This window comes from Parus major, chromosome 5 (assembly GCF_001522545.3).
Source record: "Parus major isolate Abel chromosome 5, Parus_major1.1, whole genome shotgun sequence".
Taxonomy (NCBI): Eukaryota; Metazoa; Chordata; class Aves; order Passeriformes; family Paridae; genus Parus; species Parus major.
In genome coordinates, this window is record NC_031774.1 from 42,081,103 (window position 1) to 42,153,191 (window position 72,089).

General features: G+C 38.4%; 1 protein-coding gene across 4 annotated transcripts; it reads right to left on the reverse strand.

Moving 5' to 3' along the window:
• Nucleotides 1–2,587: 2,587 nt before the first annotated feature.
• Nucleotides 2,588–38,941, reverse strand: SEL1L (SEL1L adaptor subunit of ERAD E3 ubiquitin ligase). 4 transcript variants are annotated; one of them, XM_015631001.2, is made up of 21 exons: nt 38,779–38,938; nt 31,706–31,743; nt 31,133–31,355; nt 27,417–27,584; nt 26,719–26,824; nt 24,859–25,021; nt 23,355–23,408; nt 23,215–23,274; nt 22,550–22,631; nt 22,086–22,240; nt 21,284–21,340; nt 20,211–20,279; nt 17,660–17,737; nt 16,450–16,512; nt 15,589–15,676; nt 15,191–15,339; nt 14,460–14,625; nt 12,923–12,997; nt 11,239–11,411; nt 7,764–7,892; nt 2,588–6,512 (listed from the first exon to the last, which is right to left on the reverse strand). In XM_015631001.2, exons 1-21 carry the CDS (start codon nt 38,870–38,872, stop codon nt 6,309–6,311), a joined length of 2,394 nt encoding a protein of 797 aa, XP_015486487.1. In that variant the 5' UTR covers nt 38,873–38,938; the 3' UTR covers nt 2,588–6,308. The 4 variants fall into 4 exon arrangements, 2 of the variants coding, with proteins under 2 accessions (XP_015486487.1, XP_033370773.1); XR_004497723.1 differs by lacking the exons at nt 2,588–6,512; nt 7,764–7,892 and adding an exon at nt 13,749–13,792 and having other exon boundaries at nt 11,288–11,411; nt 38,779–38,941; XR_004497724.1 differs by lacking the exons at nt 2,588–6,512; nt 7,764–7,892; nt 15,589–15,676 and having other exon boundaries at nt 11,262–11,411; nt 38,779–38,940.
• Nucleotides 38,942–72,089: the final 33,148 nt, after the last annotated feature.

Below are 72,089 nucleotides of genomic sequence, written 5' to 3' on the forward strand. Positions count from 1 at the left end.
ATAGTGCAAAGTTTAACCCTTAAGCTGGAACATTCCACATATTTTTCAGTAATTTTAACATCAGCTATAATAATAACTTTGAAGTCTATGAAGTGTGTTTGACTTTTATCACATATCCCTTTTTAATACTAGCAATGCAAATTGGCTTTTCCTTTAAAATTGCTGTTGACTAGATCTGGAAAACTTTCCAAATAGTAGCAGTAATAATAATAAATTATTTAGAAGCATCTAAAATGCCATTAATTAATAGAATTTCAGTATATAGCAAAGTCTGAAGCCTAAAAAACATTAAAATAAGATTGGACAGAAACAAATAGCGCAAAATACTTTTTAATTACCATTTTCAAGCTATTTGGATAGCTCAAATACTGGACCAGATTATCTCAGTGAAAAATGATTTAAAAAAATTTCTTCACCACCTGATACTAAACATTTTCACTTATTTTTTGTGGGAAAGATTTTGTACTGTAAGATAATATTCCAAACAATGCTGGAGGATAGTCTGGCACATTTTAGAATAATTTACATACCAAAAAAGTTGTAATAATCACGGGAAGGTAATTATTTACCGTGTCTTACCAGAAACTACAGTCATTTTTAATTTTGAGCATTTGCTCCACTAATATGAGAGAAATAAGAGTATGGAATTTAATTACACACACTCAGACACACATTCTCCCAAGATATGACAGTGACGCCAAGTGTGGAAATTACTCCCCAATCTTTAAGACCTCAAGTATTTAACAAGCCCAAGCTGCCATTATTGTCCAACACCCCCTTGTGGCTACAAACACACACCCCATGTACAAGATTCCACCACCACAGCAAAGGCAGTTAATTAGAAGCAATAAAAAAAGTTATGAATCTTGTACAGAAATGGAGCCACATTCATAGCAGATGGGAACTGGAACACTAATTTTACAGAACAGCCTGTGTTTAAGAGGAAGAATGAACAAAAACAAGTGTATAAAAAAATAAGGAAATACAGAAAATGATTGACAGCAGAATTGAAGAGCTATAATTTCAGTATTCTGCAACACTGCAAAAAATGGATCCTCTTCAAAGTTGTTTTCAAAAATCTGGAATTCAAACCCATGTTATATGGAAAGCTCAAAAAATTGGATATCGAAGAAATAAAAATGTGAGCAACCCATCTCTGTGGAAAATGACATCTATCTCTTACTACCTGAAGTGCAACTATAATGGTACTCCATCTCCACTTACTTTTCTTTCTGAAAATAAAGCTTAAAACTATATGTTATAGTTTTCATTATCTGGATAGATGGTACACTGCCCTCCCTCATTCTTGGCTTTAGAAGAAGCTGATAATACGTGACTGAAGATTTTTGACAATAAGTAGGCTAAAGTGAATTTTTTTCTCAATTACTCTTTATAAAAAAACGGAATTAAAGTCATGATTCAGAAAATGCATTAAGACCATGGTAGTTTAGAGATGAGGAAAAACATTTTGTCATTATACCAAATAACACATTCTAATAAAACAGGTCTTGTAGGTTTAGAAACTATACTCTCTAATAATCTTTTAATTGGTTTCAGTCTCAAGACTAAAATACAGAGATTACAGAAATATACTAAACAAAATATACTAGTCTACAACAAACATTATCCTGGAGCTTTTTAAAGCAAACAAACAACAGAAATCTGTTGCTCCCCCACACTGCATCATGTATTTACCTGGTACTCAAGTCCCTCCACAAAACACAGCTCCACACTGACTATAAGCTACAAATTATTACTATTACTATAAATTATTATTATTATCATAAATTATTATTATTACTATATTGACCGTACCTCAAATGAGTATGTCAGCAGTCACATCTCAAACAATGGACTTTTTTGGAAGGTGAGGGATAACCTCACTAAGCTTGAGCTTTGTTAGTCCAACTCAAGCTGGTTTTAATACCTGCAGTTCTGTTTTTACCTGCAACAACTACTTTTGGCAGAAGGACACAACGTGGAAAGCCTCCAAATACTTCAGAAAACAACGTAACTTGGGCTGATGCTCAGAATCACTTGATGCCTTCCCTAGCCATTACTGCTCCCACACTGTTCTTCCTTTCATTCTCCCCAGTGAACAAGCACACTGGAAAGCCCATCAACTTAACAAATTTAACGAGGGAGGACTTGATCTCAAGAGGTGGAGCCTGAAGGGATGAATGGTCAAAAACAGCATGAAAAGCAAACAAATTTATCAGCCTGGAGTGGTCTCTCCCCCAGTATCTGTTCCAATTTGAGTGAATTATCCCTGTATCAGTATTGAAAATGCAGTAGTAATTCTAAAGTTACTGGTCACTACTCTTGAATCACTCAGCAGTTCTGTCTCTACCAGGCATGGTACAAATGCTATCTGTATACACTGTCACACACACACACTCACACAGAGGGCATGTTTATAGCATAACTGAAGACAAAATGCATAATGATCCATTCCCCCTTTCTTTGCCCTTCCTAAGGAATGGAAGTGAAAGTATGAGAATCTTTACAAGAAGGGATGCATTGAACAGTGGCACATACCAGTGCACGTGACTAGCAATTCACATCTTCTGTTATCATAACCACTGTGAACACTGAGGGTAACCACACAGGTGGTATCTTTATTTCACAAGATTAAAGATACAGTACAAAATGAATCTGTACATCTTTCTATTAACAGAATTTGTTTACACAATTATATTACATTTGACCAGCCTTTATACTGATTTTAAATACAAAATAAATTTACAAAACTCCTACAAGACCCCTTAAAGAACTGTAGCTGATAAAAACAAAGGGATGCCCCCAATAGTCCCTATTTGCCATATGCATTTGCAGTAGTTCAAATCAAACTAAATCTTTTCAGTTTAATATTCTCTGAAACAAAAATAGAATTTCAGTTCATTGTTGCCTATCTAAAAGGAAAGCAACTTGCGAAGGTGAGTGTAATCCCCTTTTATAGGCCAAAACTAGCATATAATAGGTGGAAATTAGATAATGCATAGTCTTAAAAAGTCCTTTCACAAGCCATAACCTAATGTTCTTCCCCCAAATGAAAACATTTGAGAGTTTTTGTTTCTTTTATTTTTTAATAAGAGTAGCTGACTTATGGAAGATGACTAAAAAGTGAGTAAAACTATCTCACAAAAGTCTCACGGGGATGTTTGTATCAAAGGCCTTATCTGCTGTTACACTGTCCCATCATGGACAATATAAAACAAGCAAATTATTTTAACAGCTCTGGGACAAGTTTCACCAGTGATGAACTAAAATCCTGTTTTCTCAACAGGTCAGTGTTTCCTTGAACTAGCAAGAACAGCTAATGTCTTTGATTAATAATCTGAGATGCAGAATAATGTATTTCTCTGTATTTTCCCACAGCTTTCCTACATATAAAAATCCCACCAATAACACTGCTCTGTAGTTCCATTTTCTGTGCAGGGAAAAAGAGCATGTGTCTATGAAGGTCAAACAGACAGGCTCTGGCCTATGTTATTACACACAAAGAGTACAACTTTTCCATTCAAACCATGCTGAACACACCCAAGAAGGCTTCTCTTAAATCAAATTTCCCTTCTAAAATACTCCTGCATATAAGCTGTAAGACAACCTGTGTGCTACTTAAAAGGGAAAAGTACTTCACTACAGTAAACTGAGCAACTCAGCTTCTTTAGGAAAAAGATGCTTGATTAACTGAGTACAAGGAACATATTGCTAGTAAGGGTTATATATACTTTTCTCAAAATGCAAGTTTCAGAACAGAGTAGTAAGGGATTGTCACAAAAACTGAAGTCATGGTGTAGATAACTGACTTAGAAAACGTATTCATTTCTTTAATCCCTGAGTTAACTTGCCATTATTTATGGTAAGTACCTTTTTTCTTCTACCACCACATTCAAATGAATGTCATCTGAAAAGTTAGTGGTAGTGATTTGGTGGAAGGGAAAAAAGCAGGAGAAAGACTTTCTTATTGCTCCTTCAAAAAGCATTTTTTTTAAATGCAGTAACTTGCTGATCTTCAATTGTTTTCTTCTGCTGATTTCTTGGATGTAAAAATGCATCAGATTCATTGAAAGTCATCTATAAGACTGTCACATAGCAGCAGTGATGAGAGATTCTCATGCAAGTAGAATAGAGCTTTTAGAATTTAGTTCTAATAGATCAACAACCAAAACATTTTAATAATGCAGTAACAAAGTTGTTAAATTGCCTACAAGACCAATACCAATGAACCAATGGTATTTAACTAAAGAACATTTTCCATATAATCTTTAATTTACTCATGCCAAGCTAAAAAAGAGTTATTAAGTGACAGTGGCAAAGTATTTCAAGAGGGAGTGTTCAGAAGTCGCAGCTATCTTAGAAATGCAGCTGGGGAATGCTGTACATATAAGACACATTTAAGTTCAATACTGTTTCATCTGCTAATGGACTGAACAAGACATTCCTCTACAACATGCTGTAACCCTCCACACTAAAAGATTTGTCTTCATATGACCAACATAAACATTATGAAGTAGTGAGAAGTTCCACCTATAATACTAGTACCTTTAATACTAGTTATCCATGACATTTCCATTTACAAAAGGATGGATTACGTATCTCCTATCCCAAACTAGAGATCTATCGTAAAATGATCTCTTCGCAAATGTACCAAGTATGAAACCATACCAAAAATCTCAATTCTAAATTAAGTGTATTGATACATTGTTGCCAATACACCAGAAAAACATTTGCATGAAAAGAAGCCCTTAACCCTTTAAACACAACATCTTTTGTCAGAAAGCAGCTAAAGCCTCCTCATTTGTATTCATTCAGCTTTATAACATTATATTCAGAGGGTTTAATGCTAGTACAGAAACCAATATTTAATTACCATTGGTAAATAAGAACAGACACTTCTGCATTTCGTGCTTCTAAACTATTCCCCCACTGCTTCCCACCCCCAGCCCTGGAAATTATAGTTCAATGAAAATCGTCACTCTAAGTGAAGATTCCTCTTGCAGTCTTAAATCATCAGTCCACAGGTCACATTCTTCACACTCATTAAAAGGCCTTTACACTGACCTGGTGGCATCAAGAAGCCACTAGTCTTCTTTCTCTTTGGATTTTCTTTTTAGAAGGGGTCCTCGAGATGGCACAGGCAGAGACATTACTGTGACTTTCCTCTATGCCAGGTGTAAGAGAGGTTGGCAACAGCCAGAGCACCCCTGTAGCTTTGGAGTAGCATCACTGGCATAAGCCCATGCCCTTTTGTAGGAAGTATGCATTTTTGTGGCTCTTTTTTGTAGATGCATTAAGCAGATGCATGCATGAGATACAGACATTTCTTTCTTGCCGTACAAATCACTAACAGGATTGTTGAAAATTAAACACAGAACTTCCAACTCTAAAAGCAATTCAGCTAACTCACTGAGATTTCTGGCTCTTTCTTCAGTGTGTGCAGTAATACTGGTGCTTTCTGAAATCTAGACTCAGCCTCTTAGTAAAGACAAATTAAAATTTAGGAACACTACCAATATGGTTTCATGTCATGAAGGCTTGCAAACTACACAGGCTCCTGAAAAATTTTAGAAGTATGTGAGATCTGGGCGCTGTGTGGACAGTTTTCAACTGACAAGCTTTACCTAATCTGTTCCACTCCACCTCACAGGCTACATACTGACTGCTGAGAACTGTGTAAGGGGAATGGAGGAAAACACCCAAATGAAGAATGGCATGTTTGCTGGCTTAGTTTTAGAGGGTTTATCAATAATCTGTGTTAAACCATCCAAGACAGCGTAAAAGATCGAAATGTAAGAAATCATAAAAAAAATAAGGACTATAGAAATACTTGGGATGCAGGTCAGAATTTAAGTTCCTAACAGCTCTAATCTTTTCAGAATTTGAATATAGTTCAGCTTCTTGGACTTAAATTTGCCATAAATTTATTATTATTATTTTAAAAAAGGGCAACTGCTATTAAGCAGGCAAAAAACTTCCACTGCTCGCCTTATGTCTCTCTGGAGATGAAAAGGACTCTGAATAAAGAGGAACTAGATACAGCAGGCAACATTTTTGTAGTAGCACTCTTGTGTTTCCATGAAAAAAGCCATAGTGTTATTCCATTGGCACTGAAATAACATTCAAATCAGTTTCAAAATAATTTTCTTATCCCTGAAAAAAAGGCATCATTCTAAGCAGCTTTCAAACTTTTTTTTTTAAACTTCTTTGTGCCTCTTTTGGGGAGGGACTGTTGATCCAAAGTCCTAATTCACAATGAAAATTGTTCCTTTTGGAAAAATCCAGTTCTTTCACTGAGGCTCTTGTTGCTATTGTGGTGGTTGATGCTCTGGGGGCGGTTCTTGTTGAGGCACAGCTGGCCGCAGTCCTGCTGGTCTGGGAATTGCTTGGTGTTGCCTTTGTCTGTAAGCTATAATTGTTCCCAGGAGCAAGGCGATGATAGTCATAAGGTAGAGATCCCACTCAGGCCCCAGCAGCTGGTCCATATCAATATGTGAGAATACCTCTCTTATCTAAGAAAGAAAAAGTCCACATCATGTGAAAGAATACAAATGGTAAATTACTTTGATTTTAAATTTGACTTGTAACTGTTTTCATGTACAAGTACCAGTTTTAAAATTTAGTGTCTCTTCCTCTCTGAAAAATAGTATCACATCAGTGACATTCTTAGTTTCCAGGAACTAAAATACCATTAATACTAAGAGCCATGCTATATAGAATGAGGTACTCTATTTTCTATTTTAGAGATGAAAGTTCTATGAGAACTTAGAGATGAAAGAACTATGGAGTTTTGTGGCTTTCCCATGAATGACAGAGCATCAAGCCTCAGGACACGTGTGCAGTACAACGCTGAGATTTGTGCGGGTAATGGACAGGGAAATTAAAGTGACTTACTTTTAGTTTTGATTGAAGTATCTTTTTGTAAGACTCCATTTGCATAAGGATTAGCCAACACACACTTTTATGCTTCACTACTGTATCTGATGATACTACACAGTCACTGCTAATTTAAATCTGAGCAGCAGACTTTTATCTAAGAAAAGCTGTGTTCTGCATACTACCTTTTGTGAGTGCTATGTGGGTATTTACCCAATTGACTTAGAGTGTTTTGACTATCCTCAGCCTCAAGGTTACTATAATTTGTCCAAGTTTGCTAACTGCCTGAAACTGCATTTGCTCTAAGTGGTAATAACTTCCATACCATTTTAATTTATTAACTAATCCAAAAAGGCAGTAAGATGTCAGAAACTGAGAAATATCGGAAAGACTTCACTTTAATTCCGGACAATTTTTTTTCCACAGCCATCACCCAGTAGGAACCTAAACTATCTAATACAAATACATTTTTCCCCCCACAGAGATCAAACACAACTCTAATGGGGTTGTTACAGCTGAATATAAAATAGCAGGAGAATTAGAGATATAATTTTTTTCCCCTGAGCAATTATATCAGTTAAATCTGCTTCATTCTGATAGCAGATGGTCATGGATTAGAACAGTCAAACAGTTCTGAGAAATTCTCTTCAAGGGAAGAACAACACAGAAGAGCACTGCCTGTGCACATTTCAGTTTCAGAGTTGCACAAATAGGAAACAGGAATGAAAACTTCAGTGACTTTCTTAATATGCAACGGTAGAACACAAATCTATCCTAAGTTTGCACAAGGCTCAAGCAATACTTCTACTCAAGTAGGATTACAAGCTGAGCTTCTTTTAAAAATGGAAAACACATTTGCTGTTTTCTTTTAATTCTGCATTACTTACATTGATTTCTCGTATGTACTGCAAGGAATAAATCACTCCAAGCTTGCAAAGTGCTAGGAAGACTGGAACCTGGGCATCTGGGCTTGCTTCTGCTGCCATGTCATAGAATCGTTTTGCAAGATGAATATCCTGCAGTTAAGAAAACACAAAGCTTAGTTTTGAAGAACTTGCAAAAAGAAACCATAGTTTGTTTTCTTTTCCTGAGATATGTTCACCTTTGAATAAACAAGTAAATGGAAGCTTCAATTTGAGGATGAAGCTATTTTAACTGATGCTAGACTTGAAGTTCATGAACAGGTTAGCAATAACATATTCAACCTATTCAATGTAAACCAAGGCATGTATTTCAGAAACTCTAGTACTCCAGCATCTCCAACACAAGCAACATAAAAGACTAAGAAAACCCAAGTTTCAGAGGAATATGCAGCAGCATTTCCTCTCAGTTACACTAAAGTATGCCTGCTGCATAGTGCAGCTTCTAATAATTTCTGCACATATAAACAAATAAGATTTTACTACTTGTCCAATATGCACATAACTGGCATTAGTGAGAGCAGCCTGGCAAAAGTATGAGCATGAAGAGCAATTTAAGGAAGAGCTTAAATTAGTGCTTTCTTTGGTGGCAGTTGAAACAAGGTGGTGACTGTAAGAACTGAGTGTACATGTACTAAATAGTGTAAGTTTTGTTTTTTGTTCAGTGTTTTTTTCAGCTCTGCTTCAGATACATACTGTGCAATGTTAGGATATTTGGATATAAACTGGCTATGTTTACCCAACAATGTGAAGAATAGGCTCATCTAAGACTTGCCTCTGAAAATGTTCCAAATTGGGCACTTAAAATAACAGAAATCTCCAGGACTTCATGCCACATGCTCATCTGATAGTTTCCTGATGGTTAATACCATAAAGGTTTTTTCATTGATACAGCAAAGCTTAGTTCTATAACACTTGTGGAAATAACAGTATGAAAGTTGACAAATGAATGAGATGTAGTAGCTCACATTTTAGTATTTTAATTTAATAGAACAAATCTTAGTACTCATTGAGGCTAGAAAGTTTATCTTTTGTGTAACTATTTAAAAGTGTTTCCTTACCTCCTCTGCACTGTGCTAGTGTTGGTTTAAAAGGAGATCCTAAATAATGACGTATTTTCATTTCTAATTAGCAAGCACTTCATTCTGCTTATATATACTTTACTCTTACTTGACAGAAAAGTGCAAAGCATAAGAGTCTGGGCTATAACACACAAATAGCACTGAAATACCACACCAAATTTTGAAGATGATACTGTAATAAAATTAACTCATTCTTCATTTTGAGCAGTTTATGGAAACCATCTTCATTCTGACATGTATCCTCAGGGACTGACAGCATTAAATCTATGAAAAGTGTCTAAGTGTACATGTGTACACTTAGATTTGTGAAAGGGATTAGTATTTGGCATTGGTCTGAGTTTGAAAACCATCTTGGTACAGGAAGCATAGCATAAAATTCTATATGTAAGAAAAAGACTATTTATTCAATAATTAAAGTGAGAATAAGGCAAAAGCTGTTTGGTGGGGAAAAAAAAAATGCCCATATTAAGAAATACCACATTTATCCAGAACAAACAGTGAGCTGAACTGAAGTTGTGCAGGCCCCCTTATTGGAACACTCTCCCTGGCTCTGGAGTGTTTGCAATCTCCATGACAAGGTGAGGAAAGATTTAAAGTACATGTCCCTTTCTTCAAACACTAGCCCCCCAATTTTGTTACATACTACAGTACTACTACAGTTTATATATCCCATCCAGAAGCCCCTAGTGGAAGAACAGACTTCAGTGGTAGACATCCTACTACACCAGGAAATATGACTTCAACTGTCAGTCATTTTCAGAGGTGCTCAAAATTAAGCAATTTCCATTCTGTGAAAGCCAAATATTCTGCTTCATGCAAAACTCAGTCTTAGCCTTTTTTAGAATATCTTGGCCCAGTATGTAGCCTTATCTAATTTGTCCTAAATCTCCATCTTCTCATCTTAGGGTTGTAAAGTTTTAGAACACAGAAAGCAGACATTACATATTCAGAATTACTAAGACTGGTTTTATACATGCAGTTTCCTTGCTTAGACATTCTCAGTGCTCCTTTCCTATATCTCTATCTCTGTTTCGCTTGCAATTTCACATTTCATTCCATGGTGGATCTGAATGAGAGAAAATATTATTCCTCTGCATAAAGCAAGACTACATATGCTCATCCTGAGTCTTTGTGCACTCATTTTGTCTCCCTGTGTGTAACCATCTCTGCTTCAGAATGAAGTACACTCCAAGCAAATGACAGCATTAGCAATCATTTTTCTCATCATGATGAACATGATGCAATAACTTTTTCAAACCTTTTCATTATTTGATCTACATTGTATTCAAAACAGAAGCAAAATAAAAAGGTCCAGGCCTGAAAGAATTTTTTTTGAAGAAAACCTCCAACTTCATATATGTTGCTTTGAGCTGCACACTTGTTTTCAAAAGTCAACTACTTTTGAGGGCTCAGTTACAAAGGGAAAACCATCCTAAAGTAACATTTGAAAAAAAACTTTAGAAAAAATGGTTTGCGTACTGTGTTGTCACTTCTGCATCTAGGTAATGCAGCATTTTTCAGATGTTGATTGCCTGATGCTGCCAAGTAACAACACTGACCTATGATCTGCTCTGCATTGTTCTTGTATTTTGTCAAGAAGCAAAAACTGGTATTTTAATAGACAAACAGAATAATGAAGATGTGCATATGTAGACAAAGAAAAGTTGAAGCTCACAGAAAATAAGAGTAAATGAAACCATTTCTTACAGTTTCAGGTCAAGTTATTAAATTCATACATTACACTAAGGTAGGCTGCTCAAAATTAGTATGCAATTGCCAGTTGCACTATTTTGGCACATACAGAAATCTGTTGTTCTGGATTCCATAAGAATTAACTCATGGACAGCAGCACACCACAGGCTTCCTAGAAGAACCAGATATACTGTCTTCTTTACATGATGTAGCTGGCCTAACTTGAAAAACCACAGTTGATTTGGCTGTGGTTATGCTTTCTTACCTTGTTTTCAATATGTCATTTTACAGGAAACAATTTAACCAGTGTTTCAGAGGACAAGAATAATCCTACACTAAAATACCATGAGCCTGGATCTGATTTGCATTCATATCACTACACTTCAATGTCTTGAAAGCATTACTGAATCGTATGGCACCCTTTTTGCCAATATTCACAATTTTGGGCAAATGTTTCTTCCCCGTCTATGCATCGTTACTTCACATAGTGAAGTGTGAAGTCAATATAGTTATCCACTGCCTATTGGTGAAGGTACTGGGAAACCAATTAACCAATTAATTCCAATTAAGTGGTTATATAGTACCCAAAGCTCAGTAGTATATGGACTTAATTGATTATTAGCAAATGTACCCTAACAAAGCAGACTCTCAGTCTACAGCTTACTCACCTGCTTGATGCCCAATCCCTTCTCATGCATGTAGCCCAGATTAAACATTGCTTGAGCACTATGCTGCTGCTCTGATGCCAGTCGATAATGAATAAATGCAGTTTCATAATCAACATCAGTACCAAACCCATAAAAGTGGTAATCTCCAAGTTTAATTCTTGCAACAGTATATCCTAAAAATCAATAAACAAACAAAAAAAGGAGGATAAAATAGCTAGGTAAAGAAACCCTTTTTGGCTTCCTATGAAGAGGTACTAGGAGTGTTAGTATTACTTTTCACAGCTTGTACACACTTTTAATCTTTCACCACCCCTTACATAAACAGCTTTTATTTTTTACATTTGATTAAGCTAACCAAAATACAACCAATTTCTATTTGCAGTTAAGACCTTTTCCTAGTAATCCTACCACCATTTTTATTGCTATGAAGTGGTATCAACTTAAAACCTGACATTATTGAAAAAAAATTCATTTGCTATATGGCCTTTAAAGGATTCAACTTTTTTTTAAAAGCAGTAACACTGGAAGCTTGAAAAATAGTGTCTCATCATCCATGTTATCATCTCAATTTCTTAAGTTTCAACTGAAAGCCTTGCAAGTCTGAATTTGCATAGTACTCTTACTCTAAAGTCAAAAACTAGTAGATGGATACTAGTGTAGATACATCCATTTGGAAGTCAAATACCTAAAGATACTTCATCATTAAGTTCACTTTTTGCTTATGTTAGGGTAGGATTACAAGCACCAGAGCTTAAATTTGTGTTGTTTGGACATCAAGGCTGCATTCTTGATCACTGGACTCTGCCTACTTTGAATAGGAAATTGCATTTCTTATAAATGATGAAAAGTAACAAATTACTCTTAAGGATTTTGGATCAATTTTTTCAAGCAGATGTATTTTTAGAAGAGTCAGTGCACACATTGCTAATGTGGTTTAACACTGCTCTACAATTCCATATGAACTGTAAAAAGAAAGAAAAAAACAAAAAGAAACACACAATACATTTGTATTTTAGTCTTTTTAGTCTTCAGAATCACAGAAAGGCTCAGACCTGCAAGGATATTGCAATGACACTGCAATAGATAACAACAGAACAAAAAATGGCAACTACCCTACCTGGGATACAACTTCCGTTGAACAGTAGGAGGTAAACTTTTCCTCTTTACATGTTTCATAGCAAAACATATGAAATCAGAGATTAATGGCTCTACTAAATGTTAAGGAAACCTTCCTGTCTGACCATTTTGGAGGCACTCTGGCCTTCACACTCCCACCACTACAGACTGTTATGCAGGGACTGAAGCACCTTCCCCCTTCACAGTGGGTGGCTGCAAGGGCTGATGGGCGCTTGACTCCCGACTTGTGTCACTCTCACACAGCCAGACAAGCTTTCCTTACTAGTTTGACCCTCCAAGAGAGAGTCTCAGATGCCTTTATCTTTTAAACAATTTAATAATGGCACAGTAACACAAAAAATAGCCTGAGCTTGTATTTCCAAGGAGGAATCCCAAACAAAGGAATCCCTGGGCTTTTATACCCTCACTATCTGTCCATACTTAAGTCTGGGGTCCTTAACTCCTGCTGTGTCTCCTAACCTGGCTGGGCCACAGATCCCCATGCCTTTTGTTATGCAAAGGATCAACATAAAAATAAATTTATTGGAATTGTGAGGTACAGACATACCTTGAGAAGCTGCTCTATTCCAGTGAAGCAAAGCTCGAGGATAGGTTTCATTTTCTCCTACTATGCTAGCTTCTTCTAAAGAAGAAAATAATCCAGTTAAATAGAACCATGGTATATGCACAGACAACCACAAAAATCCCTCTGCTTATCTTCAGTCTGCTGAAGTTAAAAACTTGAAGCAATCTGCTATAGAACAAACAAGATTCAACCCATCTGAAACTTATAAAAAACCCTTTCATTTATATGGCCTTTCCATTTAACTGCCCACACAACAGAGCTAGGAACAAACTATGTAATTTCATCCTGAACTATGGCTTACCAAGCATCTCTCCCATTCCAGCTGTAGGAGATTCTGATGCATACTTGAGGAATGACAGAAAATGCAACTCTGAAGAGCACATAATTTGGACTTTGACAAACACAAAGTTGAAGTATAACCAGTTACAGTTTGACCATCTGAAACCCAGGTCTAGTCAGCTAAAACAAAGACTTAAACTCCTTAACCAGCCAGAGACTAGTCTATTACACAGCAGTGCTTCAGCTACTTCAGAAGTTGTTCACATCACAATTTGAAGGTTCATGAACTATCAGAGTTGGGACAATTCAAAGGATTTGTAACTTGAACTTCTAGTGTAATTCTGGTTTCAGCTGTACTATCCCACAGCTGACACAAAGATTTTCTGTATAAAACATATAAAGTAATTTTAAACCAATCTCCAGCTGAGATGCAGATATATCTGAGTAAAGACAATCAGAGCTTTAACTCAGGGAAAAAGGCTGTTTCTTTGCAAGCACACAGTTCCAGCCAAGGCTGTCATTACTGTACCTTATATAAAGGTGATTCACTCAGACACCTTTGAAAAACATTAACTGGAAATGAAGATGTTAGATTAGCCCATCAGCCATAAATAGGTGCTTTCAAAGCCAAGATATAAAGCTGGAAATGAGACCTAGATTTGGTATAGAGAAAGTTTAAAATACTGGGTTTTGCAGTTTCTAGAAAGCTTTGCCATTGTACTTCCATTGTCTCCCAATGACTTCCAGTAAATCCAAATTCTAGCCAGCTTGTTGTAGTAAGACACATGGGACAAGTTTTTTTTTTCAAATCTAAGAGAACTGGCTGCCCAGCTCCTTACCCCTGCTTCAAGAGTAGCATCAGTCAAGTCACACAAAGAAGAAGGTGCTGAGAAAATGAATCATAAGAAAAAGAACAAAGGACACAGACTTCTATGCATAGTACAGGTCAAAGGTAAACTTAATGCAATTCCTACTTTTACAATTGTGCTTAGGAAATCCAGGGAAGAGAATTTTTAGCACTGTGCAAGTTTCTAAAGGCTTTCTGCCTATGTCATTTTAAAATCCCTAAGTCAAAAACTAAATGTATTTTAACTTTCAGTGTACGAAGTGATCCTTGGAAGTGAAAATGAAAACTGATTACTTTCCAGTGTGAAGAGCAGGAAAGATGACAAGAGCATCATTAAAGTTTTAACATGCCACCTCCAGAAAAAACCTTTTCAGTACATATTTGGATTCTTACTCTGATCAAGAATGAAAGCAGCATTGCTTTGTGCAACTTCATAGCCTTGTTCTGCCAGAAGAAGATACTGAACCACAGCAGAATTTGAATCACCATCTTTATAGCTGTTGTAGGCAGTCATCAGTCTTTCAGACCAACGCCCCCGTTCACATACATTCTTAAACAACTGCAGAGAAAAAAGGAAGGGGGAGGTACTGATTGTCAGGAACTTCAAAAATTTAGTTTTTGCAAGAAGTAACACTTGAACATTCTGATGCCTGTTCAAAATATTTATATCTCACATGAAAAACATGACAAGCAAACTCCACTGCTTAAGACAGGCTTACTTTTAGATACAAGTTGCTAAGCAGATAGATGCTCAGTAACTTGTAAAATTCTTAGTAAGTAAAAATAGTAACTTTTAAGATTCAGATGCTTAGTCAGAATTATTTAGTATCTTAGATTTGTTAGGCTCAAATAGAGGTATAAAAGAAGAATTTGGTACTATTAAGTTACTGTTGCCTGCTTTGTATTGCATTCTTTGAAGTTAATAAAGGAAATACAAACCTGACATGACATAAAAGCAAAAGCTTTTTCTCACAAAATACAAACAAGTTTGTTAATATACCACTTTCCCTTTTAATAGCATTGACTCTGCAGTCACTGCTGGAAATGTCCTATACAGACTGATGTGATCATAGCCAATCTCTTGCAAATCAGTATTATTTATCTTCATAAATGGGTGACCTTACCTCAACAGCAGTATGACAGGACCGCATCACTCCAGTGCCAGTAGCATGCATCTGAGCCAGATTATAAAAAGCGAGAATGTGGCCACCCTGGGAGGCCAAGTTAAAATATTTCAAAGCTTGTTTATAGTCTTTCTTGACTCCAATGCCATCTAAAAGAAAGATTAAATCATTGCTATTCATTCCTCTTGAAAAGCAGTGTTGTATGAAATACACTACTTACTCTTTAAAATAACTCTAGAAAAGCACTGTGAAAACGTTAGGAAAAACCAGAATGAAATACGAGTTCAATGTAGTAAGCCCATCCTACATGCAGTGTAGGCAAACTTCTAATGCCACCTAGTGAACAATGACTGAAAGGGCAAGTGCTTAGACCTTCAAATGGTTTTGATGTCACTTACTGTAATACATGGAACCTAGTTGAAGCTGTCCATCAACCCATCCCTGTTCTGCAGCTTTCTGGAAATACTTCAGTGCTAGCTCATAGTTCTGCAGAAAGATTTGGTCCAGTCATTAGAGCCTTGCAACACACCAAAGTTTAAGAGAGAAAATGTGCATATGTGAAAGGACAGATCTGTTTTACAGAAAAATTATAGCAAGATTTTCCAGTGAAAGTATTCGTCTGTTCAAAAACTGGAACCAAAAAAAGGAAATAGACTACAATGATATTTAGCCTGTTATGACTCAGCTGCTATCTCAAAGCTGGCATCCACAAACAGCATTGATATGGACAGCTATGCTTAATAGAATGGAAGCTCTGTTCTGTTTCTAGAACACTTACTTATTTCCTCAACTTTGGTCTAATTCAACTTTTGAGTATCTGCGTAGCTAAATATAAAAGATTTGACAAGAAACCTTCCTGTGGGAAAAGCAAATGAACTAATTAAAAGTTTCAAAGTGTTCCTCCACTCCCACAAGAGACACAAAATGGGGACAGTTAGGATTTGTTTTATTTCACAAGAAAATTATAGACAAGCTCAAATCTCCTGCTAAAATGCACACTTCTATGCATTTCTAATAGCTTAAGTAACATTCTAAAACTTTTGAGAGGAAAATCTGGATGTTTCTTTCATAGCTGCCGCCTATGCACTAATTCCATAGTGCATTTTTTTACGTTACAGATTTCCTCAAGGAATTTTCAGTGTAACAGAAATCTTCACAATTAAGCCTTCTACAGCCCTCCAGAGGAAAAACAAAAATCTGGTGACAACAAAAAGTCACACAATCACCTATGATTAGAAAGACGACTGTCAAAAGCTTACCACTGGAACACCTCTTCCGTAGAGGTAAGCCATTCCTAATCCACTCTGTCCAACTGGATTACCCTGAAAACACAGAAAAACACTTCTGTAAAGAACGGCAAAACCTACACCTACATCTTTCTGGTACGTCTTTAACATCATTAAAACATACAGAGTACTCAAGAGAGATAATTTTTTTGCTCCTAGTAGTTAGTTATTTAGGGAGGAAACAGCATTTACACTAACTTTTATTCAGTAACTACACAGCTGATGAACAGGGAAAAAACTTTCAGTATTAGTTATAAAAGTCTCCTGTGCACTTTTACAAGTATGTAGGATGTTACAAGATGTAGAACCCATAACCCTACAAAGGTGGGACATTAATAGCTTACTTATCTTTAGTTTTTCCAACTTCAAAATGTTTTGGGTGCTACAGAAGCTGCCAAAAGAATTCCAGGAATTTTAAGAACCTGTGTTAAGAGTAGAATAGTGGCTGTCCTGTGGGCTACATTACTAACCACTGCCCCTGCAAAAGCAGGCATGACAGCACTCCTTTCAGTGCCAGGACAGGCAATAGGACACATTAGGAAGTTTCAGTGAATGCAGGGAATGAGCACACTGAGAAATCCTCACTTCAGCACTGATGTAGAACAGCATTCTGATTGTGGAATATAAGAACCATGGAGGCAGTTATCTTACAACAGTCCCTTCAGAACTTAATCAACTGTGTTTCACATGCTAAACACCTGGAGGACCTACAAATGCTTTAACTGTACAAACACTATCTTAAGGGATAGGTCAAAGACATAATAGAAGGGGTTAGCATGATCCAAAAAGCAAACAGTCCAATGAGATGAGAAGCATAAAACTGTTACATATTCACAAAACTAAAGCACTGTAAATTCCTGTGGCAAGACAACTTCAAATTAACAAACACTAGCACTTCATAGAATTGCAGACTATTTAGGTGGACAGTATTTCATATTGCTGAAATAGAGTTAGACTCTATTCGTGAGAGTTAGATTCCTTATGCTGAACAGAGCTTCATGAAGCACATGGCCAGAGCAGTTTTTGACATCTTAGGTAAGAAAGATTATGGGCTAATTAATCTGGGACAGAAACTGGGAGTAGGTGTATGCAAATGGAAGAGCACATGAAGCATTTGCAGAATTTCAGAGCTAATCAACTTCTTAGTGCATATGCTGTAGTTCCACCTTATGGATAATCATACCATATCAGCAGCTTTCTTGAAATACTGAAGGGCTGTTTCATTGCTCTGAGGCACAACATCACTTCCTTCTGAGTACATCTGAAAGAGAAAGCCATTACTGAAGAACAGCTAAAGCAGTCAGTTTATCAAGAAGACCATGAAGCATCTTCACACACTGAGAAGAAGTCTATTGTACTTAGATTATTCTGACTATTGCATTATTGAATAATCATTAACACTTGTCCGGAAGCAGAAAATACATCTCTCTGCTGTAAAATTCAGAGCCTTTAACTTTCTAATGGAAAATGAACTGCTCATAAAATTAAACATTTTTCATGACAATACCCTTCATTTTTAACTTCTACCAGTGTGCAGTGAAAAACACTCAATCATGCAAAAATCTCGAGACCAGTGGAAATCAAACTGTATTGGCAGTCAAAATACTTTGCAAAAACAAAGCAAAAATTGGTTACTAAAGACAGTTCACTTCAACAATAATTAGTGACAGAACACTCAACCAATAGAGAAAGTAGGAACTGCAATTTCTTCTGTCAGGAGCCTTGAACAGCACATTATGCTATTTTTTAATGCTTTAAGGACATGAATTTCGTGTCCTCTACTACAATGACAGCCCGAAAAAGAAGAGTTAGAGCTGGTGCTTATCGTAGCCTAACACTAGAAGGTACTCAAATGGAGTAATAAGGATTTCAGTCCTCACAGGCTGAAGGTAATCTGCAACCCAGATCTCAGACAAGGGACCTAAATATCTTTCTAAGCAGTAATGCGTTATCATCACTGCCAGCAGCCCACCAATCATGCTTTAAATTAGATATCATACAACAACTGGGTTAAAGATCACCTAGATCGAGCTACCACACCACGGGCAGGGATACTAGCCACTAGACCAGGTTGCTCAGGGCCCAAACAACTGGCCTGGAACTGCCCATGGATAGGATACCCACAACTTCTCTGGGCAACCATTTCCACTGCCTCACCATCCTCTGAATAAAGACCTTGGTTTAACATTTAACCTCTCCTTGTTTAGTTTAAAACCATTTCTCCTTGTCCTATCGCTATGTGTTGTGCAAAACGCTGCCCTCCCTCGTTTTTGTAAGACCCCTTTAGGTATTGGAAGGTTGCAATGAGGTCTCTCTGGAGCCTTTTCTTCTCCAAGCTGAAGAACTCCAGCTGTCTCAGCCTGTCTGCATTGGAAAGGTGCTCCATCCCTCTGGTCATCTTGATGGCCCTCCTTTGTAATTCACTCCAACAGGTCTGTGTCTTGTCCAGCTGAGGACTACACACCTGGACACAGTACTCCAGGTGGGGTCTCGTGAGGGCAGAGTAGAGGAGGAGAATTTCCTCCTTCAACCTGTTGGCCACTCCTCTTTTGATGGAGGCTAGGATGCTGTTTGCCTTTTGGGCTGCAAGTGCACACTGCTGGGTCACATCCAGCTTTTCATCCGTGAGATGCCCCAAGTCCTTCTTCGCAAGGCTGCTCTCAAGGAGTTCATCTCCCAGTCTGAACTCATATTTGTACAGGTGCAGCCCTCCCATTTGCACTTGTTGAACTTCATGAGGTTCTTATGGGCTCACATCTCAGGTTTTCCCAGGTCCCTTTGGATGGCATCCCATCCCTTTGTGTCACTGCAGTGCTCAGCTTGGTGTCATCTGCAAACTTGCTGAGGCTGTGCTCAATCTCACTGTCTGTGCCACTGGTAAATATATTAGAGAGCACCAGTCCCAAGACAGAGCCCTGAGGGACCCCACTTGTTACCAGCCTCCCCCTGGACATAAGGCCATTAATCACAACTTGCGGGCTATATCCATTCATCCAATTCCTTATCTTCTGGATATTCCACCCCTCAATCCACATCTCTCCAATCTGAAGACAAGGATGTTGTATGAGACCATGCTGAAGGCCTTACAAAAGTCTAGATAGCTCATATCAGACATGCTTCCCTTGCTGATCATTGTTTCTGCTCCATCATAGAAGGCAACTAGATTGGTCAGGTAAGATTTGCCCCTAGACAAAAAGGCTTCATCTGAGGTGACTGAAACAATGGCCCACCCTGCAGATAGATTCAGGCTATAGTGCAAAGTAAGTTCAGGCCTATTGACAATTCTGACTCAGATGCCTCAATTCTCTACACAGAATGAAACTGGAAGAATTTCCTTCCCATTTTGTTTCCCAACTTGGTATTTCCTGCTGGGCAAAGTTTTGAGAAGCCTAGCTTTTCCCCATACATTGTGCGGAAAAGAATAGTTGCCTGTATAGAGTTTTGAATTCCACCACAAAAAAGGACACTGAAAAAATTATTTGATTTTAAAAAAAACCCTCTAGTTCAAGCACTATTTAAAAAATCCCAAAAATTCCTAAAGTAAAGAAAAACTCAGACAAGACATAACAGACTACAACACTCAAATCTTGCAGAAAAATTCAACACAGGAGTTAAATGACAATACATAGACTCCAGAATTCAAGTTTTAAATTGCCTGATATCAGAAAGCAGGGAACATTGCTATTTTTCATTGCAAAGCAGATTTCTTGCTTTTGAGAGTGTTTATACCTTACCTTTCCTAGAAAAGCCATAGCATGGGAATTGCCAGCATTAGCTGCTTGATTGAAGTATTCAAATGCTCTCTGTAGAGAAGGAAACAAGTGTTTTAACCATCATCATTATTATTTGAGTAGCTTTCTTGCAATGGAGTCGAGGCAGGTAGATTTGTTACTAGGTTCTTCTGGGAATAAAGTTATCAATCCCACCTAATTTAATATATGTGACAGGGTTCTTCACTTACATAATTGCAATAATAAGCAGCAATCCTTCTAACCAGTGTATTCCAAAAACCAGAAGGGGAAAACCCAACAAACTACAACTGTTACTATGCACTAGTTACACAGTTAAGTCTTACTTTTTTATTGTATCATCAAACCCTGTTCAGAATTAGCAAGATTTGCCAATTCTACTCTACTTTTACACAGAATTTGGTTATACTCCTTCTGACCACTCATTATCATCCCTGAACCCTCCTGAAACAGTCATTTTGAGGTATTCTAAATATGATGACCAATAAATAATTTCTGTTAAATAATTACTGTATTGGATTAAATAATCCTCAGGACTACACATCCTTAGCTCTCCATTTTTTCAACAGATACTTCAAGAGGAGGTTAGCTATTTCAACTTCCATAAGCAAGGTAGTAATCTTGGCTTACATCAGCAGGAGTTCTATTTTCTATGCACACTTAATACCTTTAGTATTTAAAGTTGAAGTGTTTTGTCTGGAGAAGCAAAATATTTTTGTAAGCCACAAACTACACTACACCACTAATGCATGCCCACTGCATCATGAAGGTTGTACCACATATACAAAATCTCAGTCAGCTCCAGTACTACCTGATAAAACCAGTTTTTATTTTTGACATTCTCATTTCTAAGACAGTTCGTCTTAAACTAATTATGTAAAAAAAAAATCAGTTCCATCTTCTAGTCACATAAAGATTAAGTTTCATTGAACAAGGCTATTGAAATTGTTACATACCATACAGTGGCACTTACACACTTGTGCATCACTGTTTTCTCAGTAATACTTTCTCACCCTCTACCTAGTGTAATATGATTCAGAGACAGAGAGAAATGGTACCTGGTGATTTTGCTCTACTCCTCTTCCCCCATGCAAGTGCAACTGTCCAAGGCCAACCTAAAAATAAATTTTACGTTGCAGGTAAGTAATTTTTCCCTTGGGACTTCCTTTTTCAAGCAATACAGATACAGGTGAGCTAATTACATACACAAAGATAAACAATATCAGACTTGAAGATGCCACAAAATTTGAAGGCACAGATTTGCTTCAATAACTACAGTATAGTCCTACTTTTTCACACTAGCCTCAATGGAAATTTATCCCAAATAGAAGCAACATACTGTCCTATATGTAAAGTAACAACTGTTCACATGAATCCCATCTACCTAAGTCTTAAGTCACACATGACCAACTTGGCCTGGGACAATTTGCCTCTATTAGCATCCTCCCCTCCTGCACTGTGTGTAGAAGAGGTCCAGCCTGCAGAAGTCACGCAAAAGCAGGAACAGTGAGAAAGTGAAATCCCTTGTCAAGGCCAGTTTATTTATTTAGCCTTCCTCCACAACATCTGAAGCTATCCTTGAAATAGTCTGGCTGGTTTCTAGTGATAGCCAAGATCTCATTCCTTAGATGCTGAAGTTGTAATGTTTTGGACTTATTTTCAAAAAAAAATTCTGCATTTTCTGTCCAAGTTCTACCTTAAACACACTGCAATTAAAGTCTCGTCGCATGAAAACTAATGGGGAAATAACAAACAGGTTGATTCTAGATGAAGAGAATGCTAAAGCTTCCATATTTCATAAAGCTGTTGCTGTAATTCTTGAAAAAATGTCTGAATGCCATCAGGTGAACTAAATCTTACCTGTGCTTGTACATCTCCCTTCTCTGCTAAAAACTGGTAATATTGGATCAAGTCTTCTTCTAGCATCCCACTTGCCATTCCCGGGTTTTCTACTTCATCTGCTAAGCGAATTCGCTGAACTACTGTGCCACCAGTCAAGGAAATGTCACTAGCAACTGGAAAACAGATGAGATAAATTTTCAGACAGGTTTCTTCAATACAGAAGTTACACCATAACTTAGTAAAACCAGATGCCTACAGAGCTTCAAGCCGTTACTCAAGAGAGAATTAATTACTTTGATACCCTCTAAGACATTTCAATAGAGATAAAAATAGCATATCATAATGCAGAGCCAAATGGATAACTTGTTTAATAGCAGGAATTCTCTATACTATTAGTTTTGGGAGTACTTTAGTATCCTGTAGTTGAATGATACAGAAGTACACAGAAAGTCAATAATGTTACTCTAGTAAAAAGTTTTTACCGTGATTAGCTACAAGTCGGTAGTGAGTGAGAGCAGATTCACAACTCTGAAGGACTCCTATCCCAGCCCAGTACCGGTAACCCTAGAAAGGAAATTATATAAATATGGGATTATCAGTTACTTGAGAACATACTGCTTGCCAGGTTACAACATTTTTTCACATTACTTGATCAAGAGACTGGACAAAGGCCACAAGACCATTGTAGCTACATAAAGAACGAACAACTGACACTATTAATGGTTAAACATGGCCAGTGTAGTTTGGATATTACTCAAGAAAAAGCAAATAAGCAGAATGATGCTTAAGAGTGAACATGTAAAGTATTTTATTTACATATTGCACTTGGTCTTAAATCTCACAATACTGATGAAAACAGCATTTTCTGTAAAGATCTCTTTCACAGTTCTCATTAGATTACAAAAATTTTAAGTCTGACAATTCTAAGTCAAGAAATGTAAACATGGTCCATCTAAATTCATAGCGGCACACAGCTTAAAATGAGCAGACAGGTCCTTGAATTAAAAATGAATAATGGGGAAGATACTACTGCCCACCCAATGCCTGCAAAATGATCTAGTATTTGGACAGGGTATTCACAGGAAAAGAAATCTTAACACTGAAAATGTAGTCTTGCATGTTTAAAGTTATTAACCATCTTACTTACCAAGATCATGTGAGCGATCAGATTTCCTCCTAAGGCTCCAAAAGTGTAATACACCAGGGCCTTAAAACAAAATCATTGGTTATTTAACATCAGCCCCTGTGAGAAAATACAAGATCACACACTGAAAATTGCAAAATTACCTTAGCTTGACTAGAATTGACTCCTAGGCCAGATGCATATAGAAATCCAAGAGCCTAGAAATAAAATAAAGTTTGTCAGCGCACCTGTTAAAAAAGCAAGGATCAGTTTTCCTGGAATACATAGGCATAAAGATTCAAAGCTATGAAGACTACTCCAAGTTCTACCTTCCGTTTGGTGCTGCCTTTATCTGTACTCTTCCCTGCCCCTTCCAAAGTATCAAGTTTCTAAATTATTCAGTTGCTTAGGATGCGAACATAAATTATTGTTCCACTGGAATTCAGATGACTGAATCAAATTAAAGGAACAAACTACTATTTCGCTGCATATCAAGTGTAGATCCAAAGGTCCTAAACAGTGAAAGTATCACAGTTTAAAGACCCTCAAGTGAAGCTAAGCAGTATCTGTCAGGTTATTCATGTACTCAGTTTGCCTCTGACACCAGTGTATAAATATCTGTGCATCACAGCCTTGCATAGAAGGCTCGTACTGTCTGATTCACAGTTCCTATGAATTTACAGTTTTGCATCTGTTCTGCCACTGGTTACTTGCAACTGTGACTATAAATATAAACAGTAAGAATGCTCTGAGCTATTTGGCTGAGGTTCTTTCAGAAGTTATTTTTGTTCTTATTATTTACATAGTTATTGCTCTACCTATCACACCTGTTACAGCTGGTAGCTCAAAATAGAAACTAGTAGCACAGAAGACAGTGTACATGTAAAGATGTCTTTACTTCACAGTGTTCTAAGACTATTCTAGGCAATCTGAAAGTATACACAAGAATTATCTCATGCAGACAGTACTGAATTCCAGATCAATAAAAGTCAAGGTCGTCATTGAGAGATAAAGTCTCTGGAGAAAACATGCTTTCTATGGTAAATCAGTACTCCACCATTAAACAGGAAACAGCTGGAGGTTTGGTAGCCAAAGAGAAGAGAAAGTTATTAGCTCCTTAAGAAGTTGACACTTCCAAAACAAGTTAGAACTAAACAATAAGTATATGCAGATACTGAGACATTAAAATCAGTAACACCCATATTTTATGACATTTTGTAATAGTGAGTATGAATAATTCTGTGTTCAAAGGCACAGAGACTAAGCAAGTCTCAATCCACTAGATACATGTCAAGTTTCCTAGGAGGTTTTATTTCCTAGATTATAAATAGGTGTCATCTCAGATAAAAGTGCAAATGAAAAGCCATAACATTGCACAATAAACACAAAAAGTACACAGTTTCAGAAGATTTGTTGACTGAAGTCACCTATTTTTTTGACTTATACATTCAGTGTTGTCAGTCATATAAGAAAAAAAAATTAAATTAAGAACCCATCACCATCCCATATTACTGGTAGTTAAACATTTTTTTACAACTCAAACAGAAGATATGTTTGTGTTTACTTTGAGGGTGCAGGTGCCATCTATAAAAGCACCCTAGACGAAGTACAATCATAAACCAGTTATAAACCTATAGAAGCATCTGCAGAATCTAAGGACATACATACCATCTGTCCTTTAGGAGAACCTTCTTCTGTTAGTTTTTCAAATAGTTCTTTTGATGACTGGATGTTCTGCTTGAGGTAATCTCCAAACAACAAAGCATAAGACACTTTCTCCATTGCCTTGGTATGATTCATGTCAGCTGCTTTCAGAAGATACTGATATGCTCTTAAGAGAAAACAATTTCTTTGTCAACTTTAAGCAAAGTAGCAAATTCCATTAATAAACCTGAAGATTCTTGAGAGGGGTTTTGTTTCTGTGTTTTAGCCTTTATTTTCTAAAAATGTGGCTACCTCCATCCATTTGTTCCAGCTACAAATCATCAACATAAGCAACAACTCATGATTTAGTTAACAGACAAGCTGAATTTTAATGTTTGCTCTACTCCACAAGCAAAGCAGTATGCATTTCCACTCCTCTAAGATATACAAGAAATTTAAGGTCAAATGAACATATTTTTGTAGCAATAATTTTTAGTTCTGTACTAGGCATCTGATAGGACCACTCCCATAACAGTCTTGTATATCACCATAAAAAGAAGCAGCCTAAAAAAAGACTATGGAGTCTCCACAATTTGAGTACAAAACCTCTCCAGTGAAAACATCAAGCCTTGGGCCCAGGGCAACTGCATATGTGATCAATTTTGTGCTGAAAAAGTCATGCTACCAATCAGGAGTATTCTGGAATCTCCTCTTTCTATTTCAGTCTCAGAAACTACAGTAGCCCTTCAAAGTAGCTGGTTTCACAGCAATTAAAAACCCCCTAATCTTACATGGAGTTATACAGTATCAGCAAGCCTGCATCAGCTTAGCCTCAGGGACTTTTGACAACACTCCAAGATTTTCATTTGTCCTCCTTTCGATTCTAAGGCTTGTTCTTTAGGATTACTAAGGCATACCTTGTTCCTCTCAGAAATTCATCTTCTAAGAAAGTGTAAGGTACACAAGAGAACTAACAGCTAATATTGTTTTAGAATTTTTATACTAAAAAATATGACTCAGAATCCAACTGATATTACCTCCCTTTGTTTTTGCCAAGGTGCAGACAACTTTAGATGTGCCTCATTTTCCCTGATACAAAATACAAATACAGTCCTTTATTTCCACAAACAAATTTAACTCACATATTAATCAGCAGAAGTCACCACTTACTGAGGAAGGTGTCAACATGAATAGGAGGAAGATCTAAATTAACATAGCAACTCTAAATTATAGTGGCAAGTCCACAGCTATTTAATCAGTAGTTGCATGCATACAGAAGAGAAAGTAGAGACAAGAATGAACAGAACACCAATGTTTTATTTTTTGTTTTGTCTACACGCATTAACCCTCTTCTTTCTAACAACATTCATTATTAGAATTTTAATGATTTGTTGAGATTAAGTTTAATACTATTTTTATGGTGACCAAAACCATCGGAAAGGAGGAGAAAAAACAGTAGGACAAGAAAGGCCAGTTTTTCCCATTTCATCTTTGAAGCAGAACGAGAACCAAACTGTAAGAAACATGTGAAAAAGGACAATTATCTCATTTCACGTTCTCAGTTTTTTCTCTGAGCAGTTGCCACATATAAACAGAGGCTAGAGAACTTCAGCATTGTCTTACATTAAGTCAATGTTTTGATGACACCCACCCTTCAAAAATTAGTCTTACACAATTTTTACTGCATTCAAAGGCAGTAAAAGTGCAGGCATAAATTTGTTTTTCTAAATACCCTGAATTTACTATCTTCTATCACTGCATAGTTTAATGTTGAGTCCAATAAAGCTCAAAACCTCAGGGCGCTCATATAAGTTCTTTTTGAGTTAAGCAAAAGTGACCAGCCATATCATCCTTCTCCTGTGGGGGTGGATGAGGTATACTTACACTTTTTTCTGAGCCTTTTTACTGCTTTCATTAAGTATTTTCATTCCAATCTGATAAACATCCTCAGCTTCTTGCATCTGCCTTCTCTTATTAGACTGCTCTTCAGCTAAAAAAAAAATGTGTACATTAAGAGTTCCAATTATACACTCAAAACTCCTGTTAAAATTTCTGCTTGTTCTAAAGGGTAAGTACAGCCAGAAACGTGTTTCTGAAGACCAATAAACAAACTAAGTGATTACAAAAAGCTGTCTAATGGATGTGTTTGATATATTAATAGATGATTTCTTCTTGCGTTATGTCTCTCATGTACAAGTTTGCTGATAAAATATTCTTTTCATTCATTGTACAAAAGCAAGCTGTGCAGGTTCCTACTTCAGAAGGAGGTTTCCTAGAGAAGCGTTACCTTTGTGCAACAAATCAGTAAGTTTAATCGGTAACACTGTCAAATCCCTACCCTCCTACAACCCCAGAAACAGTTTTACAGATGCCTTCACTGCAAGATTACCAAATCAGGTCTGGGAACTGGCATTTTTTAAAACTTCTTCCGTCATGAAAACTTTGCCTTTATAACTACTTGGTTACTGTGGCACGAAGTGGCCAGGGACTTCTACATCCTGAAATAAAGAGTGTTAAGAGGATTGAAAACACTAGCCTAAAAAAGCATTCCTTAAACAATAACAAGACAAAAGGTTGCTTACATTCACAGAAGCCCCACTTTTGATCTTTCTTGTAATCATAGGTTGTTGCACACCAAAGCCTGCCATCTTCCCTCCCATCGGCAGTGCACTCTGCATATTCCTTCTCCATAAACAAAAACGGAAAGTGGCAAGGTTCACCATCTGCAGTGCCTCCAATAGCTGTCAAAACTGAAAATGCACACCCAGCAATTAGACTACTCTCCTTTACTCCCAAATTAAAATCATGTATTGCATACAGAAAAGTACTCCTATGTTGGTTTTAATTTCTATGAACTACAATTAATCAATTTTTCAGTAGAATTTCTAAATTAAAAAAGCTTGAAAAAGCAGTTTTTCTAAATAGCATTTGAAAAATATAATTCTTAGTTTTAATTATGAAATTAAGCAACAGGTATATGGTTTCTTATATTCTCAGTTCTAAGCAAAGAAAATGTCATTTGATTGGAGAAGGCAAATCTCAGCTACATTTTTATTGCCTACCAAAATGAATAGTCTTTCCTTGCACCTTCTCTTCTCTGCAAAAGACCTTGTAATGCATGTTTGAAATGCATTGCAGACCACATTCATTTTAGCCCCAGGGTTAGACACAATCATGACAGAACACCACACATCACGAAATGCTATATTGAAAGTACTGGTACGCCCTGGAGTATCAGCAGGGAGTACACTTGATCCTACAACTATATGAAAAGTCTTAAGTGAAATCACTACGATGTAGATGAAAGGATTCTCCTCACAATGAGTTTGGCAATTTTCTACTCTTGAAAATACTTAAGATTAAAATCGTTAGTTCATTTAACCAATACATTTAGTTGCATTCAAAATGGCTTTGAACAGCACAATTTATCATTTCTCATGCACTAAAACGTTAAAGGTTACCGATTCCAAGATCATGGCATTTTAAAAAAAAAATCAATCTTCTATGAAGACTAAGAATTCTCTAGGTTTTGAAGATGGATTTATTTCAATTGGACTTGTATAAAAGTTTTCCTCTTTCAGTAAGCTAAATCCAACAATTGGGTTCAGCTTCATTTGAAAACATTTGCAAAATCATGGAAATGACAATGCAAATTATAGAGTTTTTTCAACTTTGTAAATTTTGTACTTAAAGAGAAAAATGGTTAATTTTTTGAGGGTCTATAATTGAAAGGCCTAAAGACTATAATAATTTAATTAATTCATGTTGATTTTTTTGAAGCAAAAGAAAGTCTTCAGGAATAGCTGGACCTGTTCAAACTGCTCTTCATAACTTGATGCCTTGACACAGGTTGCACCATATCACTCCAAGTTAATTATATCACAAGAGAAAAACCTATTTTCAGTAACTGCACTCAAAAATAATGTGTTAAGATGCAACTAGCCTGGAATAATTTCAGACGTTTGTTAGTTAGGTTAGCTACAAAGTAATACACAAACTCCTTCTAAGGGTTCATGTAACTACAACTTGTGGGACCTCTTATCACTGTCATTTGAACAAGCTCCAAGTCCAGAATATCAGCACTACTCGAGAACTCATGGTTTTACTTGTACTGTTTTGTACTGTGTGGAAAGCAGTTTTACATAGCGCTTTGCATGAGATGTAGCTGCATACTAAAGTTATGAAATTACACTGCCCCAATGCTCCCCTTTACATTTTTTTTCTAATTCTAAATTCAACCACAATGCTATTTTTGCTCCCAGATAATAACAAAGACTAATCCCAAGAGCAACACAGCAATGAAATCACAGGTTAAAATGCTCACAACAGTTATTTATGTACTCAGACATTTATAAATATTAAGTGAGGCAAACAATTTACCCAGAAGATAAATTGGCTTTTGTCAAACCAAATGCTCCAGAAGGAATTCACCTCTTTACTATCTCTGAATAAAATATGTGGTATTTCATTATATTTTGTCCTAATTTACTTATGTCTTGTTTCATACTTTATGCTGTAGGAAACCCAAATATAGATTACTTATAAGTATGGGCAATATTACTGTAAGATTCTTCCAAACAGGAAAATAAATGCAACAGGAATTGCTAGCTCTGTATGAACTTGTGAGCAATTTTCAGCAAAAACTGTTATTTGTATGGAGCTTTACTGTTATAAAACCCTAGAACACAAAATAGCAATAACTAAAAAAATACTTTCTTTACACACAATCTCCTCACTCATCAGAAGAGAGCGGGACAACTTTCTTAGAAAGTTAAAACCTTTACTAGCACTAATTCTAGATTACTGACTTTTGGTTCCATATCTTAGAAAATATATATGGAAATTCACAGAATATACTTTTGTTCCACACAATGTCATGACCATACAGAGTAGCTAAATTGTTTTCAGAAAAGCTTTTGTGTCCCTTAATGCAGTCCTGTCACCAGTAGCTCATCTAGAGGTGTAACATCTGTACCTCAGATAGATGCTCACTTAAAGCATATGTAAAGCTGTCCTTTAGCACTCTTTTCTCCTAACAGAAAACATGCACTCCTCTTTAAGAACTGCTTATTTAAACGAAAAATCCCTCCATTCACACTGCTTATTTAATTCATAAGATGTTCCATGAACTGTGCAAGACTTAAACTTACGATTTTTGAAAGTCATTTGCAGTATGTTGATAGGTAGAGTTAAAAACTTTAGTTCCTGAGGAGCCAGACAGCTGGATGTATTTTTGTATGAGATTAAAAGTATCTTAAAGTTTACTTTTGAAATAGACTGCACTGACTAAATTAACATTAATAACAGTGATTAGCTCACTGTTTTGTGGCAGAAAGATATTTAGTGGATTTTATACTCTTTTTTCCTGTACAACACAGCATCAAAAGCAATGGTTAAGATCATTACTGAGTTTTCACAAACTGGTATTAGTTCTGCTCTAATAAGGAAACAGCTCAGAAAACACTCAGCCATTACATGATAGAGCTCATTTACTAACTTCTGCTTTCTTCTGACATTTCAGTATGAGTTGAGAAGACAAGTATCATTAGTACCACATGACTATTTTTCAGTAATATTGAAGATGTACTTTTTATGGACAAGTAAAAAGGAAAAGTCTGCTGCATAGGTTAAGGTACTCAATGTACTCATCTAGTTATCATCTAGTACTCATCTAGTTATCATCAACTACTAACTGCAAATCAAAAAATCATAAAATTATGTAGTAAAAAAGCAATATTAGAATTTCCTTGGAATTTAGGCCCAAGACATAAGGTTTTACCTATATTTAAAAACTTCATGAAGTTTACATGCAATTTAGCTACTGCCCTGAGGAACTCAGTGCTGCTGTAAGAAGCTTGTCTTTACATTACTATTTGTTCCTTTTCTGTCAATTGACTCACCAGGCAAACAGCCAGGGGATTGAAAAAAAAAAATTATGCAAATTCCTCTTTGTATTGCTGCTGTACATACACAGAGCACAGGATCTGTAATTGACTTCTATTGGAAGAAATCATGACATTCTCTATTTCATAGTTAAAGCTTCCCAGCAAGACAGAAATAGTAAGAAAAATGGACAATTCCTTCAAATGCATCTGAAAATAATTACTCATTTCAATTACAATACATTTCAAGACATTTCGATACTTTCTTATGAAAAAGGCAGCAATTACCATTCCATTGCAGAAAGGTTACACTAGCTTTTTCATATGTTCAAAATTACTGTTTGTATTGAGCCACATGCTGCAGTTACTCAGAGGCATCTGTGTAGCTACTTGTTCAAAAGTCTGTGAGCAGTTACCTGGACTCTGTATTTCTGCTTCTTCCAAATCCTTATTTAATAGATTTGACATTTCTAGAGAGTTCAACTCTTCCAGTGAATTCTCTTTTTCTTCCTCTTGACTGTGAAAGTTCTCTTCATTCTCTGATTGGGAGTCTGATTTCCCAGATTCAAGGAAGATCTGACCCGCTACCACTCGAGTTCCTGTGGAATGATCCTTTACCTGGTCCTCTGCAGATAAAGTCTGAAGGAAAGCAGCCACATAATTTAGAAGATTAGAAACTGAGAAGCAGCAGCTGGCTTAAATTCCATTTAAAAACATCTTAAAAGATACGGTTAATTAACTTAAACAATACAATCAAAAGTAAGCTGAGCTACCTCTATCAGCTCTCATTGCCTCTATCCCTTTCAGGTATTTGGAAAAAAATGTTTCAAACTTGTAACACAATATTAATTTTTCTGATGCACAGTAAAAAAATAAGACAGTAAGAGCTACAGAAACGCTTAAAATGAAATTAAATTAATGATCTGAATTTCAGACCTCTGTTCTCACTCCATAAGTAAAACGGAATGATTTGAAACTTATCTCCTCACCTTTGACTCCAGTGATTCATCTTGATTTCCTTCTTCATCTAGAAGAGACATTATAAGTCAATAAAATACTTTTCCATGAGTAACTATCAAAAATAAGACCTTTAGTTACAATACTGTACCATAGTTCTGAAATACTCCAGTAACTTGACTAATGCGCTTCAGAAAAACCTTATTCCTGTGACAGGGAGGAATCAAATGTTTCACAGATGATCGTCTTCCTTAAATTATTTTTTCTAAACCCAAATCACAGTCTGAATAGTTTGAGTCCAATGAAACTACTTAAAAAGGTGTGCATTAAGTGACAAAGGCCTATGGAACATAAGGTTTGTAGTCACCATATCAGCTTTAGTATGAACAACTTCAGCAGCGACCAGAACGTTGTATTCATCCCCCCATGCTTGTAACTAAACATTCTACTTTACAGAATGTCAATTCATTCTGCCTGACCAGCATATTCAAACCTTTATATAGAGGTTTCTCTTCAAAACTGTGAGGAATTAGTTCATCTTTTAAGACACTCTTCAAGAGATGCAAGTCTTAACTGTCATCTTTCTTGTCTAAAAGCTGTAAGATATTTGATTAGAAAGACTGGAAGAAGAAATGGTAAAGAAGAAAGGTTATTAGGCAGACATCTAAAGGAATATAGATGAAAAGGTGAAGATAATCGGAAAAGTTTATTTATGACAGATTTGCTGTTGTTTTCCAGAATGGTTTTTGTAACCACTGTTTTCTTGTTCCGTTATCTGAAACAGACTACTCATTGTGCTTCAAACAACCTGGTCCATGCTATCATTTTGATGGGAAGCCTCTAAAATTAACATCACTGAGATGTGACTGTTCAGAGTCATCAGAATCTGATACCACCTCATTCCAGAACCACCCCCCCCCCCATTTGAAAGAAGATGCCACAGGCCTCCCTGTCTCTGGTACACAACTCACTTACCTACATTGAAATAAAAGTTCAAAACATAAACAGACCAATTAGCAAAGCTGTCACTAACTCCTCCTATGTTTAGAAATCTCCCTTTCTGAGGCTCTGGGGTGCACAATGCTGTGTAGCAGTGGCAAAGCAATGATGGGCTGGAGGCCTGCACCCTGATTGAAAAAGGTGTCTAATAGAAGTTAACACCCTATATATGAGATACATTTGGTATGTTACAGTTAGCCATGAAAGGCTACCTGCACAAACACTTCCAACAGTTTATAGAACTCTGCTGACTCCTTTACGCACTTAGCAGCAAACAAAACTTGCACAATTTTCATTGTCATGCAAGTAAAGTGACCTACCAGAGATAAACAATCTCTGAAGCAACGAATTCCAAACATGACACTTCATTGGTTCATGTTTTGAAGCCTACTACAATATAACTATATATAACCCTAGCAATGAAAGGGTTAATCTTGGAAATTGCTTTCTGAAATCTAGATTCCATATTGTTACTTGAAGTACAACCTTTGATTGGAACAAGTAAAAAGATGAGGGAGAATTCAGCTTTAACCCGTAACAGTGTAATAGAAATTAAGAAAAAATGTGAAGACTTGTAAGTGTGAAGCTGCAAAACTATGGTGATGAGATGATTGAGAGTACAACTGAGACATAAAAAAAGGATGTTGAGGACAGTGAAGAGGATGTAAAGTTAAGAGAGTTTGACTGCCAGCAGGCATGGGATTAAAAAGTATCTAGAACAGTTGATGCAGGTAAGCAGCTGTACTCTGCAGGTCTGAAAATGACAACGTGTAGAGTACTTCGGAAGAACTTGTGGAGACAGCAAAGAGTCCTCCAGATGAAACAGATCCTTGCAAGGAGCAACAAAGACAGCTTAAGAACAAACACAAATTTGGAAAAAAAACAACCACATTATGAGGCATAAGGAAAAAACGAGGCTAGCTGCATTTTTGGCAAAGACTTCAGGGCTTAGCAGCTTGAGTAATCTAACAGATAAGAGTGATTGTGGTAAAGTCATAAGAAGTTCTACTACCATACTTTGACACTCCAAATCATATGACAACTGGTCCTTAAATTCAGTAAAAGTACACATACAGTTAGGATACTTGTGGGTGTTTCTATTTTCAAATTATGAAAGAAATTGTCATTTGCCATGTTTACCACATATTACATTCTATTATCCTAAATAATTTTGACCTAAAACCAAATGCCACCTTTAAACTTCAGAGCTTGCCAAGTTATCCAGACATGCTTCTGGAGAGTGGGAAAGCTAAGACAAGATAACCTACCCAGTAGCTTGTATGTCCCTTCTAATATATACAAAGCACTTATAAAGTACCTGTAATTGCAGTAGGAAACATCGTATTTGTTTTTTTTTTTTTAACAGTTACACTAGCTAGGGTGATTGTTTTGTCTGTAAACAAAACATCAGCCTATATACCTGACAGCACTAGAGCTTTCTAACATTTCGGGAAAGCTTCACTAACTGATTTCAATCTGTGGTGGTAGGCTCATTTTAACTCAAAAGACCACACAAGAACAAATATAAATAGGGCTATGCACACATATCAAAGGACAATTTTATTATAACTTCATATGCAAAGCAAAATGTTTACTAAACTGAAAGGCACCTGAGCAACATAAGGCAGAGCTCGCTGTTTGCTCTTCTTCCTTTAGAGTAAATAAACCCATTTCCTTTCCATTGCATCATTTAAATTTTCTCTGAAGAAACCAGCTTTGTTACTATGAAGTTATACTTGAACAACTGTTTTCAAACAGTGGTTCCAAAAGGCACTAAAGCAAAACCAAAATATTAATTTAACTTTCCTTAGCTCTGAGACTTCTTTCTAAGGTAGGAAGATGAGGTTGCAGACCTAATGAATAGTATGACTAAAGGAGGGATCACTTACAGCCTTGTTGTTTCATGAAACTGCTGACTAATATGCACCTACTACTTATAGAAGTGTGTACTCCTACGAAGCAGTTAGGAAAACTATTCTGAAACTGTTAATGAAAGGTCTATGAAAGGTCACAGTTGGACCTAAGAACAGTTTATCAGTCAAGGCTGAGCTACTGAACAAAGTCACAGATGTTTATGCACCTGCTTCAGAGATTAAAGCTGATAGTTTAGCTTGTTTTTCCACACTTCAATTAAAAAAAGTAACTAAGTTTTTACACTTTTTTTTATTTGGATCTGTTACCAAGGCTGTCTAATTCTATAAACCTCCTCTGGAAAGGCCAAGTGGAAATAAATTTCACAATTTGTTAAACAAGTTAGGGAGTGCAATGATCCATTGAAAGAAAAAGGTAGGCAAAAATACCTGTGGCTCAAGCAGGCAGCTGACAATGTTGTACAGAATGCTTCACTTACAAATAGTGCTGAACTGTAGACATTGTTGGGTGCTCTCACACCCAGCTAGAACTTTCAAGCACTTCAACCAAAATATTTTTTAACTATCTACCAATTCATATATAATTAAAAAGTATCCATTTTCCCTCAATTAGAAAGACCAGTGTTCAAGCATGCAATGTAAATATAGCAAAAGTACTCTGGCAGCCTATGTTGGAGAAAAAGATCCCACCATATGCTGGATAAAGATCTTACCATTTTTTGAGAATTACTGTTTTCAAAAGAGCACTGAGGAGAGAAGGGTAGAAACCAGAAGAGCTATGCAGTGTGATTCAGCAATAACATCATTAGCTTGAGGGAATTCAACAGTTCCAAAGGTTCGCTGTATTAGAAGAACAGATCAACTGATATCCCACAAAGCTAAAGGGCTGCTACTACCAGACAAGAAATACCACTAGTTCCAATGCTAAAATGGTCACTCACTTTCAGGAAGTAGCCAAAAATTCAGTAAGTGAAGTAGTCTCCTACAGCTCTGATGAATCCGAAACTGATTACTGGTGTGAGTTTCCTTCTAGTTTTTGCCAAGCTCTTCAAGCCTCAACAAAGCAACTAGTGGGATTCTGCTGGGAGCAGGGATCTCCCAAGTGGAGTGTGCCCACCTGAGGGAGTATGCCAGCTAACCCACCCGAGCTGCAGGAATAACACACCTGTCAGACAGTTAATACATAAAACTTTTCTTAATACAGTGGTCATTCCACCTTTTTTTTCATTCTTTTTTCACTTGTGTTTTTGTGCATGTTTTATGAGGTACATAATATGTTAGGACAAGAATACATCAATGTTTAACTTACAAAAAATACATGTAAAATGCATGCTCAAAATCTCCCTATGGAGAGGGGTGCATGAACAGAAATGGTTTGGCAGTGTCTGCTTTAGACCATACATGAGATATTTTCTGTAGTATTTTTGGCAATTTCCTTCAATGTTGTTCTTGTGCAAGTGACTAGATACGACATTGAAAGAGAATGCAAACTTTGTTAATCCAAACTCTGTTTATTTTCTTGCAGGAAAAAAAGTAAATCTTAAGAAAAAAATTATCTCCGACTGCTTCTCATCAATTTTTTGACTGATATATTCTGCACAGAAACAGGCTCAATAGCGTAGATGCTATTCCCATTACATGAAGCTTTAAAACAGGCAGTGAGTTAGGTAAAACTCTTTAAGTGGCACCTATTCAGCATGAATAGTTCCAAAGTATCCTTGGCAGCAAGTAAATTGTTCCCAGCTACAATCTGTGCAACATATTCATTTTAGTTCAACTAGAAGATTGAGATATAGGTCAACCCTCACACTGAATAAAAATCTTTTTTTTTCAATGTCGTTGCAATTGCTGGCTAGCTAGTCACAGAACTTAATCTCCAGCAGTTCCCCAGTAGGACCTGAGGCTCCCAACCAGGCAACAAGGCAAATAGTTTCGGGACTATTTTTCAATCAAGTAAGTAAAAACAGAAAGGTCAGGAAAAACTACTGAGCTCTGTCTTATAGAAGTATATGAAGGTACATGAGTGTGCTCATTTGTCCCACCAATCAGTGGGGCAGTATGAAAACATCTGCCTATCCATGGCTGAAGTCAGCCATGGAACACACAGAGTCAGAGGAAGCATCACTTCCTCTCTTCAGGCAGAATGAGAACATTTTTACCTCTTAGTCTGTGAACATGAGGAAACAATCCCAGGAATCAAATAATACCAGCAATCACAAAAACAAAAAAAGGGATTTTTTTCAATGTTTTTAATGAGTGATCAGTAGGGGATGCTGCTGTGATGACCACAAGACAGACAGTTTCATCTGGAGAACACAGACACACTTAGCATTTTTTAGTTGCTTTTGCCAATGCTTCTTAATATCTTTCCCCAGTCCCAATTTTAAACACTTTCATAATCTGCAGCAATATCATATGTTTAAAAAAATATTGTGCCCCTTTCCTTAGGCTTGAATTTTCTGGCAGTCAACTCAAGTTTTCAATAAAGTGATTTAAACAAAGTTTATGACAATATTTTATTTAAAATACTACTGAAAAAAAAAGTCCTCATTAAAAATTCTTCCTAAAGTTAGGAAATTTAATACTTGGACCATTTTTACTCATTCTTAAAACCCCTCCCACTATACTCACATCCCTGATGATTCTTTCCAGACCAGACATTAAAACAAATAAGCATTCACGGAAGCACTTAATACACAGTCCCAAGGCTTAAACCAGTCTCTTCTACAGAAAGTCATACTGTCACTGTGGGAAATCAAATCTTGAAGTGAGGACAAGTTTCAGAATGATTCTTGCCAAAAACTGGAGCACAAAATGTATTCCTCTCATAGCTTCCTGCCAAAAGATGTACTTTGAACATTCTCTCCTACTTAATTGTGGCTATCAATGAACCGTTTGACATCACAGTAGCAATTTCAATTTGTAAACAGCTCCTAAGTCTACATTCATGTACTGTGCTTTCTTTGACTTATTAATTGTATTAGTTCAATTGAATCAAAACATTTTGTAACAGGCTGAATTAAACTATCAGAACTTTATGCCAACAAACAATTTTGTGATAGTAGACAGTCAAGACAGAAGAGCTGCATGGTAGTACAGCCACTGATGCACACCTGACCAGCCCTTATCACTTAACTTCCACATATACAACAGATGGTTGATCTGACATTCACAGTCTCATCTCACCTTAGCTTTCTTTCTTCATATACACTATAAATGAGAACACATAGTTCTAAAGTTTGGCTACATCTCTCTGGTTTGACGGAACTTGTCTGTATCCCCTCCATAATTTCTAAAGTGCCTTGCTGGCTTATAAAGTGACCTACACGCTCATATAATCCGAAGTCCAGTAATATTACTTTAAATTTCAACTTCCTATCACATACAGGAAAATCAACCCCAAACGACTGAACTTACCGCTAGAGAGAACGATAAGTTACTTTCCTGAAATAGTGCAAAAGCAAATCCCCAGTAGCACCACATATGGCTGTCGTTAAGGTAGTGGCTTCTGGCTTTATAAATAAATGCACTGCACATCCCCCCTACCAGCCCATGGTGGAAAGAAGGGTGTGGGAGGTAGAAACCCCAGGAAAGGAAGTAGATGACAACACATGCGAATCAGACAAAACCCGAGCTGCAGAACAACAAAATAGGGATAGGGAAAAAAATAGTACGGGGACATAAAGCAGAACGCATAAATGCTCTCAACATACAGACATAAGAAAACCGTTCTGATAAGGCTGAAATCAGCATTATCACCGCCTCGGGGAGAAAATGCGTTCTAGGAAGAAGAAAACGCCTCACTTCGGTTTTAAGCAGTGCAGGCACTACAAAGTGGGCTCCTAACGAGCTGTTTAACAGCAGGCACCGCACTGAGCAATGCGTCTACACCTACCAGGCCTACAGAGCAGCGCCGGTGAAGCAAAGCTCAAGCCAGCCCGGTCCCGTCACCCGCGGCCACGCAGCTGACAGAAGCCCCCCTTCCCACCTCTCCGTGGCTCCGCTCCGCCGCCTCAGCGTCCCGGCGAGGTCGGCGCTGCTCCCACGCACCTCAAAGCCCCAGCGAGAGCACCGTGTCGCCTCCCCCGCTGTCGCCGCCTCCGCGCCCCGGTGTAGACGTCAGGACCCACACAGATACCTCTGCGCCCCCCTCCCCCGCCGCTGGCCCCGGGGGGGAATGCCGCCGCAGCGCTCGGGCCCAGGGGAGCGTAGGGAGGCGGAGCCGCCGTACTCACCAGCCGCGGGAAGCGCTCCGACCGCGGGCAGCGCTCCGGCCGAAAGAGCGGCAAGGCAGAGCAGTAGGACCACCCAGCACACCCACCGCCCCATCCCGCTGGGCTCTGAGGGGCCGCGCCGAGCGCCCCCGACTCCGGCTCTCTCGCCCCGCCCACCGCACCGCCGCCACCAATCAGCTGCCGCGCTGACGGCCGACTACGGGCCGCTGGCAGCAGCACACGCAACCCCGGGGAACGGCTGGCTCTACATGGCCCGTTCCGATTGGTTCGGCGGAGGCCCGGCTCACCCGTCACGCCCTCCCGTCAGCAAATAGCGCCGCACGTGTCTCAGCGACGGCCGCTGAGCGAGCGGATCCTTCCGAAACGGCGCCTTCCATTGGCTGTTGTGTCATTCCTACAGAACCCACAGTTCCTTGCGAGGCCCGCGGCGCAGCCTGGGAGCGCGTGCCCCCAAGCGCCCGCAGTGGGGCAGGGACTACGTCACCCACAACTCCCTGCGACGAACGGCGCAGGGCGCGAGCGCGGCGTCGCCGCCCGCAGCCCCGCCCATTCCAGACCGCAGAATTCCGGGGAATGAGATATACTTTGTTGACTAAGAGTATGGAAACAGCAGAAAATTAAGTGTGTGCCTAAACCAGCACAGATGGAGTATGTGAAACATAAAGAGTTTAATGCGACTTCATCTTCAGAAAGGGTTCACTTCTAGAAATTAGTGTAGCGCTGTGGGACGCAACTCTTTGGTTCTCATAGGAATTGCATCTTTTTGTGGGTCAGTTAAAAAGCAAACGAGGAAGGGAGCTTGCAACCCAGCCTTTAACGGACTGAAACATGGCTGGGTGGTAAATGATCCCCAGGCGTGACAGGACTGTACTGCTACACAGTGCTGTGCTGAAATATAAAGTGGGGTTTTCCCACACTATCTAGTGTCAAGCCACTTCAGCCTTACAGCGCTATACTTGGGATCTCTGCAGGGCGAGAGCAGCCACATTTCTCCCATGAGACACAGTGGCAAGCAGTGGTGGCAAATGCAATCCCACCCAGGGCTAAGGGATTTTCTGCCTTCTAGGGAACAGAATGCCTGCTCTGCTCCAGACAGGAGTTGTCTGAAGAGCATGTAAGTTCCTTGGACAGAACTAACGAGTGGTTCTGATTCTAAGTAGGAGAGTTCTGAAGTACCAGTCAATTTTTTCTAGCTACAGTACAGCTAAACAGCACACATGGCTAAACAGTTTGACAGAACAAACCTGCACAGGTGTGAGAGTGTCATTTTTGAATGGGTCTGAAGGGGCTTCACCAGGGTGCTTCTCTATGCTGAGATCATTCCTAAGCTGAACCACCTATGTTTTGGTAAATGGAAAAGCATAAATCCAGCTGCCTGTGAATGTCACTCCCTGGAGCGGAGGAGGGGAGCCCACCCCATCTGGGGAGCAGTGTGAGGCCCCTGCGTGTGGCAGTGACAGCACTCAGGGATGCTGGAAGGACCAGCGCTGGGGGGCAGCATGAGGGGCCGTGAGGTGACCTGAAGCCTCGGCAGTACTGCAGGAAGTGGCTGAGGGCATGAGGGCAGGGGTGGGTGGCGTAGGTTTGGGTAGTGTGTTGGTTTGGCCTGATTTTTTTGGTAGCGGGGCAGGGCCACAGGGGTAGCCTCTGTGAGAAGCTGCTAGAAGCTTTCACCATGTCTGACAGAGACAATGTCTGATGGCTCTGAAGATGGGTATGCTGCTGGCCCAGTTAGAGAGGTTGATAATGCCTCTGTGATGATGTACTTAACAAGAAAATCAAAACAGCACATGTGAAGTTTTTGTCAGGGGTGGCAAGGCACTGCCACCAGAGGCCATCCCTGGCGCAGTGCGTGGCAATGCCGCCTCCATCTCGGTGTGGCTTGTCGTGAGCCTGGCCTGCCTGGCCACCCCTAGCCAGCCATGCTGCAGGCAGAAGGGCACGGGTAGCAGTGGCAGCTTCCCCTTCCCCGCACCCCATATGAGGAGAGGCATTAAACAGGGCCAGCGCCACAGCAGCTGCCCCGGCCTGCTTCGTGGTGGTGGGGCCACATGGCTGGCAGTGAAAACATGGCGAGTGACTCTCTGATGTGGAACCTAGATGAGATCGACCTCTTGGTGCTGTGGGATCCTGCAGGAATCTTTAGTTGTTGACAACGGTACCTACAAGCAGTAGTTTTTTCTTCTAGTCAGAGAAGAGGAAATAGTGAGGACATGTGAAGGAAAACAACATGGCAATACCAAGGTCACTGGAAAAAATGGAAGGGGAGGAGGTGAATCAAGCATTGGAGCCGAGATTCCTCTTCAGGCTGTGGAGAGGACTATGGTAAAACAAACTGGCCTCCTGTGGTGCATGAAGTCCATACGAGATGCAGAGATCCACTCACAGCCCGTGGGAAAAGTCGATCAAGTCCGGAGCAGGTAGATGCCAGAGAAAGCTCTAATCCAGTGGAAGACCAAAATAGGGAGAGAGGGCCCTTGCTTCCAAACTAGAGTAGCCTTTACTTAGAGGACTACATCCTATGAACCATGCCACAATAGTTTCAGGGAGGGCCCCCATGGCATAACAGAAAAAACATAACAGAAAAAAAGATTCCTCTCCCTGAATGAACAGAAGAAGGTCTTGAGTGATGAACTAATCAAACCCCCCATGCTCTGTCTCCCTGTGCTGTTGATAAGAAAGAGGAAGGGACTGAGGGGGGAAAAAGGATGTTTTAATGGCTTATTTTACTTCTCATTATCCTCCTCTGTCTCTGTTAATAGTAAATTTACCTTATACCTTTAAATTTGAACCTGTTTTGCCCTTAGGGTGTTTTTCTCCTAGTCCTTATCTCATGAACCCTTAATTAATTTTTTTTCCCCCTCCTCTGCTCAACTATAGCAGAAGAGGGTGAATGAACAACTTTCATAAGTGCCCGGTGTTTGGCCAATATCAAACAATGACAGGTAGCCATGGTGGGGGACTACAGGGCTGTGGGAAGCTGCCAGAAGCCTTCCCCATGTCTGACAGTCAATGCCAGCTGGCTCCAAGATGGACCTGTCACTGGCCAAGGCTGAGCCAATCACTCACAGTGGTGGCACCTCTAGGGAAGGGGGAAAAGTTCCTGCACAGTGGCAATGGCTTTGGGACAGAATATGTGAGAGAAAAAGCTCTGTAAACACCAAGGTCAGTGAAGGAGGAGGGGAGGATGTGCTCCAGGTGTGGGAAGTGGGGTTCTCCTGGTCCATGGAAGGTGGGGAGGACCATGGTGAGGCAGCTATGTCCCTGCAACCCATGGAGGTCGATGGAGAAGCAGAGATTCCATGCCAGAGCAGGTGATGCTTGGAGGAGTCTGTGACCTCGTGGGAAGTCCATCCTGGAGTAGGCTCCTGGCAGGGCCTGTGGACCTGTGGAGAGAGAATCCCTCATTGAAGAAGGATTGCTGGTGGGGCCTGTGGAGGACCGACACTGGAGCAGGCTGTGCCTGAAGGACTGACTGTACTCTGTGAAAGGTACCTACACTGGGGCACTTTGTGAAGAACTGCAGCTTATGGGAGGGAGTCACATTGAAGAAGTTTGTGGAGGACTGTCTCCTGGGTGATGAGCCCATGCTGTAGCAGCAGCGCTGTGAAGAGTCCTTCCTGTGAGAAGGAGGAAACAGCAGAAAGTGGTGAACTCACTATAACACCCTTTCCCTGTCCCACTGTACCATGAGGATGGAGAGGTATAGAATTTGTGAGTAAAGGCTGGAAAGAAAGATGGGGTGGGGGGAAAATGTGTCATTATGATTTGGTTTTACTTCACATTACCCTACTCTGATTAGATTAGTAATTAATTTTCCCTTATAAATAATAAAGCCTGTTTTGCTCAATCTGACAGTAATTGCTGAGGGATCTCTCTCTGTCCTCATGACCCTCAGCCCTTTTCTTATATTTTCTCTCCTCTGTCTGGCTGAGGAAGGGGGTGATACAGTGGCTTTGGTGGTCACCTGGTGATGAGCCAGGGTCAACCCATCACAGCTGCCCAGAGCCCTTACGGACTCCCTGCCAATATGTTGTTCAAGACTTCATTCAACAAATCTCTCCTCAGCTTGACCCAGTCAGCCTTCCTGCAAGCAGCGGTTGAACTAGATGACCTCTGGAGGTCACTTCTAACCAAATTTATTCTATATCTAAAGCTCTGTGTGTGGGGTTAAGTGAACTGGAGGAACAAGAGGAAAAATACAATGGGGGAAACAGATTTTTTTTTTTCTGAATTAGTTAATAACCTTCCAAACAAACAAACAAACAAAAAATAGATAATACTGCATACTGAGTTAGTTCTGATTAATTTATTATATTCTGTACTCTAAAGGTGTGGTAAATTTATTGCTGCCTTTCCATTTATGTGTGCAGCAGCCATAAAATTCCCATTAATTTTCTTAATCAGTTTTGCAGTTTTTTTTCTCTGAAGCTTTGAATAGAACCTTAGGTATTTTTACAGTGTTCTTCCTTTATTCTGTGCCAAAATGTTGTGGTCTTTTATGCAGAAGTCCAAGTGACAAGACAAGTGGTAAGGGCCCAAACTACATCCTTTGCATTTTAGGTACTCTTAAGTATGTTTTCTCAAACTATTATCTGATTTAAATTCTCAAGAGATTTTTAAATTTGATATGTTAAGTACTGCCTAGCTTGTGTGGCATGATGTAATACTGGATATTCTCTAGTTAAGAGAATGGAAGTGAGGGAGTTAAATTAGGAATACTTTAGTGATATGTCTTCTTTATGATTATTTCTCATACTCTGTTTCTTGTCATCTGTCTCTGTAGTTTGATCATACAACTATCTGTGTTGTACCAACATTACCTTTTACTTTGATTGTAGAAACTTTCTTGTATTTTTTTTTAATGAAAAACTGCACATGTGGGAGAGGTATGAAGCTTGGTAGATTTTGAAGAGCAATTTCCCAAGAGTTCTCCTTGCACAATGTTGTCATAAAGTTTTTTCAGCTTGCTTCAGAAAAATTAAAAGCAGAAAGCTTCACACACCTTTCAGGGAAGATTTCTGTTCTAAAATACTTTGTGACAGATTTTTCTGGCAAAAAGTTGTACAATTACTTTTTTTTTTTTTTGATTAGTGTACAAAATATATAGTTTTAAGCAGACTAATTTTCATAACTTTTTAATGTTTTAAAAAAAGACTATTTTGTTTAAAGCTTTTGCACACTAATTTCTGAGAAAACAATTAGAAGCAGGATAATACTTTTATATCTCCAGTGTTCATGGCAGTTGGAGTGTTATGATTCTAGCGAGGTCTATATGCAAAGTAAGAGACATAATACAGATGTTATTTAAGCAACCTAAGGGAGAAAAGGTGAAAATTGTCATAATTGATATTAACCAGTCTCTAAAATTAAGTGCCCAGTCACAGGGAATGACAGAGAGAGAAGCAGTGATGAAGAAAGGAGACTCTTCCACTATATGTTAGAAAAGAGATTGTTGCCAAGGCTTTTGTGAAGACTCCAGTCAAGAGGAACAAGAAGGATGTAGCTTGAAGAGCTGTCACCCAGTCTAGACCAGTAACAAATTGTAGAGGTTAGGCAACACTGTGAACTACCGGCATTTGCAAACACAGAAATGCAGATAGCCCAGGCTTCTCCTCTCCAAATGGTAAGGGTTGAAGCTCATTAGTGAAAACATCAGCCCTTGCTTTCTAGCTTCCCAAATACACCAGCATTCACAGATCTCTGCAATATCAGTGTGAGCTCAAATATCCATGTCTACCTTTACCCATTATTTGTGGCCTCCCCTACTTACCAGGAGAGTCTGGCTTGATCTTCAGTACAGAACAGATGCACACACTCATGCACTGTTCTCACAAGCATGCTTGCTCAGGTGTTCGATCTCCCACTGGGTGGTGATCCAATGTCCATGCACACACACTCTGTCCCTTACGTAGCTGCTGACCCAGAGCTGGAGTCTTTCCAGATATAGATCTTCTGTTTCATGGCTACTCCAGCTTAAGATTGGCTAGAAAAGTATATGTATGTGTACACATGGATGTGCACATACACAGGTGTATGCACACTTAAATTCTCTAGGGAAATAGTCTGGTGTCTCCAACCACTGGCACTTAAACACATGGGCCCTGTGAGCCACAGTCCCTGCTCTAGTTGCTGATGTTTAGATCCCACCAATACACACCCTATTCCTAGTGGGGAATGATCCCTTCCCCTGTTGCTGGCACTCAGATCTCAGTTGTATTCTAGGCTCTCTATTGTCACCTGGATCTACAACCTGGTGACCTGTGTCACCTGGATCTACAACCTGGTGACCAGCTGCTGGCAATTGGACATTGTAGCACTCGTGTAGGACAGAGTGAGGTTACAAAGGCAAAGTCAGTAATAGAATTTATTAAGGAGAGAGGATGCACTGTGTTGATCATGGGGATCAGACATGTATCCTATGTTTGCTCCTCTGCTATCCATCCATATCTCTAACTTTCATTACATTTTTCACTTCCCCTAATGAATCTATATTTTTTTCATAACCCTCACAAGTTCTTTTTTCTTTTTCATGACTTTGGTACACTCTCACAAAGATTTTCAAATATGCCATCATACTCATGAAGTCTTGATTTCTTCTCCATTTCCCTCCTCTGCTCCCTCCTCCCCTTTGCCCTTTCCTATGTCCAAGTAGTTCCTTCTAACAGCCCATCAATCAACAACTGAAAAGTTCTGGTCTTTGTCTACCTTATTACCTGCTCATTAGTGCTGGTGTATTCATTTCCTTTATTGCTTTATTGTTTTCCTTGTTACTCATTACTTTTATTACACTGAATGGTCCTTAACTAGAGAGCTTAATGAACCAGATGCTCTTACAGTCTATGTATTCTTACAGTGGCATAGAGGAAAAATACTCTTGTTTATTTAAAGTCCTGGAGTCATGCTGCTTTTTGTATTGGTTCTGGTTTCACCTCTGTTATTGAATTATTGCTATTGCTTGCTTTTTTTCTGTTAATTTTCTCAAGGGAAGAGCTCCAGTTATCTTCAATGAGATTTCCTGTAGGATTTAACAAAACCTGAGTATTACATACTCACCACAATTGTAATGTTAAGTCCCAGAGGCATGACTGAGTTGCTTATATAGATTTCTTCTGTGTACAAATTGTGCTGAGAGCTTCAGTTTGTGCCTAGTGTGGGAAACCTCCAGCAAGTACAGTTGGTGTGCTTGTATTAAAAATAATGATATCCAGTTGTCTGTGTGCTTGAGATGCACACAGATGACAATGAATAGCAACACCAACGAGTTTGTAGGTATTACAGTAAAACAAATCCTAGCCTACTCTGGAGATAAAGTACAGTGACATCAGGCTAACCTGTGTACAAGTCTGGTGAAAACATAGTATTCATGACTTAAAACCCATTTGTAATATTGTTCTAAGGCTGTGTAAAATCTGTAGAATTGTATTCAAGCCCATAATTTTCAGAAACTGGACAAAATGAAGAAAAGAAGAAATACTCTAACTGTTAAGTATCTATAAATGGAAATCACAGATGAGGGTGTGCTCCTTTTCTGTACTAATGAACAGAATCATAGAATTATTAGTGTTGGAAGGGACCTTTGGAGATCATCTAGCCCAACCCACCTGTAGGGTCACCTAGAACAGGTGATACAGGAACTTGTCCAGGTGGGTTTTGGGTATCTCCAGAGAGGGAGACCTCCCTGGGCAGCCTGTGCCATTGCACTGCCACACTCATTGTGAAGTTCTTCCTCATGTTGAGGTGGAACTTACTGTGTTTTAGTTTATGGCCATTGCTCCTTGTCCTGTTGCTGGGCAATCACTGAAAAGAGTCTGGCACAATCCTTTTGACACCCGTGTTTGAGATATTAATATGCATTTGTCCAGACTATTGATAAACAAGTTGAAATGTACGCACACATGTGAATTTTTATATATTAGTGGTTTTTTCACATGATTTCCAGAGAAGTGTCTTATGAATTGCAGTGTAGGTAAAATGAAACCATATGCTGTCTGCAAGCTAAAATTTTCATTTATGTTGCACTTCAGTTGCAGTTATGGATTTAGCAGTGGCAGTTATTTTAGCGGCAGTTTATAGAGTAGCCTGAATTACTTAAAAGTAAGAAAACCTCAACGGGACTGAAAGCTTTCAAGGGAAAATAGGACAAGATAACAAGTACAGCATGGAAATGGTTCAAGAGTAAGTGGGACGTGGTTTTGATGTTTTTCTTCCCAGCTCGTGAGCCCTTTTCTTGAAAGTTTTTGTGCAGACTGCAGGCTCAAGACCAAAGCCAGAGCTCTGCTCAGTGATCAGGCAACGAGCAGGATATTTATTATAGTAATAGGGCTGGGTATAAACTGGGAGAAATCTCCAGAGCTGTAATTTCAGGAGGTACACAATGGCAGATGAAGAAAAGTGCATCTCTGAAAACATCACATTTTGCTATGTTAACTATCCCCTAGCTTTCTGTGAATTCTTAGGTATCTAATTTATGTTTGCAGTATGCCAACACTGTTATTTCTTGGCCTTTTTCAGAGTTAGCACTTAAATATGGGCAGTTAGTATTCGTAATGGTTTGCTCAGAAAATTTGAGTCATTAATGTGGAAAAAACAGAAAACCATCACAAGGTTTAAACTATCAATCATAAATAAACAATTTTGGCATTCGTGCAGAGTGTCATTTATTCAGTAAAATGGTTAACAAACACTTGAAAATAATGAACATGCTTGTGGGATTTTTTTTAGGTTATTTGGGAACAGAGAATGGTAAGAATGGTTAACTGTATATATTTAGAAACAGGTATGTAGAAATAATTTACGTGTAAAATAATAAAAATAATAAAAGTCTAATACTTGATATTAGACTATTCAGAATAGATGTCAGTGAGACTCTATGAAGGACATCATCAGAGAACTAATTCAGGATATAAAAAATGGGACTAATAGAAAGCCAGGACTGAAGTGTATAAGTTGGGCTCTGTTCCTCAGGAATGGAACAGAATCTTGTCACCAAATTATATTGTCACAATTATTCACATGAAGTTTCCACTGCTGTCAGTTTCATTGTGTTTCTCATGTCTGGCCCCTGCTGCACTAACAATAGTCTAGTAGTCAGATGTCTAGAGAGACAATAATGGAAAAGTATCAAAACTATTTTATTTTGAAGATATTTGCTTTGGTGAAAAAGCTGTTCCTTCTAATGCTTTGTCATCCCCTGTTTATGGTTTAACTGCAATTAAAAGTGTAAGCTACAAAGTGAGATGACTGAAAGAATGTCTGTAAAACTGTAAGAAAATTCTGTAAGAATAGCTGGGAAATAAATTTGAATTAACTTTTCTTATTACTACGTGTTTTATAAGTTTTGTGCTTTGTTAAAGGACACACAGGTGTCAGAGATGGCTTCAGAGTTATGGCACTTGAGTTCAGGTATTGCTAGTCAGATGTGATTTAAGGCAGGTTAGTCATCTACTGCACCATGAGTATGAGCTTTCCAATGGATTGCTCAGGGCAAGCATCCATCAGTTCATGCCATGGAAGGACAAATGATTCTTATATTGGGAAGAAGTAACAAACTACACTTCAGATTTTTTTTTTTCTTTGGTGTGATTGCAAGTTTTAGATTTTTGGCGTATCAGTCTTTTTTGACTTCTTTACATTCCCTCAGGACGCTGGTGACCAGCTTACTTCTATAGTGATCTTTATCATGTGAAAAAAACACTAATATATAAAAATTCATGTGTGCGTACATTTCAACTTGTTTATCAATAGCCTGGACAAATGCTTAGCTGATCTGTAAGCCACAGCATACAAACAGTTTGAATGGGGCGCAGAGCTCACGTTGCAAACTTCAGTATACTCAGCTATAAACTGACTAGATGAGAGATCCAACTATCCATTTGTTGTGCAGGAGGAGTTCAGGCTTAGGAATAATTTTGGGTTGAGCAGAAAGCTGTCTGTACTACTTCTGCTGCCATGCATGTCACATTCGATTTAGCAATTGGGCGTTGTTCCTCAACAGTGCCCGTTCTAAACACTGAAGTAAAATAAAAATGTAAAGAAACGCGCTTGCGATGTAGATTAGATTTGTCCTGAATTGTATGTGGGTCCTCTTTACTGTAGTTTCTTGCTGGGTACTAACTCAGATACTTCAGAGCTTCTGAAAGCTGACAGCTGGGCGCTGCAGACAGTATTTTGAGGTTGTTGTTACACAGTATGGTATATTAGATGCACGGATGTCTGTATGTTCCATGGCCACACGTGCCTGCAGCGTGTGCGCTACTCGGGCCCGTTTGTGACCTTGGCCCGTAGCGCGGGGTCCCCGCCCGCTGCCCGCGGCGCCTGCGAGAGCCGCCAGGTGTCGCTGCGGCGCCAGGCTGGGGCCGGGAGAGGCCGCCCGGGCCGCGGAGCGGAGTGCGCAGGGCAGGGAGAAATAAAGGCTCTGCAGGTAGTCTCCGGCGTTTTCCCTGCCGCTTACACTTAGGAATTGCGTCTGCTTTGGAGTGTCTGAAAACGCCTTGAACGCTGCTGCGGAGCGCTGTGCCCTGCGGCGAGGCCGCTGCTACTGACTATGCCAAGGGACATGGTGCCCAGCGACAGGGCGAGGGCAAGAAGCGCCAGCTGAAACACAGGAGGCTCTGTCTTAACTTGAGGAAAAGCTCCTTTGATGGCAGGGCAACAGCACTGAACAGGCTAGCCAGGGAGCCTGGGGAATCTGCTCTCAACAGCCGCCTGGATGCGATGCTGGCAGCCTGCTTTGGGTGAACCTGCTTTAGCAAAGGGGTTGGACGACATGGTCTCCAAAGATCCCTTCCAACCCCATTCTGTCAATTCTGTGAAAATAACAGGCAAAGCTTTTCTGGTTCAAAGTCCACTTTTTGAGAAGTCTTGCCTTAATCTCTCAAGACTTACATAGCTCAACTGTGAAATGGCATTAGTAATGCATCCCTTCTCTACTGAAAAAGAACTTGCTTGTGGAGTGATATTCTGGTATTTTAATAATAAACCTATTTAAATCTTTGGGTAAAAACCTCAAAGAAAGCAAATGCAAGGAAAAATTGACTTCAATACAGTAAACAGCATGTGGCATCATTGTGCATAACCTGCCTCACCGAGTTGTAGAATAATAGCTGATTTTTTCATCATGAAAACAAGTGTTCAGAGGCTGAGACATTTTAATCTCTAAACGTGTTTGAAGTATGTGTATCCAAAAACATGAGGAACAGTTTATGTTTCTATCCTTTTCTTTTTACTTATACTTTTACTTTGGTGGTTTTTAGTTGTGAGGGTTTTTTTTCAGCTTGTTTGTTGTGTTTGTTGTTTAGTTTTTAGTTTTTTTGTTTGTTTTATCTAAATGGGACTGACTAGGTAACTTTGTTTTCACTTTTAAATTCTAAGCAATTTATAACTCAAAACAATGTCATATTGAAAAAGCACGCTTTTCTGATTTGAGATTGAAAGATGAATGTTGTAATTTTTATATAACATGTTCCAGATAACTGTTGCTAAGTCTTCTTGTCTGATTTAAAACTGGTCTTTCCTTATTGCTGGTGGTGTAGCTGAAGCTTGATATTACAAGTGCATCCAGTTCCAGTTTTGTAATGATCAGTGTTTGTTTTTATCCCAAATTTTATATCTTTGTTTCTTTTTGTTATATTGACTGCTGAAGTGAACCAGCACGTTATGAGGGCAGAAATAGATCAGCATTTAATATATACTGTACTTGCTGATGAAAACTTTGCTAGTGTAGAGGATTGGCAGAAGACACTGAGACTTTAAAGAGAATAAATAAAATTGATACCAAGATAGCTCTGTTATTTTATATATATTTTCTAGGATATTTTATTGTGTGGAACAATAAGGCAGAGATATGGGTATCTTCTTAGGGACTTCAGGAGGAGGAGCAGTTCAAAGGTCAGATTTTCTTTGTGCATGAGTATTACAATCATATATTTCAAATAAAGCAAAATGGGATTGGGGACTGCCCTAGATATTTAAGGCTGTATGGTTAAGTGGCTGCAAGAGCTGCTTTGCAGACATGTCCTACACCTTTCTGGACTAGAGTCGTTTGAGTTTGTTTCCTCTACCATGCTGAAAGTTTGTGACTGGAAAGCAGTGTAGCCTGCTGATTCCTTTCTTTAAAGTCAAATTTCCCCAAAGTTCATGGAGAAACAATTAGGCTACAGAATTTGTTAATGAACTGAGTCTTGACTTCATGCTTAGACTGAGGAGTGGCTTTTCTTCTGTGGTGTGACTAACTACCCATATGTGCAACAACTGTGTTCCAGGGCTCAGTATTAGGAGCTAATGAGGAGCTTCTTTAGATCAGAAGCCTCTAGCCCTCCTTTCAGTTGGACCTACAGACGACAAAGCTATTAGCTTTATAATCAGACACTAGTCAAACTACTGATCAGATATCCATTTCTTCCTAATGATATCCATGGTCTTATCATATTGATCATAATTCCCAAAAATTAACTCCTGTTATTCCTAGCTTAGTCAATGTATAAGTTCATAAAACACTGTCTTGACATTCAAAGATCTTGAACTCCTTCAGTTCTCAATGTGAATATAGTAATTTGAATATAGGAGACCTAATTTGAAAATGTCAGTTATGTCAATTACCCCATCTGTAAAATTAGAAATATTAATTAGGTTAAGATTAGTATATTTGAAAGGGACTTGTAATCCTTGAGTAATCTCTTGGAAATACAAGTATTCTAAAACCTCTCATGCATTAAATATCTTTTTATAGCTTTAGAAAAGTAGATGTTGCAGTCAAACATTTTTCTCCATTCTTGCTAATGTGTTTATTTGTACTTTTGATTAAGAAAGAAATAAATAACAAACATTTTGACTCAGTTTATGTGAATTACAACTCATTGTATAATTTCTATAAGGACTGCTAAAAATCTTGAGTTTAAGATGAAAATAGCGAGACAGGTTTTCCAGGACAGAAAGCATCATGTTAGAAAGCACTGTGATGATTAGCACTGTGCCAGTGAAATCATGTGCCTTAGAGGTTTAGTAATGGGTTTAATCCTACAAGAACTTAATTATTTTGATATTTTGAAACAAATTTTGAACTCTGTGAATTCTTATGTGATGTGAATAGTGTCCCAGAAATGCATGGTATCACTTGTACCTAAAACCAAAGTGTAGTGACTGCTTTATTGGGTCAGATTTTATGAAAAGAAGCTCATTATGAGGAAAAATTTATTAGGCCAGAAGCAAGTACAGAGTACAGTCCTCTCTGATTTTTTTCTTTCCCCACTAGATCAGGGAGTACATGGTGTCTAATGACTGATAACCTTCTAATTCTGGGATAGCACAATCTTTCTTTAGCTGTTCCAGATGTCTTCTTTTAATCTTCTGCTACTTGATGTATCTTTTATTTCATCTATTCTCCATTGCCAAATTACAGCAAATATATTTTTTTTCTGTTTCAGCACCTAGGATTTGAGCGATGTTTAAACCCCATTTTGTATTTTGTACCTTTAATTTTGTATGTCTTACAGAAAGCAGAGAAATATGATGTTATGAAGCAATATGTCCAGTTTTATTAGGGAACATTGGGCCTAACACTGACTTTTAATACAGGTACAATTGTACTATCCCAAAGAAGCACAGTCTTCATGGAAAATGGATGTATTTCCATTGAGATTAATTGTGGGGAAAAACCCATTTCTTTTCCCTCAGTTTCCTATAATCCCATAGCATACCCCCAAACGGTTTTATTTTTTGAAATGTAAGTACTTCAACAGCTGCAGCTTAATATGAATAAACAGTGTATGCATGTGAAATACAGTGAATGTATATAAAATCACCTGCCTGATATATGATATTACCATGCCATAATTCTGGGAGCTGTATGAGGTCTGTAATCAAGTTTCATTTAGAAAAGTAGCTGTATGATTCTCTTGCACTTATGCCTGCCTTCTGAAAAGATAAATCTCAGATTTACAGAAGAAATGTTTTATGTGTATTCTGGTTGAGCTTTTATGAGATGCTATATCAGCAAACAAGAAATTGAATTTCAAAGGATAGAGGAAAAGGACAGAGCAGATATAACAAAAAGGACTAATTCTACCTGTCTTGTCTCTCAGATTGTCTACTAAATTCTCTTTTTCTCTGTGTGCTTTAAAGCAGAGCTTCAGAAATAAATAAAAAAACTACTAACCTTGCAATAAAATCCTATGGTGACATGTTCTTCACATCCATTGTGAAGCGTACAGAAAGAGCAGGGGTTTTTATGCTAAGGCTTGGGACAAATAACCCCAGACATACAGATGCTGAGATGGAACTTTTCAGAAGTTTTAGTTCTGTATAAAGGAATTAAGCATATGCAGCTAAGCTGGAGCAATAGAAATGCCAGCTGACTTGCCTGAGTGTTCACAGTGCTGTCATTGTGAGTGCTGAATCCTCAAACCAAGACTTGCATTGGTATAGACTAGAAGGAAATACTTGTGTGGATAAGTACAAAAAGCAAACATCTATAAAATAGCTTGGTCTTTGTGGACAATTTGAATAGTAAAGGCACTACATTTGGAGACTAAATTGTTTATTGTGAGTTGCTCTCCCAGCTTCTCTAGTAAATGATCTCATACATCAGTGTTCAATGCTTTCTCAAATAAAACAAACCAGTCTGGCACGGTGCCACTGCCTCACTTCCGTTCACATGCTATTATGTTTACCACCAGCATGCATCTTTCTCTCCAGAGAAAATATACTAATGGGCAGTGCTTGACATTCTTTTGCTTTCCTTTTCCTTCTCTCAGTTTGCGTCAAGCTACCCATGCACTACAGAGATCATACTTTTTTCTTTTTAGTATAATTGAAAATGTCTTTTGCCTTTCTGGAAGAGTTGCATCAAAAAAAAAAATCACTTTTTCTACCCTCTTTTTTTTTTTTTTTCTTTAATAATCCTGGTCAAGGCAGTAGTTTATTTTTGTTTTGCTTTTTATCTGAATAGACAATTTAACAGGCTAATCATGAGACTGTGGATAGAAATGTTTAAAGTACCTTCTAATTTCTGAAAATGTAAGTGACATTTCTGAGGTCACCTGAAGCAATTGCTCTACACTACCATTGTCAAATCATGGAGTTATTACAGTTTTGCAGAGATGAAAAGCTGAACAGTCAGAAGACTGTTCACAGATTGTGATCATATCAGAGATCTAATATCCAAGCAAAGATTGTGATCACAGGATGGATTCAATAGCCCCACAGTTCTCATGGCTGCAGGAGAGTAAGGGTTTATGTGGACAGAAATGGCTACATAGATACTTATATGTCTCAGTTTGAACAGGTGATGGCACTAATGTAAAACTTAATGTAAGCTGTTTAATCTAGTCGTCAGCACGTGTCTGTTTGGTTTGGGCAGATAACTTGGGCTCATACTAGATTGAAATAATTCGGTTATGGGTAATACTCTTGTCTGTATTGGCTTGAATGGAAAGCATGAAGCATACTTTATTTCTTTATTGGGACTTTGGGGCATATACTTGGGAAAGAATGTGCTTGTAAGTGCTTTGTGAGGTAGGGGCCAATGAAAAATGTTTTCAAGGATTAGGCAATGATTCACAAAAATAGGCCTGTTAATTTAAATCTTTCCATATATGCTTCTTATGCTGTCATTCAAAGTGGTAGCACATTAGTGAAAGTCTCAGAAGTTAGGTGGTGAACTTCTCAGAGAAGGATACAGGAAAGTTCATTAAGGTTACATGGACTGTAAATTGTCAGGAGAATTAGACACTTTTTCCTTAATCTGTTCGGAATTTGTGATACTTGGAGTACTGAATTCCAAGTGGATGTATTAGGCTAGGGAATAGCCTCTCAAAGAGGGGAGAAGTTTGTCTATTGGGGTATTTACAACTGTGTAGTGAAAACACTGGGGAACTAAGTTTATTATTGTTCTTAAAGGATGGATTAATCTGTGATTTAGACATAAGGAATCTGGCCCTGGGGGGGTCACAAAAGGGGGTGGAGGGAAAATAATACAGATTTTCTTTAATTTGATTGAAAGTGTACTATTTATTTTGTTGAGTAATTTACAAAAGCCTTCCCATTCTTCTTATTAAGGCAGACCCTTACTGAAGAGTGGACTTTGTTGAGGCAATCTAATTTCATTTTTAGTCAGGGTACCTCACCACACTGATAAAGGACATAGAAGTTTTAGGGTGATACAGGTGTTGAGCTCAACTAAAACAGATCATGATACTTGGTGAAAGTGTCCAGCCTTTATAACAAGAACTGAAGTAAAAAACCAGAAGTTAAGTCAGCTCTGGGTATTCTTCTGCCTTTGAGGTCACTGACTAGGACCTAAATGCCTTTGATGCTTTAGCTTTCTAGTTTTGTCATGTGCTTTGGTATAGGGCATTTATATTGTGCAACAGCATCTTCTTCTCCCATCCAGCCATTACTCCACTGTCTGCTGTGTCCTCTACAAAGGCAAAAAGGAATAATTTCTATCAGGATTATTTTGTCCATCATCTTGATGGATGTGCCAAACACTGGAAGCCCTGTGGGGAAGGGATTGTCAAATGCACAAACCCAAAGTGGGAATTAACTGTCCATAAAACAATTAAGTCAGAGTTTGTAAACAGCCCACAGGATTAAGTATTGTTCACTGTTTGAATAATTTGGTAAATCCTTACAATGCCAACATGCAAGATTAATTTACAATGGATTTCTGAAGTGCTACTTGCTCCCCTGCTTTTTTGATAAGCTGTGTGAGTCTTTCTCTTTACCTGCTGGCATGGAAGACCTGCACAAATTACAGGTGTATTCATCCTTGGCTGCTTTGGAGTAATGCCACAAGAGAAAGAGTGCTTGCCTTTGAAGATTGATTCCAGTCTCTGATTCCTTGATCCAAAAAACCAAAGCAGCATAACTGCTTCAGGAAGGTTTATATCTTCCTGTGGCACCTGGTAGTCAGCAGTCAGTCTATCCGCTAGGTGCAGACCTAATTTGAGAGAGTAGTAAAATCTTATTTTCTAGTTGCTGGGTATGAAAAGCTACACAATTTCTCTATAGAGGCTTAGTGGGATTTCAGTTAAGGTGAATAGCCCTCAACTAGAGAGAGAATTGTCTGATAAAAGCAGTCAACCAGTCCCCCAAAAGATTTTTATGGCAGAATGTATTGGAGACATCTGCTAAACGGGACAGAGCCAGCCCCCGGGCCATATGCTTCATGTCCCTGGCATATGCGCAACTAAGCACAACAGCACCGAACATATTGGGAGAGGTATGGATGCCTCTCCACCATCTCCTCCCACTCCTCAGAGAAACAGAATGGAATAAACTTTTGCTGCGTAAAAAAACTGTATTAGAAATTCACCGACCCTTAAGCAATGATGTAATCAAGAGAAGAGTCAGAACACCTCTGTGCCTGTCCAGCTCTGACGGTCACTTTTTAACGGCAGCTCAGAAGCTACCTTTGTTTTCTGTTTGTGTTGGGAAAGAGTAGGGTTGCAGAATTTTCTGTCTCTCAACTCCCATTATGCTGCTTCAAAACCATGAGACAGAGTGTGTGTCAGGGGTGTTGGCATCCAAGGTGAAGTATTTTCTGGTTCTCTTAAAAGTGATTTCTTTCAGCTGTGTTTCTCACAGGTGACAGTTCTATCTTTACATTGTACAACAATTAAGAGTCTTCTAGGTTTATATATTTCCCTATATCTTGTGAAAATAATAAGAAGTAATTGTCAACATTCAAAGTCAAGTGAAAAGCATTGAAGTAGCAGTTACCTAAATTTTGCTTGCAGTTTCATTTGATTTTTTTTTCAATTAAGTATGTTTTCTTCCATGTACATTGTTACTTAGACAATATTATTGTACTGTTTTTTATCCCCCAGTTCTTTCAGTGTAAAACTGACATAGGGATATTTTTGTCTAACTTGATGTGTACTTTGTCCCTATGTTAAAGCAAGCCATTGGGGGGTAAAGTGAATACCAAAATCTAACAGTAGTAAGATGGCATTTTTAAGGTATACTATGAAAGTATATTATGAATAAGATATATTATGAATCAGCCTCCAGTTGATAGATATAAATTGGGTTATCTGTTGCTAAACTGAAAGTAAAATTATAAATAATGATGCAGTACAGATAGAAATATTTAGCAGCTGTTCCTGCTCTGTTTTTCAACCCTCCTGTGATAGATAGTATACATTTATTTGTTACATTCAAAGTGCAGTATGGGGTGCACTGGGTAAAAGTAAGTACATTATGACCAGAAGTTCTCAAATCCTACTAGATAAATAAATCCAGCATTTGTGTTCTGAGCCATTAATTAAATATTAAAGACTGTTGGAGAGTAGAGAAGCTCTGTAACAATGCAGGAGTACCATCGTAATACAAATACTTAGGAGAATTATAAGGAACTATCCACGACTCAAAGAATAGCTACTTTCACAGAAGTCTTGGCAACAGAACAGAACAGTTTGGATGCCATCTACAAAAGGTTAGAGACGAAGAGCATATTATTGTCAGTCAAGATGGTTTTATGGAAATGTGTTCTGTCAAACAAAACTGTCATCACTTGACAAGATCATAGATCTGGCTGATAAAGAGAGCAGAATGCATATAGTGTACTTGAATTTCTCAAAGGCGTTTGTCTTATCACTAACATCTTGATGGGGGAAACCAATGAAATGTGTCTCTAAGAGGTTATATATTAGATGGATTAAAATCTGGCTTTGTGGTAGATCTAAAAAGTTGCTATTGGGAAGAAAACAGGCTGTCTGTTTTCTGACAAGGTACCTCAGGAATCCTGTTTGCTTTATGTTATTTGGCAGTTTAGCAATGTTCTGAAATGCTATTTAAATTATTTAATAGCAAATAATACTCTAATTATAATATTGCATTGTAACAGTGTAATCTAAATTATTGAACTCATCACATTCTTTACAGATAAATAGAACATAGTATGGATAGGAGTAGAGAATACTGGCCATACCTATTCAAAGAAACTCCTGAAAAGGAGTAACTTAGAGCAGTAATTATGAAAGTGAGTACCTATCACTATACAGGTTTTTACTGAAGTGATCAAAATGTTTCTGCTATGAGCACTGGGACTCTACTGAAAATCGGAATAGCAGGTAAACAAACAGATGTAGTTTTACATCTGCATGAAATACTGGTAAGAGTTCTACATTCTTATGTCCAGTTTAGAACTTTCTATCCAAAACCAATATAGCAACATTGGTGGAACTTCAGAGAAGGGTATAAAAATGATCCTTGGCTGGAGATGGATTTAAATACATAGATATATTTCTCTTCTTTCTCTGGAGTCTTGAAGTTGACTTTATATATACACTAATAACTCAAGATGAGAACATGATGCTGTAGTAGGAAAAATTCTCAGTCTTCATTGCAGTAACAATGAATTAGATCAGTTTACTCTAAAAAAGGTGCAGTATTTAAGTGAAAGTTGTTTCAAGCAGTTCACTGCAGAATGTGGTGAACTTGCCCTCACATCTGATGTTTTAACATTTTAAGATTTTCTTGTTAAAAAGCATTCTTATATATAATTCCTAGAAATCTGTATTAAAATTGAAAGAAATCATTCTAGAGGAAGTCTGCAGGCATTGAAATCTATGAAGATCTGTGGTTTGCTGGGGGATGCTGGTTTGACTGAGTTTGTCAAGACTTTGTCTAATGAACATCCTAAAAATGGCTAACGAAGAGTGTGAAGTAAAATTGTAAAGCCATGATTTGGGATGAGGAAGATGAAACTGAAGTAACAAGGAGGGAAGTATTAGTGAGGTAGGAGGAAAACATTAAACCCTCAAACTGGAGAAAAGGCTAAGAAGAAAAGAGATGTTAGAGAATGAACCACTCCAAAGAGATGCCCCAGTCTTAGCATGTACATATTTTATGCCCGTTAGTTATACCTTACTTATTAGTTTCATCTAGTACTTTTCATTATGGGGAAGAATAAAATTCTTCATTGGGGAGCAAGACCTCACTATGATTGCAAACATAGACTCTATTGGTCATTTCAGTAACTTCCCTTTTAATTTGATGCATGTGAGCTAAAGGGAGTTCTCAATTTTGCAGCAGATCATAAGAATTCAGGACTCCAAATTTTAGCCCACTCCATTTCTGGACTAAAGAATAAATCTTTTAGAGATTTATGAATTTCTGAATGCTCTTTTTACAGTATCTGACAGATAGCTTGATACAAAGATTTTCCATGGTTTTAGTCACAGCAAGAGCTGTATTTATTTTCAATTCTCTCTTCTACTACTGAAATAAGAAGGATATCAGGTGTTAAAAATTTTGCAATCGAAGGCAACCCCCTGGATACCACCCACAGCTTATTCAGCCTCCCCCCCCGCCCCCGATTCTTTGTAAGGTCTTGGGGCCAAAACTTAAATAAAAGGCAAAAAAAAAATAAAATTATTTGTCTTGGGAACTGTATCAGCTAATTAAATTTATGCTTACCCTGCAGAGCAAATAATACCAGTGTCTACAAGAAACTCGAGATGAAGTATGTTTACTGACGTATACAGACGTGTCCAATGCACACAATTTTTAAGTGATGTGAAAAATGATGTTTTGTACCAGTGGGGGTGAAGGGTGCAACCGGACACAAGAAAGGCTTGTCAGTTTGTATATTTCATTTTACCCTCGAGTCCTTCCAGTCACTTTTTCCTAACAAATCTTTGTAACAGTGAAGTTGAGAGACAAGCTGAAAATCACATTCATATGCATGAAAGGCTTTTGAAGCAGTGATTTTTTTTCAAAGTTAAACCATGAAGACCGTAACAGAAAAAGAAGAGAGCATTTTTCCTCTTCTGAACTCCCATTGCTATGCTAAAGTTCTTTGTGCATTTGTAACAGGCTACATGCCAGCACCAGCTGTTCTGAACGGAACCTGGTGTGCCAGACTTCACCTCTAACTTGAACATGTGGAATGTGTTTGAGCAAAGGCATGTCTGATAGGCAAAACAGTGTGTCTCAGGGAAAAGATGAGGATGTGGCTAGTGTGCTTCAGTCATTCAGCTAAAATATTTTCTGATAAGTGGATGGCAGTGCCAAAATCAGTGTCTTTAAAAAAACTGCAGTTGCTGACAAAAACATCTCCACAAGATCTTCTGTGAGCCTTTACCTGAGAGTGGTCCAGGTGTATGGCCTTACTGCTGTACTAGGGGCTCTTGCAGCCATTTTCTGCTGTAGTTAATTTTTTGTCTTGGTTTTCATGTGCTCACAAAATCACAGAATCTTGGACAAGCTGTTTGGAAGGACTCTGAGCATATTCTCACCCAACATCCCTCTGGGAGTAGGATTGTTCTTACTAATAGACCGGGTCAGCTGTGGTTTTGTCTGGAAGCAGCTTGGAGATTCCACCGTCTTTCTGTATTATGTCTTCCAATGCTACATTACCCTCCTGGTAAAGACAGTTTTCTTCATGTTCAGCATGATTTTCTCAAGCAACTAAAAGCTGTGGCTTTTGTTCCTTGCCAAGTTTCTGAAGTCAATAAAATGTGCTAATTGGTGTCTTTTTGGCAGCAAAATTTCCTTCCAGTGCAATATCAGGGCTTTGCCTTTTAAGATGCCTCTCTATGAGCATTAATGAGCAGTTTAAGTCTCTGTGATCCGTTCCTTGTGCTTGCAAGACTTCTGAGAATGCGACAGTATGGCCACTTTTCATTGTTAAACAATTCTGTAATATCTTATGGGCATCAATTTGACAGGAGATTGCTACTAGAAGCAATGGCTGTAATATTTTTGCCATAATCAGAGCTCTTGCACTTCTACTGTAAATTTAGCTCACTTTGCATTAGATATTCACTGAACTGGTTAAGATAACTTTAGACACTTAATCACTGTAGTGTTATTAAATAGTTGCATACTAATGTGTTCAGATGAGTTGAAAGCCTCATGTAATCAGAGGCCAGTTGAGCCGTCACAGCAGGTTCAAAGGAAAAGACATTCTGTCTCTCTGGCTTCAGCTATTTCATATTAAAGTAAATGAAGCATGTTTTGATCATGGTGGGATATTACTAGATTATCAGCACTGGGACTGATGCCCTTTTTGATTGGCCACAATACAACAATATGAAATGAGCCCTAATATGTTTCTGATGTGTTTATTTGCCTTTTTTTTTCTTTCTGTTTTTATTTTCAGTTGGTTGTTTTTTGGTGGTTGTTTTGTTTGTGTTTTTTTTTTTGGGGGGGGTGTGTTTATTTGTTTGTTTGCTTGTTTGTGTGGGTTTTTTTAAAAATCTGTTTGTGATGGGGGTTGTTCAGGTGTAAAATCTAGTTATGTTCAAGATGATGGGAGTTTCAAAGAGACAGCTTATATAGGATTTTTAGTCTAGTGTTTCTGGTCTGGTGAGAATATAAGGATAATTTTAAAAGAAAAAACAGGATTAAATTTCTGTTTTAATTCTGTTTACCTGCAGTTATATATTTTAATTTACTTTATGATACTTTCTGAGTGTAACACTTGATCTGTACTTGAGAAATATCACACGCCTGGTGGCTTTCAGTGATGAGAGTGAATGATGGGTGATGGAAAAGCTGAGCAGAAGGAGTTAGAAGTGTTTGTATGTGCTACATCACAGGAGGTCCATGTGTTACTTTGGGATAAGACTAACAGTATTTCATCTTCCATTGTATGACAAAAGCTTTGACTTCCTGTGCATATTAATAAAAAGAGGAGGAAGTGAAATGCTCAGTCTCCTTTTTCACTGCTGCTAATTAATAAGCAGAATTGATATAGGAAAGATACTTATCTTTGGGCTGCATGCTCTTGTCAGATCTGTTGTATTGCTACAGTTTCATTCATTGTACTGCACCTTTATCTTTAATACTGTGCTAAGACAAATCAGACTAATCTGACATTATCAGTCAGATGTATGGTCCATATGTCAGCCCGTGCTTGCATACATGCAACGTAGAACAGAACAAGCAGGCTGCTTCATGCTTCCAATAAATCCATTTCCAGGGCAAGTAGTGCCTGTGCATTTTTCAAACCTTTTTAAGAGCTGCTCTTAGGAGCACTCCCATACAGTGTTTGGGCTTCTCCCTTTCAATCACTGATGAACTGCCTCCCCAGCTTGTTTCAGAGCAGTGCTGGTAGGGTTTAGGTGATGAAGTGCAGTCTAATTTTTCCTTTTGATGTACAAGAAGTCTTGACCATTTCAGTTTATTAAATATGCAGTGGCACTATTCTAGGGAGTGGTTTGTAGCCCTGTTGTTTTCTCCAAAGGTCTTGTGAAACTTCCCTTGTGATTTAAAATTAATAGAGTTTGTTTGTTTGTTTGTCTTGTTTTTCTTCCTTACGTAATGAAATGTAATTTAATGCTGTCTTTTTCAGTTGTGTTCAGAGATGGCTGGATTTCAATATTAAGTGAATAGCACATTGCTGCTTATATAAATTATAAAACATCCTGAGATCTCTAGGGAAGAAGAATCATCAAAAAGAGAGACTATTGTTGCTATTACTGTTGTTACTAGAAGTAATTATTACCTATTTATTTTTGTAAATTCTATACAGTATTTTTTATAGGAGCTCCCCTTGTCTTGATGCTTTTCTTGTGGTCTTTAAGCTTTAATTTGCAGCCTTTGGAAACCTTTTACATAGAGGCTGAGACAGATTTTGTTACCAAAGAAAGCCCTACTGCTGATGGAGCTCTGTGTTTAAGTCTTGGCAGAGCTGGGGAAGCACTTGGCTTGGTTTGCCTGCTGTTGATCTTTTTCATGTAGCCTTTTGTGAGATCTTGATAATTCTGAATTGCAGCTCAAAAGAAAGAGGAACGCAGTGTATTTCAAGAGTACTGCAAGGAAATTATTCTATTTGATTTGAAAACTTGGTTTGATAAGCTTTTCTAGACATGTATAAATGATGCAGTTCCTTTTAACAGCAGGACTAAAATGGTGATAATGTAGTTAGGCATTCAGTGAGTTCAGCGAGGTGCACATCTACACTTGTTAAAAATGCATTTTGAAAGAAATGAAGGAAATATTATACCAAAAAATGTAGTACTGATTTACCTCTGATTTTTTTTCTTGCATTTGTTTGTTAAGGTTTTTAATTACTTTTTGAGTGTACCTTATTGTGATACTACCTGCCTGTTTGTAGCAGGAAGTGAATACAGTAAACCAGTTTTGTTGTATTTTTTTGACAGTTTGGAACTAGTGAGGCTCTACTGATATAACTTACAGATACAAGGGTTTGGTCACTACTTCTGTTTGTTTGAATTTGGTGGGTCCTTCTGTGCCGTATGCATTATAATCTTGCAAGCAATTATTTAAATCAAGCCAGTCTGTGTCAAACACTGGACACCCAAATGTGGCCATTTATCTGAGACTAGTTTCCCCAGGTTCCTTAGTGGTAGCAATGGGTTCTTTCAGGAGGCAGCTAAGGACAATGTTGCTTAAGCTGTAGCTATAAATTGTATTTTGAATGCTTGTATTTCTGTCTCTGGATGATATGAGATGATTAGCCTTCTAATTTAGGCACCCAAAATCAGATGATATGAAACCTGTTTGCTTTTGGCATTTCTCCCCATACGCTGCAGTATCTGGATACATATCAGATATTAATAATCCCATGTGCTGCAGCCCAGACATGATTAGTCTTTATGACAGAAATGTGCTGTTATCAAGCAACAATGACTCAGGAGTGTCACTTTAAGATATCACAGTGTTGTGTGACAACATCAGTTGTAGTCTTCTGGCACAATCACCAAGCAGGTTCTTGTGACAAGATACAACCATACTATTAGATGCTCTTTTGCAACAGTTTCATGATAGGATAATGAAGCTGTACAGCCACTGGCCAATAACAATATAGTTTGACACTAACCGATGAGTCTTTGCGTATTGTGAGGCTTGCTTGTAATGTTACACTGCTTTGAATCCTTATTTAGTCATCTTGTTTGCCTTGTGCAACAGGGCTATGATTCCCAAATGAAGTCTGTGGAACAGGGAGTAAGAAAGAAGTACCGTACCTTTACTTATATCTTCCTTTCATTTGAAGTAACTTAATTTCTGCAGAGAAGCATTTAATAGACTGGTAAAATAGCTCTGAATTTGTGACATGATAACACAAGAATAAAATACAACTACAGCAAGCTCCCTGAAAATTAATTTGGTTCCATTTTGAAAGCGCTGCTGATGCTCAGGAGGGTGGGGGAAGAAGCTGGTGAGTACAAACATAATAGGTTTGTGATAGGGGACAGCTTATAATGTCCAAAAGATGCATCCTGTATCAAGTGGTGGAAAGAGAAGTGCTTTCTGCTCTGTACGCATTATTAAGGATAATAACCATCTGGTGGGTGGAAAACTGGAGGAAACTTTACTTAGCAACTCTTTGCCTTTAGTACCTTCTCTTTATAACAAATCTTAAAGTTGAAATATTTGAAGTTAAATGAGTAGCATAAAATAGCTGGAAATTGTTTCAACTTGGTTGTAAGTGCCCGGTTAATTTCACAGTGGAATTATGGATAGTTTTTCAGTGCTTTTTATCACTAGCATATGTTTCTGTATTAAAATTGAGGAACAGAAGACTTTACCTTGTTATTTCCTTTGGTCCCTGACTGAAGGATCTCAGAGTATGAAGTCTGTCCAGAGGTCTAAGAGGGGATGCCCTGCTCAAAGGATCACAGACGCCAGAGACTGCAAATAACTTAGGGACAGGAGCACTTAAATCCAGAGAACCTGAAGGTTGGTCCATGTTTTACTTCAAATAATTTTGCTGCAGAGACAGAAGCAGCTTTACTGGTACAGGCTGGGGACTAATCTGCTGGAAAGAAGCTCTTCAAAAAAGGATTGGGGGTGCTGGTAGACAACAAGTTTTCCATGAGCCAGCAGTGGGCCTGGGGGCAAATGAAGGAAGAGCATGACCAGCAGGTCATGTGAGGTGATCCTGCCCATCTGCTCAGCCCTAGTGAGGCCACAGCTGGAGTGCTGTGTCCAGTTCTGGGCTTCTCAGTCCAAGAGAGACATGGAGCTCCTGGAGAGGGTCTAGGGGAGGGCAGCAAAGATGATCAAGGGACTGGAGCATCTCTCTCAGAAGGAAGGGCAGAGGGAGCTGGGACTGTTCAGCCTTGAGAGCAGATGACTGAGACAGACCTTATCTATGTCTGTCAGTATCTGAGAGGAGGGTGCCAAGGGGAAGGTTCCAGGCTCTGCTCAGTGGTGCCCAGCAATAGGACAAGAGGCAGCAGTCAGAAACTGATGGACAGAAAGTTCCCCCTGAGCACGAGGAAGAACTTTAGTGTGTGGGTGCTTTAGCACTGGAACAGATTTGGCTGTGTAGTCTCCCATAATGGAGACATTCAATAATGGTCTGACTGCAATCCTGTGCAGTGTGCTCTTGGATGACCCTGCTTGAGCAGGGAGGTTTGACCAGGTGACCCAACTGTGGTCTCTTCCAATCTTACCCATTCTGTGGTTCTGTGGTTCTTTGAATTCTATTCAGTTGGAAATTCTTGGAGGAGGTGATATTTCCAAGATTATTTCTCTGTGCTTTAGAGCTAGATCTGGATTTTGGATTTTCTGCGCTCTAAAGAAAGTTTAAGTTTATTGGATTTAAGTTGTTAAACATAGAACCTTGCTGAGAAATTCAGAAGCAGATTGATTTGGTACAAGGTCTGAATCTTGGTTAACACCTGGCATTTTTAATCTGTCCAGTTTCTGTTTCCAAACCTACAAAGTTCCCAAGCAATGGACTATCACTGCCGTTTTGGGGTTTGTTCCATTGTCATTATTTCATTCCCATTAAGTAATGGTGTCCACCCTTTCCAAACTTCCCAAGCATTTGCAGTTAAGAGGCAAGACTCTTCCTTGCGTTTTTCTGGCACTGTGACTGGAAATACTTTAACATTCATCACAGCCCCAGGGGAACTGCAGTGTAAAGTTATCTGTTGATTCATCTGCCTACCTTCCTTACTGTGGGGGACTTTTTTATATAAGCTATAATGGAGCAAATATGATTACCAAGAAAAGTAAATTCACAGATCTTTTTCTCCTCTTTTGGGACCAGCAGTCTCCCATGGGAGAAGATACATTTGACTTTCATAAACTCATTCTTTTGTCTGTCTCCCTTTAGTTTCTGAAGTACAATTTCATCATATTTTGGTCTTTTCTGTTCCAGTGGTGTATCTGCTTCCATTTTTCCTTCCAGTGCTTTTATGATTCTTCCTGAAGTGTCGATGTGACGTTTGCTCAGTTACCTTTTTCACTGTTCTAGATGTAGGCATTTTAGCTCCTTCTAATTAAAGACAGAGGCAAACAGCAAAAGATACTAACAATAACAGTGCTGTTATCTTGTCATCACTGGTCTGTTTCTACACCTCCCTCTTACTCAGGCATTTCTTACTGGCCTTTTTTTCAGCTTATCCATTGTTATCTGGTCAAGCAGATATGCTGTGTGATGTTCCTGAGGAGTTAATTGCCATTTTCGGAAAATTCCCCATTTTCCTTACCTACTGTAGTGTGAATTTTTGCCTGTCAGCCATCTCTTCTGTTAAATGAAAAGACGCCCTTCTGGGAGAGCCTATGGATTTCAGTGACCGCAGAATCACATTTTTGGGAAAAAATAAATTATCTCCGAGGCACCTAGAACCAAATTCACACTGAATTAACCTGGACTCTTAACTGATACAATTTATGGAAAAAATAATGATAGGGACAAATCCTGACTATGCATATCAGTTCACTGACTAATTTAATAGAAATTAGCCAAGTTAGGTTGGGGCCTTCTCTTTGAAGTGCTTGATACTCTCCCAAAGCAAGGATGTTATTCAAAATCTGTGGCACATCCTTGGTTTTCTGTCTAGTTTTCTTTGTATTATCTTAAGTACTGAGCCTAAGAAGGTCATCCTTTTTGTTATATCCAAATAGCAAAGGAGGTGGACAACCCCTGGTCTGTCACTTGTTAGTTTCCTAGGATTGTAGGAAAATGATTCAGGATAAGACCTCACAATAACTCAGTGTGTTCTTGTACTCAAAACAGGGTGATGAAGAGAATCAGTCCCTTGCTCTTTGAAATCTGTGGTCAAGCACTGCCCATGACCTACCCAAAGAAGCATGTTTATCTGGTTATTACCATGGCAGTAGATCCTGAGATACCTGGGTCTCAACTTTGAAATTACCCAGAGAGGAAGAATGCTTTGATTGCTATTGACAACTTTCTATGTATAAACTGAATCATACCCTTTTGCAATAGCAAATTTGTAATTATGGAAGCACTGACCTCTTGAGCTCTGCTGTGCCCTCCTAGGATGTAGGCAGGGATTTGGTATTGAGTTAGTGCCTGTTGCTGAGAATGGCAGTCCTCAGCTGCATTTCTCCCAGTTTCTGCTTTCACACACGGTCTACAATCTGCTGCCAAATGCAAACATGTTCCTTTCTGCCTGAGAGTTAATGGAAGCACACTCAGCAACACACAAAACACATTTAGACTCATAAAACTTAAATAATACCATTTGGTGATGATATGCACTATTAATGGATAGATCAGTCATATTTCCTTGCCATTATCTCAAGTCCCAGCCTGAAACTCATTGGCTAAAGGCAACTGATGGAATATGTTTTGTCTTAAAACCCCCACAAAACCTCAAAAGACTTTCTTGTGATCTTTGAAAGTTGTCTTTTGCTGAAGTGAGAGGACATTTTTGTCTACCCAGGAATATTCCTTCTGTTTCCTCTTCAGAGCCAGGCACAGAGAGCTGTTTGCACCATCAGTTTTAGGGTTGGACATTGCAGCAAAAAGAACTCAGCAGCACTTCCAGTTGACCTTTGCCTCTTCTAAAGAGGGACAGATGGTCCTTTTTGGACCATACTGGACCAACTCTAGCAAGGAAATATGGGGTAGATAGAACCCTTTTACAGGTTCTAAGTTAGAATGGGCACTGCATTCCCAAGTTGATTAAAGCCAGTGGCACAAGGTAAGGCACTAATTTATTTAGTTGACTAAAACAGGCCCTAGTTTGTCCTTTAGTTAAGTGCATTTGACTGTAAAACTAGACAAACCCAAAGAAGGGATTCATCCATAAAGTTACATGTGCCCTTTGAGCACTGTGCACTTCTGAGTGATTTTAATAATAGTTCCCAGTTAGTGACTTATTTGCTGAATGTAGATTTCTCTTTCCCCTAGGAAATGTTTCTGTTCATGTGGATCTTCAGATAATTCATATTACAATGTCAGTATCTATTCATGTGGCTTGACTTGTGGTCTGGTCACAGTCTTTGGTGCCTGTGGCATCTGTCTTACTGATACTCAGCCCAGGTCTCCTGGCTTCTTTCTTTATTATGTAGAAAATATATGACAGTTTTCCATGTATCTGCATGTTACTTTGCAATTGGATCCTAAAACAGAACTATTGGAATCGAGAATTCAGAATTCTCTTACTCTCATTCACTGCAGTGCCTCTGTTCATTTACCTTCATGACTATCCTTCTTCCTATGAGTTTTTCCCATCAGATGGCAGTAGAACAACACTTATAGAAACAGGGAGTGCAGAAAAGCTTGAAGAATTGGACTTCAGCAGTGGTGAAAATGCATCATTTATGGTAACTGCTTACTTAAACTACCATGTGCCTTGTTTAAACTGACTACATCTGTGTAAGTTCTCCCTACAAGGCCCCAGCTGTGAGATTTTAGCAATGTGTATGTCCTGCTTAACTTGGTCTTCCAGAAACTAACATTTTAGCTGCTCATTTGTAGTAATATTATCTTTATACAGCAGGCAAGAATTTTTAACAATTCAGATGATACCCCAATGTTCTCTAATTTGTGAAGGCAGTGCATGTAAAACAGCACTCAGAGTTCAGGAAAAACTAGAACCTAATCTCCAAGAACAAAGAGTAAATTAAATAAGTAATTAAAAGACTAGACTCATATCAGTGACCACAGTGGCTCACTTCTGGTTCTGTCTGGCAAGCCTTCGTGGTATATACCCAGCTGTCAACTCAGTGCAGAAGCATCTGAGACACCTTGAAAACAGTCTTGTTCTGTTTCTGATGCTTTGATCTTTTGTGCTTAATTGATGCTGACAAGTGCTGGAGAATATCTGTGTGCACTGACCTCGTTTTCCCATTTAATTTTCTCATTTTAGTTCAAAACTGGCCCTATATAGGATATAAATAGTGAGGCTATTTACATACCGTGTTCTGCTCCAGAGGATCACCAGGCAATTTTCAACTTCATACGGTTGGCATTACTAAAAAAAGGCTACTTCTGGCATAGATGTTAGGGCTGCTTTGGCTGTGGTTATAAACAGAAATCTGGACTCTGTGAAAAAGAGCCAGGGGAATTTTTTTATGTTTCAAGAAGGAAGACAAAACCTTTCTTCTAAAGCTTTTTTTTCAGAAGTGGTTCTTGGTGAAGAGCATGTTGTATAGTACTGCCTACAGCTGCCTTAGAAGGATGAAAGGTTGGGGCAGCCATGGGAGCATTTGACACTGGATCTGGGAGTCTAATTATGCCAAGCCTGATGATGAGACTCTTAAATCATCCCTTCTAGCATTTTAATTAAAGCAATCAGGCATAAGACTGGCAGCAGAACCACTTACAGAGAGCATTTCCATCTAAGGCTGAAATTAAAGGAAAAAAGATGGTGCTGAGCATGGGTAAACCAACCTTAATTTGCTTGAGCTCTTGGGATTGAAGGAGGTGAGTTGAGTGAGAAGTGATAGTAAAGTGAGGATTCCTAAGAAGTGGAAGTGTTAAAATCTAAAAGTAAATTGCAAGAATGAGAGGTTGTCCTCCTTTTACTTCTTTCTTCTTATTTAATGAGATCATACTTATAATTTTTTATAGTACTTATGTGGCAGATAAGTGCTCAAACGTAAAGTTCTGTCCTTCTGCATTTTTTGTTAGTTATCCTACAGCCATGAAAGGTGGAGTTAAATGCATGAGGTGCACTCCTTAAAAAGAAGTCTCTTTTTAGGGTGGAGTATCCTAGACTGGGTTTAAACCCTGCTATGGTATGTGTATTTGTACTGGTCCTGGCTGGGATGAAGTTGTATATTTGACTTCATAGCAGCTCACAAGGAGTTTGTGCTTTGGGGCTAACGCAGTGCTGGTAACACTGGTGTTTGCTGCATGTTGCTTGCATAGTGTCAAGGCTTCCTCTTCTGAATAGTCTAGCAGTGGGCACGAGTCTGAGTGGGGGCATAGTTGGGACAGTTACCTGAATTAACCAAAGGGGTATTCCATACTGTATGATGTGCTCAACAGTAAAAGTTCAGGAAAAGTGGCATTTTTCTTTCCAAACAACTGTTACAGGTGGGGATGCACTGTTTTCCAGAAAGTGCTTCAACATCTGCCTGCTTGCCAACAGCAAGGTGTGAATACCTTCCTTTTGCTTTGCTTACACAGCTTTTGGTTTTCTTCTTAAATTGTCAGTATCTCTATCCATAAGCTATCTTCCTTCCTTTGAATTTTTAAAATTATTGTCTTGCTGGCTAGGGTCAGCACCCCATGCTATTTGCATCCTTCTCAGGATTTTTGTCCACGATTTGTTGGCAACTGTAATCATGCTGCCTTTTTGCTTCACTTTGCCTATCTTTTCCTGTTGTCCTTCATTCTCACATAGGCCTGCCTGCAAAACAGGATCAATTTAGGTTGATGAAATTAAAAAAAAAGTTCCTTATGGACAGGATAGTACAAAGGCAAATATTCAGCTGTTCAAAGGGAGAAGGTGTGATGACACTCACTAATGCCTTACAAAGATTCCTAAATATGAGGTATGTATTCTTAGATAGGTTTTGAAAAACATCTGACTAAAAGGCATCAGGATCTAGAGCTTTTTTGTGAATACTCTTGTTTCTGTAGCAGGCTCCACTCAAAAACTGGGTCTGAGCAATAGGGGGAAAAATGGATCTGAATTTAGATTTTACAGCTTATATTGTTAAAAATCCCCACAAGAGAATTTGGATTAAAAGATGCCAATGAAATTGGAGTAGGTCACAGAGGTTTGTTTATTGTCTCAGTTACATAAACTTGATTGAATTTGCTTTAGATTTTTGGACCAAGTCAAACCCAGAGCCATTACTAGCTGCTTTGAGAATTTAAGAAGAGGATTCAGATACTCTTAAAGGAAATGAATCCCAAGAGCAAAAAAATTCTGAAAGATTTGAGGTTTTGATTTCTCATCTTATTTCCAGACAATCTTATGTAACTGCTGCAAAGTCATCTCCTGCACTACTTGGATGAGAAACTTGTCTTTAGAAATATGACTTTTGAAATGTCCATCTTTCCACAGGAATCCATAATTGGCCAATCTTATATGAAAAAAAAAAAAAGATAAAATTAATAAGGAAAAATAAGATAAAAATAATAAGGAAAAATAATAAAGGAAAGTAGGTAAGATAGAAGAACAAAAGGACAGAAGTTGATATTACTGAAAATATTAGGCTCTAAGACCTTCCACTTCTGCTACTGAAATAGCTGAGCCTTGCTCAGCTGCATACTTGAACATTCCAAGGTTATCAGGGGCATTGGCACTGTGAAATTTCTTCTGGGGAATCATGTTTGAACTTCTGTTATTACTAATTTCACATGGTGTTTCATTCCAACAGAGAGGAAAAAGTCAAACCACAAATAATGAATACATTTATTTTTTACTATTATTTTTATTTTCACTGTAGGGAGGTTAATAAGTGGTTCTTGCATCATTTTGGCTACTAAAAAATGAAACAGCATGCTTTGCAACTTTCCTTCCCCTGCTCTTCTCTTTGTTCTCTAACAGGGACTATTTTGAATGTCTTCAGTTCATTAATAGCTGAGTATCTTAGGATCACACTAGCGAGACTAGAAGTTTTTCTCCTGCTATTCACAGAATCACTTGCTTCCCTGCTTATTCCCAATATGGAGATCATCACTGGTCTGGGAAGGTCATGCAGAAACTGCTTTCAAGGCTCAAAAGAGCAAGCAGCACAAAGTTTTCACAGTATGGATTTGTTTGGAAGTGACCTTAAAGTTTATCTGGTTTGAAGCCCCTTCTACAGGCAGAGGACCTCCCTCTAGACCAGGTTACCCAGAGCCCTATCCAGCCAGGCCTTGAATATCTCCATATAGAAACCCTTTTGGTATCAACACAGGTAAACCCTCTTTGTGGTATCTTGTTCCTTTCTGCCAGCATGCAGCCTTCTGCCAAAATATTACTGACCTCAAGGAGAACAGAATAGGGGTTGTAGAAGAACTTCGTATTTCTCAGTCCTGATAACTGCATCCTGCAAATAGAACAGATTCTTTTTAACTATAAGGAATTTGCCTTCATAGCAGGATTTGAGAAGATAGGTTTCTCTTCAAAATTCAGGCAAATAGTTAGTTGATGTGAAGTTTGTAGTTTCAGGATTAAGCTGTCTCAGAT

Excerpts from the sequence above, each read along its gene's own strand:
- SEL1L (XM_015631001.2), bottom strand. The coding sequence starts at position 38,872 with ATGGGGCGGTGGGTGTGCTGGGTGGTCCTACTGCTCTGCCTTGCCGCT. Across the intron at positions 26,825-27,416 it reads AAAGTGGGGCTTCTGTGAAT|CTGAAGAGCAGTCTAATAAG; the intron begins GTAAGCAACCTT and ends TTTTTTTTTTAG. Across the intron at positions 15,340-15,588 it reads ACTAGGTTCCATGTATTACA|ATGGCATTGGAGTCAAGAAA; the intron begins GTAAGTGACATC and ends TCTTTCTTTTAG.